Source organism: Nicotiana attenuata, chromosome 4, assembly GCF_001879085.1.
Source record: "Nicotiana attenuata strain UT chromosome 4, NIATTr2, whole genome shotgun sequence".
NCBI classification, from domain to species: Eukaryota; Viridiplantae; Streptophyta; class Magnoliopsida; order Solanales; family Solanaceae; genus Nicotiana; species Nicotiana attenuata.
Window position 1 is genome coordinate 3,860,818 of NC_031992.1, and position 72,089 is coordinate 3,932,906.

Genomic DNA, 72,089 nt, shown 5'->3' on the forward strand with positions numbered 1-72,089 from the left:
GATTGTATTTATTGTATAAATGAAATATTCTTATGAATAATGTGTCATAACCACGCCTCAAGCTAAATACTATTCTCCATATATTATTTCCTTATCTAACAAAACGGTCTTGTCCCGTCCAAACATTTAAACCATACCAATTACTGAATGCTTAATTAATATCACGACTCACATCTGATTGAAACTAGCATACAGACTGCCGTTAAATAAATTCAAATCTCATATTTCATTGATATAATAAGCACTAAAGTTTAAAGATGACCTTTTTTCAGTTAAAGATGACATTTGACATACTAAAAAGATGCAAAAAGTTAAAAAAGGAGGTTATCAGACGCAGGACTAAGATAAATCTCGAGATCTTCTTTGCCCCGAGGCCCTTGATTTCGTTTAAATTATTTTGAATTACTCCCACTTGTCTATGAGTAACAAACTTTGCACTCCATTTAAAAAACAATAAAGAAAGCATATTTATTTTACACAATATCTATAATGATAGTATTCAAAAAGTCTTGGAAAATGATTTGGGGAATGAGTAGTTAATGATAAAGGTAAAACAAGAAGGAAAAAAACATTTTTCTCTTGATATGCTAAAATGTAAGTAAAAGTAATATATATTTATAGTATAGTAAACAAGTAAAAGTGAACGGCTGAAGCAATATTGTTTAAGGTTCACATCTAATGTACAATATTATAAAAAGAGTTATAACAAAGTTTATTTATCGCATAATTCAGATTTTGAAATAACAACCACTTCTTTTTCACATTTCTAGACTCCTAAAAGAACTCTTCGATGTTTGTCAACAAGTGCATCACTGTTCCTAATTGAACTTTCCATATGGTTGATTATGTTCACCCTAAAAACGGATAACAATTGAAGTTATACGCGGTTTTAAGGATGATATAACTTGACACAAACTGAGAGAAATTCGTAAATTGATATTGAGATTGATTGCAAATAGAAATAAAAGCAAACCGAAGGAAATGTATAACTTTGGCTCTCGAGCTAAATCGCCTCGAACCAAACGAATATCCCACTGGAAAATAAGACCAAAGTAACAGAGTATTGAGAGCTTAAGAGAAAGATAGTATACTGCTTTATGTAGCGTGAATATGATGCCTTTTACAAACAATCAGCTCCCATTTATATAGTAGGGGAGTCCTACCCTTGATAAAATTCTAAATACAGTAAGAAATTCCATGATTAGCTAATTAATCGGCCTCTTCTTGATACGTGACAAGATTTCTAGTTTGGGTCCCTCTCTATAGGCAAAGGGGTAAATTAAATTCCTTTTGGCCCACCCAGGCAGCCTACTTTTCCCTTGGACAAAGGTTTTGTTCTTTTGACTGGCCTTTTCTTTTACATCACATTCATTTTTGTAATGACTAGTCTTGCCACAGTGTGTGCAGATTTTGTTTTCAGGGAGAGTAATATACTTGCTTTTGGGGTCCCACTTAGGTGCTTGTGTCCCATAGCCAAGTCCTCTCTTGTTGCTACTGGGTGTTCTTGTAGCCAGGATAGTGCATCAGAAGCCTTATTCCATTTGCAAGTTCTGTCTAGTTCATGCTTTACTTTCCCTAGATCTTCTATTAAGATTCTTATCTGCTCATCTTTTTTGTACAACTCATCCTTCGTCTTTCCTAGATTTTCTTCTAAGGTGAGATGTGTGTGATCAGCTTTTTTCGTACCTGTTCCTAATTTCAGTTTTAAATTTTCAGACCTAAGTTCTAAGACGCTGGTGTCAAGTTCAAGAACCTGGTTCTTCAACTCAGCATTTTTACTGTCACTCTCATTAGCCCTAAATTCTAGGTTTTTGCACTTGGTCTTTAAGATCACACACTCCCTAGACATCTGTTCCTTCTCATTGTTAATTATCTCAGACTCATCGATGAAGTCTAGCAATAGTTCAAATAACCTTTCTTTAGACAGAAGTTTAATCTTGTCTTTGAGATGAGTCACACTTACCTTTTGTTCATCATGTGATTCTCCGATGGCCATAAATGCTTGTTCATCTCCAGCTTCATCTGATGTCTCTCCCCAAGCAGCAACCATAGCCTTTGTTGATCCTTTGTTCCTTTTGGGTTGAACCTGTTCCTTCTTCATGTTCCTTCGTTCAGCCCTTTCCTTCTTCCATTCAATTTTCCACTGGGGACAGTTCTTGATCATGTGATCAATCTTGCCACATTTGTAGCAACCCTCGTGGGTTTGTTTCTCAGGAGCTCTTGGTTTGTTAAAGGTTGTACCTCTTGAAGAACCCTTTCCTCTCATCAGGTACTTTTTGAAATCCCTTGTGATCATGGCCACTTCATCATCCTCTAGATCTTCACCTTCAGCTATTCTGAGAGCCAGACTCCTTTCCTTCTTGGGTGCATCCATTTTCAAGGTTTGCCTTCTCAGTTCATAGGTAGTGAGATTTCCAGTCAGTTCATCCAACTTGAGAGTAGCAATGTTCTTTGATTCCTGAATAGCAGTGATTTTGCTTTCCCAAGTTACTGATAAGACCCTTGTCAAGATTTTCTCAACCTTGTCTTTTTCAAGGATAATTCTCCCAAGAGATTTAAGTTCATTTGTTAGTATTGTGAACCTTGTGTACATCTCCTGGATGGTTTCTCCTTCCTTCATGGTGAAATTCTCATATTGAGAATATAGCAATGTTCCTCTTGATCTCTTTACTTGAGGAGTTCCTTCATGAGCCACTTGTAAAGTGTCTCATATCTCCTTAGCAGTGGTGCAGCTTTGAATCTTGCTGTACTCGTTTGGACCTAGTCCACACACAAGCCATTTCTTGGCCTTGGCATTCTTTTCCCATTTCTTCAAATCTTCAGCAGTGCAGTCAGCTCTTGTCTTTGGCACGTCCACTCCTTCAGCATTCTTCTTTGTAGTAGCCAGGGGACCATCAGTGACTATGTCCCAGAGTTCATAGTCTTCTCCTATAATGTGATCTCTCATCTTGTTCTTCTACCAAGAATAGTACTGACCATTAAAGAGTGGGGGCCTAGCAGTGGATTGCCCTTCCCAGTTTTCAGGTGGTGTACTCATCTTGATCTTTTCCTAAGGTGTTAGCCTCTTCAAGGATAACCCGCTCTGATACCAATTGATGTTTTATACTTCAATACCACACAAGAGGGGGGGGGGGGTGATTTGTGTGGTACCCAATTTTCGCTTAACTAAACTATAGAAGGACCTGGTTCTTCTATGTGTTCCAACTACTACTGCTTGCGGAATAAGAAGTAAAGAAAATAAAGAACACAGAGGTTTTTACGTGGAAAACACCTGGCTCAAAAGGTGAAAAAACCACGACCTACTACTCAGTAGGATTTTCCCAAACTTCCACTAAAATCACTGAGCCAAAACAACATTTACAAAACTCTTTGTAAACCTAAGAATTAACTCTAATCCCGTTGTGGCACACAGCCTAAACTGTTGCGACAACTTCAAGTTAACTCTAACTTGAACACTCAAAGTACCCATTACAATTACTTCTAGATAAAGCTGAAAGGTACAATATGAAAACACCTACTACAATTGAACTAGAAATAAAGAAAGACACATAAAACTCTTTATGGAGCTGGTTCTTCAATCTGGTTCATGTAGCTTCAGGTTTGCACACTTGAATCACACACGAACTGGATGCAAAAAGCCTTGCTATTTTGCTCTCAATTCACGTTTAACTTCTGCGTTTTTGTGCAACACATGAGTGTGAGAACATCCTGCAATTTATAGAGTTAGTAGATGAAGAAATAACTAGAGTTCTGATGCAACTCTTCCTTGGTGGAAGAGTTCTAGTTGATCTCAACTTCTAACTCATTCCCTATCTTGGATAACGTTCTCTTTGAGTAAGGATTCCTTCTTCTTATCAATTATGCAACCTTTTCGATCAGGAGATATTAAATACACCAAGTTAAGCTTATCTCCTTCACGTGCATCCCACATGCTCGAATCTGCCCGTTTTTATGAACCTGAGGGATGGACCTGGTTCATGCCTGAGTTCCTTTGTCAGTCTTCAAAATTAACCTTTACTTGGGCCAACACTAGCTTAAATTAGTAGAGATATACACTACGGGCAAGCTTATGGTACGACCACGGGATGCATATGAATTCTTTGTGAGAGTGAGCGAATTTTGTTCAATTGTGTGATGTCCTTAATCTATATTCAAAAGCATATTTGAATGTGTGGACTAATCTATATTCACTCTTTTATTTGTTGGTGAGGGCACATGATCTCATGAATGATTGGTAATGTTGTAAACGTTCTTGTTCGGTGAGTACGTGAATTGAGGCTGCTTAGTGGTTACAAGTCGACTTTTGAGGTTGGGTAGTGACAATTAGGTTGTTGGAATAGATTGAATTGAAAGGTTATCATAGGCATGCTTAAACGGGAAGAATGTGAAAATTTTGTGTATTCATGCTTGTGTGCCGGTATTGATCATAGTCAAGAGTATAGTGTGTGGTTAAAAGTTAAAGTGCTCCTCCATAATTGAGACTTGTACGTAGTTGGGGGTTTATTTGATAGTCCCATTGCTCGAGGACGAGCAAGAGTCTAAGTGTGGGGTGTTGATGTTAGCTTAAAGCATATATATTTCTATGTATATCGCCTCATATTTTACTATTGTTTCGTGGATATAGGATGTGAAATGTGTTGATTTATATTAATTTGATGTGTTTTTATGTGTAGGAATGATCCGGGAGCAATCGGGGGAGAAATGTGCAAAATTAGATCCAAAACAGACGAAAACAGGGAATGGGCATATTTCAGCGCCACTGGTGGCGCCCAGCCCTACCTGTGGCGCCAGAAACAGAAGCTAAAATATTTGAGCGCCGTGGAGGGCGCCTGGCGCTAGCCAGGGCGCCAGTGACGGGAGTTTTGTCCAACTTTGCCCGGGACAAGGTTATTTCGGCCCTAGACCTACCCAACACGTATAAAAGCAAGACTAAACATACCTTTTTGAAGGGAGAGACGCCACTTTGGAGGAAAAACACACACGGGATGGTGAGGAAGCAGAGAATTCTCAGTTTTCTTCATCCTTTTCTAGTATTTTCAATTGATTCAACAATTATGCAATTGTTTTATTACATCATGAGTGGCTAAACACCCATTGTTCTGGGGTTGTGATTTAGCCATGAATATTGTTATTTGATATTAGCTTGACCTTGATTATAATTCACCAATATATGGTTGTTTCTTCAATTCTGTGTTTAATTGCTTAATTGTCTGGCCAGCAGTTACGTTCTATTTACTATCTATGCTATGCTTGGGAAAGCCGTGTTTAGATTAGAGAAGAATTGAAGAGAGCATGATCTTAACCCTTAGGGGGGCTTATTTGTGGTTAGGATATGAATATACCTAGTCACCGTGCTTAATTAAATATCGTAATCTTAATGCATTCTTAATAGATTGATTCCATAGGAATATAGGCGTTAATCTATTTTGAATAGGCGGGTAGTATTTCGGGAAAAGGCTATGAGAGCAATTATCGATTAATTAGGCATGATTCTTAAATTTTCATGCGCTATAGCCTACGCCTCCTGCATGGGCACAAGCGCCTGGACCCGAATTGGCTAAAATATTGCAGGCCCATCAAAAATTACCTAAGGAAAATTAATCAATGCCTTGCCATGGCCGTTACTTGATATTTAACATTTTAGGACAATAAAAACTGAAATTTCGCCCGATTCCTAGATTTTTGTGTATTATAGCCAACGCCTCTTGCATAGACCCAGGTGCTCGGACCCAAATCGCCTAAAGCAACCATGAGTGAATTGTATGAGAGGAAGAGTTAACTAGAACACGATAGGATTGGTGAATCGATCACAACCCTGGAATACTTGTCTCTACTGAATACACAACAATCAACTCGTTACTTGATAATTTAGTTATTATTTAGAATCGTAGTATAATATAACCATATTATTGGACTTTGATTTAGCTGGATTGAATAACAATTTTAGTGATTTAGTGAGTAGTTTATACAGGTCTCTGTGGGTTCGACACTCAACTTATCATTATATTACTTGTCGACCACGTATACTTGCATGTGCGTTTGGGAGCAACAATTAGCTAATTAATCGGGCTATTCTTGATACGTGCCGAGATTTCCGCCGTGATCCTCGTCCGATTGCGGATATTTCGGCTTTCCGTTATTTGGCTCGGTAAGCTTCCCTCGATCTTACTAGATCTCTATCCTGCCTGGTTTCTATCTTGGCCGACCTCGATCTCGATCGATCTTTGGGTCACGAGCTCGGCAACCTATCTTTACACCATGGTCCGATATAACATGGGGTCGAACCTTGATCTGCCACGTTCCGGGGCAAGCCCGATTTCGAATGTATACAGAATAATTTTTAAAAATATACAGTTATAGTAACTGGGTGCAATAGATTTCCGTACACATTAGTTTAATTTAGCTATACCCGCCTTGCCATTTGTTGAAATACTAGATAAACTAGATTTTTGACAGTGTTTTTCTATTATCTCTTGGAGAACATGCACATGAAATTGAACGGCATAGAAATTGAAATTACCTATACTTATTATTATCATATGACACTGCAGTCTACTTCTATTATTTGAGAAGGCTCCTATTTATGAACATAGGACTTAGGGAAACTGCATTAATGGCAAGAAGAATCCAAACAGCACCATATATAGTTGCCATTCTGCTGATTACCATTCCTGACTCGTGTTATTCCTCTGTTGTTCCACCGTTTCTTCTCAGCTTTATTTTCAAAAATAGAAACTTCCCTCCTCCTTAGATTTCTTTTTGAGTGAATAGACAAAGATGGAGACAAGCTCAGTTTCCAAGTTCCTCATAGTTTATACCATTTCCTTGCTAATAGTAGCTCAGTTGATTTGTTGCAGTGTCACTTATGATAAAAAGGCCATTATCATTAATGGCCAAAGAAGAATTCTTCTTTCTGGCTCCATACATTATCCCAGAAGCACCCCTGAGGTACTCTCCCACTCACCCCCCCCCCCCCCCAAAACCCCCCAATTGTTGGTTTTGTTTTCAGCACTATATTCTTGGACAGACATTGTTAGTAAGGATGAGTTTAAATGTTATGGTGTTTTGCATAAGGAAGAAAAAGATAGATATAGGCGATACTAATTAGTTGTGAATATATGTAGTTTAAGTTATGCTATTGCACTTACTTTAGGTCCTATATTTTCTAGAAGTCTTTTAGTCATTTATATGATAGTAAATATAGTGAACTTCTCGTACTTATATTTTTATTTTTTGTTTTGTATAATATTGGCCCGACATAAGCTTAAATGGAGCGATATGATCAATGAAGATTCATATAGCCAACCCCCAACTTGCTCTGGATTGAGACGTAGTTGTTGTCGTGTGTTTTGCAGATGTGGGAAGATCTCATAAACAAGGCTAAAGATGCAAACTTGGATGTCATTGAAACTTATGTTTTTTGGAACATCCATGAACCTTCCCCAGGCAATGTGAGTGTTTCAATTTTGCCCAAAATGACTTTGCTTTTTACTTATTTTTGCTTGCTAATTGCAAGTAATATGCTATGTTTTTTGTGGACAGTATGATTTTGAGGGGAGATATGATCTTGTAAGGTTTATAAAGACTGTGCAAAAAGCTGGGCTTTATGCACATTTGCGCATTGGACCTTATGTTTGTGCTGAGTGGAATTTTGGGTAATTGCTTTACTTTCCCCCTTGTTTTGTGTTCCTATTATTAGTATTTTCTTTTTAAGTTTTCTTGGTTAATTTCAAGAATGAGCTAATGATTTTATGTACTCTCTCATCTACTGCAGAGGATTTCCTGTATGGTTGAAATATGTTCCTGGTATCAGCTTCAGAACGGATAATGAACCTTTCAAGGTTTGTCCGCTATAACAGTAAAATCACAGAACTATCTTTTGTCACAAGTAACTAAACATTACCCGCTATTATGCAAACATGGCACCAATTTTTGCCGATATTTGAACATGTTTGTTTGTAGCATCATTGTTTCTTTTTGTTTTCTCCTCTGATAAATAAAATGTGGTAATAAGTTGATAGATTCTGATCAAGTGTTGCAGCATTGACGTTTCAATTCTTTTTGTTGTAAAGGCGGCGATGCAAACATTCACCCAAAAAATAGTTGAGATGATGAAGAGTGAAAGACTGTTTGAATCCCAAGGAGGTCCCATTATACTGTCTCAGGTATGAAACTGACACAGTATTGGTGATTTAAAACTTATCGAACTTCTGTTTTCTGAATGCATTATATATTGCACCATTGTTCTGCAATTATTCTAAAGTTGTTTTGGTTAGATTGAAAATGAATATGAACCAGCAAGGAAGGCGCTTGGAACGGCTGGTGAAGCATATGTCCAATGGGCTGCAAAAATGGCTGTTGGATTAGATACTGGAGTTCCCTGGGTTATGTGCAAAGAGGATGATGCCCCTGATCCTATCGTGAGTTTTCTTCGCCTTATTCTCAGTTTTGGTTATTGACTTGTACATTATTATCTCGGATTTAGGAATAATGTTCTTGAAACCATTGACTGAGGATGCTAACCATGTGTCTTGATCAGATAAATACATGCAATGGTTTTTACTGTGATGAATTTTCTCCCAACAAACCCTACAAGCCAACTATGTGGACTGAAGCTTGGAGTGGCTGGTAAACATCTTGTTTCTCAAAGACTTGAGTAATGCAAATATATGCTCATTTTTATGAACTGATTCTCATATTCTTCTTTGTTGAGAGAAGGTTCACTGAATTTGGTGGCACTATACCTATGAGGCCAGTTCAAGATTTGGCATTTGCGGTTGCGCGTTTCATACAAAAAGGTGGCTCCTTTGTGAATTATTACATGGTAAATGAACTTCCTCAGCAAAAGAAAATGCAACATTCAAATCGAACATGTTATGTATGATCTTGATTGACTTAACTATTTCTTCGCTTTCTTGCCTTAACTATTCCTTCTCTTCACAGTTCCATGGGGGAACCAACTTTGGGCGAACAGCGGGAGGGCCTTTTATAACAACAAGCTATGATTATGATGCTCCAATTGATGAATATGGTGAGATTAATCAGTTTAGTCCACATTTTTTGACAGAATTAAAACTTATCATGACTAGAAAGTCCTTTTGTGCATGAATATGGACACAGAATCGAAGTTATATATTAGTTCACGTTATCATTATCACTACGAAGACAATGTTTAGGGCGTGTCCTTTTATTTCATGACATAATCAAACTCTAGATTGAACTTTTGGTTATCAGCTAACTTCTTACCCTCATATTTTATCAGGTTTGATCAGGGAGCCTAAATATAGCCATCTAAAGGAGTTCCACAAGGCAATTAAACTATGTGAGCGAGCTTTAGTATCTTCAGATCCCACTGTTATTTCACTAGGAAGCTCTCAGGAGGTTAGTCCTCAATTAATAAGGGTCAAAAATATGATATATGCTTTACTATTTTGTGTTGCTGAATCAGAAAAAATGTCATGTATTTTAGGCTCATGTATTCTCGTCAGGCAAAAGAAACTGTGCAGCGTTTCTTGCAAACTACGACAGCAGTTCCGCTGCTAGAGTAGTTTTTAAAAACAAGCACTTTAATCTACCTCCTTGGTCCATCAGTATTCTTCCAGATTGCAAGCATGTTGCCTTCAATACAGCAAATGTAAGTACCATTTCAGTATAATGTGCACTTTTCCTTGTTATTCAATCTATTTTTGCTTGAACAGAATTACTACTAGCTACGTGCTTCATTTTCAGCTTAGTGATTTGAAACATCTTTTTCTTGCTAAGGTTGGGACGCGAACTTCACAAGTGAAAATGATACCAACTGGCTCTCAGCTGCACTCTTGGGGGGCTTATAGTGAAGATGTATTTTCTCTAGAGGACGGTTCAACATTTGCAGCTAATGGACTTTTAGAGCAGATAAACATCACCAGAGATAACAGTGATTACTTGTGGTACATAACAAGGTGAGGTTCATATATAAGTAGAAAAATCATCCAACATGAGTACATAGATCCTCTAATCACAGATAAATAAGTACATCTTTGGATGAAAAATGTTTTCACTTTCTTTCTTGTAATGCAGTGTTGATATTAGTCCCTCAGAATCATTTCTGCGAGGTGGACAGAAACCGAGTCTCAGCGTCCACTCAAGTGGGCATGCAGTTCATGTCTTTGTTAATGGTAAACTTTCAGGTAATGATGCCTATATGCACATTGGTAGAACAGCTACCAGGAAACATTTTGGTATTTCCTGTTCTGGTTATAACATTTTCCTGGACGTAATCAATTCCTAATTTTTAGGATCTTCTTATGGTACTCGGAGGGATACAAAGTTCACTTTCACAGGACCAGTTGATCTGCAGGCCGGAACCAATAGAATTGAGCTACTGAGCATTGCTGTAGGCCTGCCGGTTAGTTTCTCATTGTTACCACCTACAATACTTATCTACAAGAAAGGAGAAGGCAACTTCTTCTGACTCTTTCATTGCTGCTAGACTACCACTGTGTAATTAGTGATTCATTTCAGGCAGAAACAAATGTCATTCTACTTGTGTTACTCTATGCTGTTGCACTAATAGTTTTTCGTACTCAATTGATTTTAAAAACTCTTATCGCCTTGAAGAATATTGGAATGCATTACGAGGAATGGAACACAGGAATACTCGGGCCAGTTGTTCTTCAAGGTCTCAACCAGGGCCATAAAGATTTATCATCGCAGAAATGGACATACAAAGTACTGAATCTTACCAAATCCTTTTACGCTTCCTTTTGCCTTCAAAGGATTGACAGTAGAAGAGTTTCTTCACGATATAATTAATCTGTTCCTCCTTAAACAGGTCGGATTGAAAGGAGAAGCAATGAACTTGATCTCTCATCATGGAGTGTCTTCAGTTGATTGGATTGGCGGTGCACTAGCTACCCAAGGACAGCAACCTCTTAAATGGTACAAGGTAAGAAAATATAGTAATAGCTGAGAAGTTTACTTTAGGTTGTATGTTTTCTAGGAGTTATAGTCATGCCAGAGATTTATATGCCAGTAGAAAATATAGTGAACTCGTACTTTCTTATTTTCTTTTATCTTTTGTATAATATTGGTCGGTGATGAGCTTAAATAGAGCGACAAATTCATATAGTCCACACCTACTTGCTTGGGATTGAGGCGTAGTTATTGTTGTTTATAACATAGACTTGTTGCTGGAACTTATGACTCATCTTGGAATGTTTGTTTCAGGCTTATTTCGACGCACCAGAGGGAAATGACCCTGTGGCCTTAGACATGAGAAGCATGGGTAAGGGACAAGTTTGGATCAATGGACAAAGCATAGGTAGATATTGGACAGCAACTGCTAATGGCAATTGTGATGCTTTCCACTATGCTGGAACTTACAGACAAACTAAATGTCAACTTGGTTGTGGACAACCAACTCAGAAATGGTAGTTCTTGAAATTTTTACTGATTCTGTCATCACTAGAACCATGTTACTACTGCTTAAATTTCCTTTATATCATTAAATACACATTAGAATTTCCTAACTAATCTTTTGTCTATTCGGCTAATTCTCAGGTACCATGTCCCAAGGTCTTGGTTGAAACCAACACAAAATTTGGTCGTCATGTTCGAGGAACTAGGTGGTGATGTATCAAAGATATTCTTAGTGAAAAGGACAACTTCATGAGTTCAGTTAGTTTAGGAAATGTCTCCAGTAGGAAGAAATTCTGTAGGTTTTTGATCATTAGGGATAAATCCATGCAATAGAGTCACATTTCTTGGAAAATGCCAAGATTTTGGATGTATTTGTTTGACATCTTCTGTTCCCAGTCACAGTTCGGTGTCTCACATTTTTTCTAACATTGTCTAACCAATTGAACTTCATCAAGAAAATAAGAGCAAGTCCCTATACAAAAAGGTCTCAAGTCATATTTCATATCCTTTTATGAATGAGCAAGAGGGAACAAAAAAGGGGAATTAGACTTGCAAAAAAGGGTGTTAAATGGGCGGTCGGGGTTGGATATGAGCGGGTCGACAACGGGTAATGAAAAACGGATAAATTATTTGACTCGACCCATATTTAATATGGATAGAAAATAGATTAACCGGCGGATAATATGAGTATCCATATTATCCATACTTCTTGAATATGATCACCTTTGGGAGAATTCCTAGTCTCCCAAACTTGAAGAACCCCCCTATTTGAATCCTTAAGAATATAAAAGTTAAACCATTAGTTATCCTTTTTTTAAGTGGTTCTTGTCCATATTTGACCCATTTTTAAAAAGTTTATTATCCAACCTATTTTTGAGTGGATTATATGGATAGATAACTGTTCTTTTAAGAGAAATTTTCATAAAGCACTATCTTTTACTAGTAATTAGCCATCTCTAGATACCATTTGCTATATTATGGATTATAGATACCTTTTCTGTGGTTATAAGATGTATTTGATGTATTTAAGTTCATGAATACAGTAGCAAAAATAGGCGTGAATCAGGGAAGTCCAGCTAATCAGTTGTTGTATTCGAGTGTATTCGACTGTAATGTGAAGTCACCCCTATTTCGCTGTCCAGGGAGCTGTTGACTAATGACCTAAAAAATGCGTGACGTTTGGGAAGCATGAGCAATGTTACCATGCCCAAAAGTCCCATGCCTTTCTTGGTTGGATAAACAAACCCAACCGGCGATTTCCTACAAGTCTCTCTTTTTTTTGGGGGGAGCAGAGCAGTCAAAGAATGAACCAAACAAAATGATTGGTCTTGTGGTACACTCACTCTTAGTTAAAATTTCCAGTTTGATGTTCGTGTTCGCAGATATGATGCAAGGAATAATAGACTTACATCACGATTTCCTCATTCTGATTTTGGTTTTCGTGTAGTAAGGGGGCCTTTCTTGCTCGTTAGCGCTGTTTTTTGATTGCAGCTAGGGCGCCCCTTTTCTTTCTCAAAGTCAACTTTCTCGCTTGTTAGTCAAGCTTTGAAGTCCCTACTTTATTTAGATTTATGGGATATTTGAAGAAGCGCAGGTTTTCCACTGGGAACGCAAGTTTGATCGAGGATTGGAGAGGAGAGGTGGAAGAAAGGGCTCGGGATGGATTTAGGAGTCTTTGTGCGTATTCATGGCGTGAAACATGGGATTACAGCTGGACAGATTATTGTATTCGACTGTATTCACGGCGTGAAACAGGGGATTACACTGTTTTTAAACGGAAAGTGAATCAATTAACATAATAGACTCCTAATATAACTCAACAAACTCAATTATAACACACAAATTTTGTATTTCCAGTTACAAAAAAGATTCTCAACCGAAAAATATCCCAAAAACATAGCAATCTTCGAAGAAATTATATAATACATCTGAATACATAAATTATATTAATTAAAAAAAAATATATGAATACATTCATGGCATATAGCGAGACAGTGAATACAATGAAAATACATAGAATACAGCGACATACATTGAAATACAATGAAAAAAAGACGGTGAATACAATGAAATACAGCGAAATACATTGAATTACACTGAAAAAAACACAATAAATACAATGAAATACATGAAAATACATTGAAATATATTAACATAAAATCAAGTTGCTCAGCCCCAAACTCCGTCGTCTCTGTTCAAGAACAAACCCTAATTTCCGGCGAATCCGCCGTCGAGCAAAAACCCCGAATCACTGGGGCTGCAACTCTAACAATAACGTTCCTTTTCACCTTCTTCTTTTCCCTTTTAGCCTCTTCTTTATTCCCCAGTTCATTGGCGACATAAGAAATAACTCTATGAAGGAAATTTCCTCCACCAACCATGACTGAGATTGCACCAACTATCAACAATTAAGAAAGTGAAGCAATAAATAAACAACTGCAGTTTTTTATTAAGAAAAATCGAAAAGGTGAGCAAACGGAACGGACGAGATTGATGAAACCCGAACTTCCTCATTGCTTAAACCAAGTGGGTCGTAGTCTCCTTTTCCTGCTCTTGATTTTCCTATTGCAAAATTAGCACCAGCAGCCCAATTGATTTTAATCGCTTCAGGGAATGAGGGAAGAGAATGGCGTGTATCAAAGTAGAGAGAGAAAGAAAATAGTATAACTGGATAGCGTATTTAGTGGCTTAGGGGTAGGAGGTAACCAAAATTAGATATTTTGCTATAAACATTAAAAGGTACCTATAGAATATAATTTTTTTAAAATGGTATTTATTTAAGATAAATAAGGTGTTAACCTTTGCTATAGGAGGTAAAAATTCCTTCTAATTCAGTTTGCTACCCCTACTTGTAAATAAGTCTAGTACTATTATCCACGCAAAATGAAAGCTTCACAAAAGTAGAATTCTTAAAATAGTCCTTTTTGTTATAAAATAAAGACTGTAAACTTAAAGACAAGTATAGAGAGAAACTGATATATTATTCGAATTCAAACTGATGTACATAATGAACTGAAAACTCTTCTATTTATAGAAGAAAGGAAGCTGTTGTGTAAGCTGTTACTGCAAGTTGCTGTGTAAGCTGCTACTACAACCTGCTGTGTAAGCTACTATAAGCTGCTGTGTAAGCTGCTACTACAAGCTGCTGTGTAAGCTACTACAAGCTGGTGTGTAAGCTGCTACTACACCAGATATGGATAATCTTATACTAAGAGTAATGTTTATCCATAACGGAGTACTGAAAGGATAAGCTCATTATACCCGGTATGGATAATCTTCTACCGGGGGTAGTGTTTATCCATAACGGAGTATTGAAAGGATAAGCTTATTATACCGGTATGGATAATCTTCTACCGGAAGTAATATTTATCCACAACCGGGTACCGAAGTGATAAGCTTCTTCAGGAGGCTTATTTCCAATAGAGTACTAAATAGATAAACATATTTACGGCGGACCCCCTTGGATGTTCATTAAAAGATAGTGTGCCTCATTAAAACCTTACTAGGAAAAACCCCGTGGGAAAAAATTCTAGTGAAGGAAAAAGAGTGCACATATTTAGTAATACGCATTTCTAGGTGCCTCATTAAAAACCTTATAAGGAAAACCCTGTGAGAAAAAACCTTAGTAAGGAAAAAAGAGTGCATCGCGTATTTTACTCCCCCTGATGAAAACCTTGTTTCAAATATTTGAGTCTCTGCATTCTAATCTTGTATCTGCATAACCAATACGATCTGCACCACCTTTGTTAGCATTAGCAAGATACATAAGTGCATAGCAATTGCACTGAGATAGAGTATTTCAGGACCAAGGAGTTCCTCATCCTCTTCTGGAGGTCGGAACGGATCTTTATTCACTTCAAGTGATCGAACACCCATTGATGTACTTAATGGGTGCGCTTTGTCCATATAAAAGCGTTTAAAGACCCTTTCTGTATAGGCAAATTGATGGATAAAGATCTCTGCTAAATATTTAATTTGCAGACCAAGATAAATTTTATTTTTCCAAGATCTTTCATCTCAAATTCTTTCTTAAGATATTCAATTGCCTTTGGAGCTCTTCTGGAGTTCCAACAAGATTTATGTCATCAACGTAAACAGCAAGTGTAACAAATTCTGATGACATTTTCTTTATAAAAATACATGGACAAATAACATCATTTATGTAACTTTCTTCAGCAAATATTCACTGAGGCGATTATATCACATGCGCCCAGATCGATTTAAACCGTACAAAGATCTTTATAATCTGATCGAGTACATTTCTCGAGACTTTGAACTATATGCTTCAGGCATTTTAAATCCTTTAGGGATATTTATAGAGATTTAATCAAATGAGTCATATAGGTTATGACTCGCATTTAAATGGCATGACATCTTCAGGTGTCTGAACTAAATTACTGGTCTTGTCCTCACAATATTTCACAGTATTGTGCACTATATTGTATCAAATATATCGTCGACGATCATTTTGTATCGGTTCCTAAGCGACATAACTTGTTGAGATCTCATCACTTTCTTTATTTTCAGGTACCTCAACTTCTTCTGGAGTTTCATGAAATGTTATGTCGTGGGCTCTTCTAGAGCTCATTTCCTCCTCATTATGATTATTTTGATCATTAGCTCCTTATCATTTTTCAAGGATTATTACCTTTGGAATCGATTGGTCTACCACGCTTGATGCGTACAGTAAACTCTATCCTTCAGGGACTTTAAATTTTAATAGGAGCATTTGCAGCTGAAATATGATATTTGATTTTGGATCAGCAAATGCTTCTGGCATTTGACTTGAATTATCTTCTAAGTGAGGGTCATATTAATGATAATTCGATTCATATAGCATATTTTTCAGTTGTTTATTCCATCCCCCAAATGTTAGAAAAACTAACATATATCCCCAAACTTCTTTGGGAAACATATCTTTGTGCATTGTGGTAGAGAAATTAATCATATACCATACATCAAAAGATAGTAAAATATTTGGTTTCTGATCCTAAACCAATTGTGAGGGGAGGACTTATCATATATTGTTGGCCTGATGCATACAAGTGCTGCTATATGCAATTTAGAAAATCTTAGACCAACACATGAAGCTTTGTTCTCATAAACAATAGTTTAGCCATTAATAGGAGGTATTCACTGCTAAACTAGCTTATATATAAACCAGCATTATCAAGATGAACTGTTTTGATTTCATAATCTGAAAATTATGCTCTTACGTGAGAAAAGCAATTTCAAATGCCAAACTGCAGGTTGACAATAAACATACATGTAACCATCTTATATATGCATCTATAAGTGGTTCACATGATAGGTGAATTGGCCCATATTCACCTTTTATATATTTCAGAATCAGGGGTCTTAGTCCCAACTTTAGCTGGTATAATCAATTTATTATGAGAACAAGCAACACAGGAGAATTCTTGAAGAATCTTCTAGTTCTTCAGTATATGCTTATCTAAATTCTCAAATAGCTCATTTAAAAATGGCAAATGAAAACTTCAAGTTTATCATGGCATGTGCTATCTCTTAGTAAACTTCTGGTTTACTATGACATAAACTTTTGCATTAGTAAACTTCTGATTTACTGTGGCTACTTTTGTATAAGTAAATTTCTGATTAAACTTCTGGTTTACTGTGATACATGATGTAGTACAAATCGAAGAATAAGGCGGGTAACTTCTCATATACATATTATTTTACCCCCTATGATTGTGGAAAATGAAGATTTTCGATCTTCCAATCATTTATAGTCTCAATATGATAGTCATTTATTGTAGTAAACTTCAGGTTTACTACAACATATGTTTTGACCATAATCATATAATATGAATGACATATTTGTATATAAGGTCTTCGAGAGCCTTCATTTATTATCCAGAATCTAATATTTATCGGACACTACTGGTGTCATGTGTCTTCTAGGCAAACAGTTAGCTCTTCAGGAGTTGTTGATACATTTTGTACTATCAAATATTGCTCAGACACTTCTGGTATCATAAGAGAAAATCACAATCAAATAAATAATATAAAACAATTGTTTAAGCACAAGAAAACTCCTCTTCATAATATTTTCCTACTTCAGGAGGCAATTTCAATTGTGTTACTTCTTCAGGAGCAAATTTAAAATACGAAATATTGAGTATATATTCTCTCAATTATACTACCTCTTCTGGAGGTGAATTGTAATATATTTACATCAAGAGCGCGTTCATATTTACGAGATTTATTAATATTATCACATTCACTTCAGGGAATGGATTAATATTATCAAAAGTTCTCATCCTTCAGGAAATCGAACATAATTATCTAAACGCGCATTAATCACATCAAATTGTGATGCTTCAACCTCTTGTAAAATATTTACTACTTCAGGAGCAAATCGAGGCGTGCATTTAATATAGAGAATATTTATGTAGCTTATCTTCAATTGTAACCATAGAAAGCCTAAATTATCACTTCTGGTGATCATAGTCATATACCACTTCTGGTGGTTAACTTAGTTACAATGAGATATACGAAATATAACCACTTCTGGTGGTTGTATATTTCTTGCAAACTCTGCTGGAGTTTAAGTTGATCTACTAATGTTATCCATATTTTTCAAAATGACATAAATAAAATATATATAGTAAACATCATTATCAAAGCATAACTTTTATGTGTTAACCATACTATCTATTACAAACAATAAAAATTAAAATATATACATTTCTACAGATTCACCACCGATCACATGACTTGTTTCTCCTTCTGGGAGTGCAAAGTAATCAGCTACATCCAAATGCATGAAGTCTAAATTATCTCCAGAAATAAAATTTGCTTCAGCATTTTTCTCTGTCTTCTTCAGGGAGGCTTGATAAAGCTCAACCAGGTGCTTTGGCATACGGCAGGTACGTGACCAGTGCCCTTTTCCTCCACATCTATAGCATGCACTTTCTGCATTTGGTGCTTGCACCGCTTCATGCTTTTGTTCCTTCCTTTTCCACTGCTGGTGGTGAGGAGGGTTCTTTGGTGCATTATTATTACCATGATTGGGATTTCTTCCCCGACCACGGCCATGACCACGACTGGGGCCACGACCTCTTCCACATTTAGCTTGGTGGAAGTTCGTCTCATTCACTTCAGGGAATGGACAAGAACCAGTAGGCCGACTTTCATGGTTTTTCATTAATAGCCCATTATGTTGCTCGACTATAAGAAGATGTGATATAAGTTCAGAATACTTTTTAAATCCCATCTCTCGATATTGCTGCTGCAGGAGCATATTCGAGGCATGGAAAGTGGTGAAAGTTTTCTCCAACATATCATGATCAGTAATATTATCACCACATAATTCCAACTGGGAAATAATTCTGAACATAGCAGAATTATACTCACTGATAGATTTAAAATCTTGTAGCCTTAGATGTGTCCAATCATATCGTGCCTGTGGAAGAACGACCATCTTCAGGTGGTCATATCTATCTTTCAAATTATTCCACAGTATGACTGGATCTTTAATAGTAAGATATTCCATTTTCAGGCCCTCGTCAAGGTGATGGCGTAGGAATATCATTGCTTTGGCACGCTCTTGGTTTGATGCCTGATTTTTATCCTTGATGGTGTCTGCCAGACCCATCGCATCAAGATGAATTTCAGCATCAAGCACCCAAGACATGTAGCTTTTGCCCGATATATCCAGGGCTACAAATTCAAGTTTAGAAAGATTTGACATTATATAGAAAAAGAAAGTTCGTACCTTAGATACTTTCAAAGTATTTGCTCGAGATGGCAGAGTCTCGTGCTGATAACGTGTTATAAAATAAAGACTGTAAACTTAAAGACAAGTATAGAGAGAAACTGATATATTATTCGAATTCAAACTGATGTACATAATGAACTGAAAACTCTTCTATTTATAGAAGAAAGGAAGCTGTTGTGTAAGCTGCTACTGCAAGCTGTTGTGTAAGCTGCTACTGCAAGCTGCTGTGTAAACTGCTATAAGCTGCTGTGTAAGCTGCTACTACAAGCTGGTGTGTAAGCTATTACAAGCTGGTGTGTAAGCTGCTACTATACCAGATATGGATAATCTTATACTAAGAGTAATGTTTATCCATAACGGAGTACTGAAAGGATAAGCTCATTATACCCGGTATGGATAATCTTCTACCGGGGATAGTGTTTATCGATAACCGAGTATCGAAAGGATAAGCTTATTATACCCGGTATGGATAATCTTCTACCGGAAGTAATATTTATCCACAACCGGGTACCGAAGTGATAAGCTTCTTCAGGAGGCTTATTTCCAATAGAGTACTAAATAGATAAACATATTTACGGCGGAGCCCCATATGGATAAACTTCTTCAGGAAGCTTATTTCCAACGGAGTATGAACATCCATAATATAATATATTTATAACATTTTTATAGAAATGGGCATATATATAGCCTCACACCACATGCACGAAGTGATTACAAACACCAAACAAATGTTGAACAACAAAGCAATAAAAATATAGTGGATAATTAAACATACAGCCATGCATATATAGTTCGAAATTAATTCGATCAAGTTACATACATGGTTATTACACCAGACAATAAGGGGTCGTTTGGTAGGAGCAGCAAAATGCTCTACGGCCCTCTCTAGCTCCTTTGGGTTGGCTCCAACAATCCATTCACTGCTTGCCCTTCTCTAATAAAGAGAAAAGTTGGCATTCCATTCACTTCCCATTCGTTGGCAACCTCCAGCAAGAAAGATACCGGTTTACTATTTTTTTTTTTTTTGGTTTCCCAGCCGATACCCACTTTGGAGCCCGACTATATCCGGATTCGTGTCGCGTAGGGCTCCATTCGGGGGGGAAGCGCTGCGTACCAAGAATTTTTCTATACCTTCGAACCAGAGACCTCTGATTAAGGGAAGAACAGCCTCATCCGCTGCACCACATCCTTTGACGGTGATATCGCTTTACTATCAATCACTAACTATTTAAGTTTAATACATTCAAACTTATAATTCTTAATTAATTACTTCTAAACCCACACTCATTCGAAATTATGAGTACAACATTTAAATCTATATATTGACTGTGTGCTACATAAGCCTCTGCTAACCACCCTAGTTAAAGTGACAATTATGATTAATTAAACTAATACTATAAAATTTGAATAAAGATGTACCTGCAGTGTATCAATGTTAACCTTGAGGAATATAGCTTGGGGCGTCTTCTCAGCAAGGTTAGCAAAAACTTGGTCCATATAATGGCAAGGACCGCACCAGCTAGCTGTAAAATCCACCACCACCTGAACGAATAAAAGAGTTGTATTTTACATTTTACATAAATTTAAAAAGAAAAAGAAAAGAAATATTAACGCCAAATTAAACAACTTTAAAAAATCTTAGGCATATCCATCATTCTGTACTAATTCTAGTTGGTCTAGCAGCTAGGGACTCATGATATGCATATACCTAGGGTTCTTACTTGTATATATACATAGAGTCGAGCTTTAATAATTAAAAGAAAAGGGATAATTGCACTTTTGATCCCTCCATTATTGGTAAATCTTGATTTTGGTCCTGGTGACATTTCGGTGAGCATACCTCTAATTAACTCAAAGATGTGATTTTGGTCCATTTGTATAGGAAATATGTTATACGATTAGAACTATATTAATACCATCAAATATACGAGTAATAAATTACGTCAAATGGAAACCCAAATATACCCACCAATACCAAGTACCTAATTAGGTAATTCAAAGTAAAAATTAAAAGCAAAATAACAGCTGTCAAAAATAGTCAAAATGTAATACTCTACTAGTTGGAACCATACCAGTTTTTTAGGACCCATTTGGCCATAGATTTTGCCAAAATAAAGTTGAGTTCTATTTGGCAAACGCATGTTGGGCCATAGATTTTGCCTACATTTTGGCAAAATCCCAAATCCCAAATCCCAAAACCAGCTCAATAGCTGGTTTTGGGCCAAAATATTAATATTATATTTTTTTTAAAATTGTCTCAAACTTTTGTATTTTATAAAAGAGCCCACCATTTATTATTTTATAATAATGTTTCTTCGTCTTCTTGGTCATCTAATAGTGTATCATGCAGTTCATTATAAAAATAATAATTTTGTGCCAAATTTATTTATGTTTAGGACTATGGTTTGTGATAATATAATAAATGTTATTGATAATGGTACTGTTGGGTATTTGTGATAGTTTTTAGAACTTGTGTATATAAGTCAAGTTTCATGTTTCTCCAAAATAAATTTGGGAAATATGTTTTGAAAACTGATGTCCAAACACATTTTCATCTTCAAACCAAACTTCACCCAAATCAGAATTTTTAAAACAAATTTGAAAATCTATGGCCAACGCTAGCTTAGATTCCACACCTTTCTGGAATAGCTAGTTCCACTCCTCCATGGTGTGGACGTCGATCACTACTCCATTCTCAGATGATGAAGTTGCCATTATCACGTTGAGTAAACAAAAGAAAAAGAAAAAAAGAGTAGCCATATTTCTCACCATTTTGCTCGAAGTAGAGTATCCAAAAATAGATATGGTTGTATACGGTTAAAATCAGGTTTGCCCGAGTTTGCCATTAAATCGAGATCAGTGAATAACGTCGAGGGTTAGTCCCGTAATGGATCAGGCCAGAGCACGAAGACAAGGTATCAAGTTCGAGAATCTAAGTGCCCGTCGAGATCGAGGCCATCAGCAATCGAGACCTAATATGATCGACTTCGAGTGAAGCGCAATAACGAAAAGGCGGAATATCCGTAATCGATCGGAGATAACGGTGGAAATCTCGGAACAGATCAAATCAAGGGCGATTGTTTAGGCTAATCATGGGATTTACTTCCGTAATTAGAATTGTACCATAACTAGGACTCCTCTGCTATATAAAGAGGGACCTAATCATTTTGTAACCAACTTACATTCATATAGATCAAGGCAATATAATATTTCTCTCTTTCTCTGGTTTATCAACTTGTTGTTCTTTAATTGTTTTTACTTTACTAAACTCGAGGGCACTGTCCAAGCATTGGTTTGTTTTACATTCATGTCAATTCCCATCACTTATCTTTAAGTTAATCAATTGGTATTAGGTGAAATCACGTATCCTTAAAACCACATTATAAGTTTAATTGTTATCCAATTTTTAGGGTAAACAGTTTGGCGCCCACCGTGGGGCTAAGGATAATAGTGATTGCCTAGTATTAATCCTCATAACACACACTGCTTTTACACTTGTTCTCGTAAGTGTCTTTGATTTCAAGAATCAACATGTCAAACTCTCAAGTGGTGCCCACTCACACAGACACCGACCTTAGTCTTCATGGCGAGAACGAGCACATATGTCGCCCCGGGAAATGGAATACCTCCAATCAATCCCGACGGACCGCAAACCGTAGATCCAATCGATGTCAATTCTCATGTTGCGATTCATGGAAATTTAGGCGCCGACCCTGAAAATAGTGTCCGCAGAGACACCCGTGCAGCCGATCAGAATGCATAGAGTGGTGGAGAAGACGGAATTAGCCTTCGAATGATATTTGAAATGTTACAAACTCAGCAGGCTGTGATAGCGCAACTCCAAAATCAAGATCGGGCACCAAGCAGAATCGAACTCGATACATCACAGGAAGTTGTTCATAGGCTCGAACCTGTACATGAGAAATTGAATAATAATGGATCGGGAACTGACCCCTCCATCACGAAGATGCTCGAGGAGCTCACTAAACGGATTGAATCGGGAGAAAAGAAAATTGAGGCTAATAATAAAAAGGTAGAAACATAAAACTCACGAGTTGACCAAATACCGGGGGCACCCCCGATCCTAAAGGGTTTGGATTCGAAGAAGTTCGTGCAGAAGCCATTTCCTCAAAGTGCGGCTCCGAAGCCCATTGCTAAGAAGTTCCATATGTTGGACACCCCAAGTACAACGGGACCACCGATCCTAATGAACACATCACTTCGTACACATGCAAAATAAAGGGAAATGACTTAGAAGATGATGAGATTGAATCCGTTCTGTTGAAAAAATTTGGAGAAACTTTATGAAGGGGGCAATGATATGGTACCAGAATTTGCCGCCCAATTCCATCGGTTCTTTTGCCATGCTCGCCGATTCATTCGTAAAGGCACACACCAGAGCAATAAAGGTTGCGACCAGGAAGTCAGACCTCTTCAATGTGAGACAAAAGGACAATGAAATGCTGAGGGAATTCGTATCTCGATTTCAGATGGAACACATGGACCTACCCCCGATTACCGATGATTGGGCTGTTCAAGCCTTTACTCAGGGTTTGAACGAGCGAAGTTTGGTAGCATCACGTCAACTAAAGCAGAATTTGATTGAACATCCAGCAGTACCTGGGCCGATGTGCATAATCGATATCAGTCAAAGATCAGAGTCGAGGATGATCAGTTGGGAGCCCCGTCCGATTTCGTTTACCCAAATAGATCCGAAGGCAGGATTCAAAGAGACATCGACAGAGAGCCATGATCGAACAGAGATCGGTACCAACCATATAGCGCAAATCGTAGAAACAACGGCCAGGACGTAATCCCGTTTGAAATGATCGGAGGAATGATCGAGGTCAAAATTCCCGAGGGCTCATGAGTGAGAGTGGCTTCGATAAACATATCGAGCCTAAATAAGCACCACGGTTATCGAAATACAACTTTAGTGTCGATGCTTCAGGTATTGTGTCAACCATTGGACGAATCAAGGATACTAGGTGGCCCATACCCCTACAGACTGACCCAGCTCAAAGGAATCCAAATCAAATGTGCAAGTACCATGTAACCCATGGTCACAGAATCGAAGACTGCAGACAGTTAAGGGAGGAGGTAGCTCGTTTATTCAACGAGGGTCACCTCGAGGATTCTTGAGTGACCGAGCTAAAAATCACTTCAAAGACAGGGACGCAAACAGGAAGAACCGCATCATGTGATTCATATGATCATCGGTGGGGTCGATGTTCCTCAAGGCCCGATTTTCAAACGCACCAAAGTGACAATCACAAGGGAGAAACGTACTCGGGATTACTTACCGGAGGATACCTTATCTTTCAACGATGAGGATGTAGAAGGAATCGAACAGCCTCACAACAACGCACCGGTAATATCTATCCTTATGAATAAAATTCAAGTTAAACGTGTGTTGGTTGATCCAGGTAGCTTGGCAGACATTATTCGGTCGAGGGTCGTAGAGCAGCTCGGCCTTCAGGATCAAATTGTGCTTGCAGCTCGAGTGCTCAACGGTTTCAACATGGCAAGTGAAACCACCAAAGGGGAAATTATGTTGCCAGTAAACGTGGCCAGAAGTATCCAGGAAATGAAGTTTCATGTAATTGAAGGTGATATGAGATACAACGCGCTGCTTGGGAGACCTTGGATCCCTAATATGAGGGCAGTACCTTCAACGCTTCACCAAGTCTTAAAATTCCCAACACCGGAAGGAATCAAAACGGTGTACGGCGAGCAACCCGCAGCCAAAGAAATGTTTGCTATTGATGAAGTAATACCGGTATCGACACTATCATCAACGAAGGGACACGAATCGAAGGGAAAGTAGGAAGTCAAATAGCAACCACAGTCGCCGACCTTGACCAGATCAGAGTAACAGGAAAATTTCGAGGATGATGATTGTATGATACCTCAAACCTTCGTAATCCCTGATGATTCCGATGCCACAAAGTCAACGGTTGAAGAGGTAGAGCAAGTCATACTGATCGAGAACCTGCCCGACCTAAAGGTATACCTGGGCACGGGGTTAACCCCCTAGCTCAGGGAAAAACTCATTAAATTCCTTATTAAAAATATGGATTGTTTTGCTTGGTCCCACATTGACATGACAGGGATCCCACCGGAGATTACCACTCATCGATTGAGCTTGGACCCAAAGTTTAGGCCGATAAAGCAAAAGAGAAGGCCACAGTCTGAGGTTAAGCATGAATTCATCAAATATGAGATAACCAAACTTCTCAAAATAGGGTCCATTTGGGAAGTAAAATATCCCGAATGGCTGGCAAACGTAGTCGTAGTCCCTAAAAAGGGGAATAAACTCAGAATGTGCGTAGACTATAAAGACTTAAACAAAGCATGCCCTAAAGATTCTTTTCCTTTGCCAAATATCGATTGTATGATCGATGCTATGGCCGGCCTCGAGACCCTCAGCTTTCTCGATGCCTACTCCGGGTACAATCAAATACAAATGAACCTGGAGGATCAGGAAAAGACTTCGTTCATTACTAAGTACGATACTTATTTCTATAATGTAATGCCATTTGGGCTAAAAAATGCTGGTGCTACTTATCAACTCCTAGTAAACCGAATGTTCGAAGAACAAATAGGTAAATCGATAGAGGTTTATATTGATGACATGCTAGTTAAGTCCCTGTGCGCAGAGGATCATTAGACACATTTGCAGGAAACGTTCAACATATTGAGAAAATACAACATGAAGCTCAACCCGAGAAATGAGCGTTCAGGGTCGGTTCAGGCAAGTTCCTCGGCTTTATGGTGTCAAATCGGGGAATCGAGATCAACCCCGATAAAATCAAGGAAGTCGAAGACATCACAGTCATGGATAGCGTTAAGGCCGTACAAAGATTAACAGGGCGGATAGCCGCTTTAGGCCAGTTCATCTCGAGGTCTTCGGATCGAAGTCATAGGTTCTTCTCACTGCTTATAAAGAAGAACAATTTCACTTAGACCCTGGAATGCCAACAGGCTTTGGAAGAGTTAAAACGATATCTTTTGAGCCCCCCGTTGCTTCATACTCCGAAGGCGGACGAATAACTCTACTTATATTTGGCAGTCTCGGAAGTTGCAGCAAATGGTGTCCTAGTTCGAGAAGAGCAAGGTACACAATATCCTGTCTATTATGTTAGTAAGTCTTTAGGAAAGGTCGAAACCCGGTACCCGCACTTAGAAAAATTAGCGCTTGCCCTAATAAGTGCCTCTAGGAAATTAAAACCTTATTTTCAATGTCACCCTATTTGTGTTGTAACCACCTACCCCCTTCGCAACATTTTGCACAAGCCCGAACTCTCGGGTTGACTGGCCAAATGGGCCGTTGAGATTAGCGGGTACAATATTGAGTATCAACCCCGAACAACCATCAAGCCTCAAATCTTGGAAGACCTCGTGGCCTACTTCATGCCAGCCCTCGTACCCATGGTCGAAAAGGAACTATTGCTAAATTCGGGTACATCCTCGGGGGTGTGGATCTTTTTCACAGATGGTGCTTCAAATGTGAAGGGGTCCGAGCTAGGCATCATTTTGAATCCACCCACAGGCAGTACAATTAGACAGTCTATCAAAACATCGAAATTAACTAATAATGAGGCCGTGTATGAGGCCATGATTGCAGGTCTCGAGCTAGCTAAGAGCTTGGGAGCAGAGGTCATCAAGGCCAAGTTCGACTCCCAACTTGTGGTAAATCAGGTCAACAGAACTTTCGAGGTTCGAGAAGATCGGATGCAGAGGTACTTAGACAAATTACAAGTGTCTCTACATCGATTTACAGAATAGACGCTACAGCACGTCCCTCGGGAAGAAAATAGCGAGGCCGATGCCCTTGCAAACTTGGGGTCATCGATTGAAGATGATGAACTTAGCTCGGGGACTGTCGTACAACTTTCAAGGTCAGGGATCGAGGAAGGGCACACCGAGATAAACTCCATAAGTTTGACCTGGGATTGGAGGAACAAGTACATCGAATAATTGAAGAACGAGAAGCTTACATTGGATTCTAAGGAATCGAGGACTCTGCGAACAAAGGTTGCACACTTCACATTGGCCGAAGATGGAACGTTATTAAGAAGGATGTTCGATGGACCGTTGGCAAAATGTTTCGGACCAGGAGACACCGATTACGTTCTACGAGAAATCCACGAGGGCACTTGCGGGAACCATTCCGGTGCCGAGTCGTTGGTTTACAAAGTAACCAGAGCAGGATACTATCGGATCGATATGGAGAAAGATACTAAAGAATTTGTTTGAAAATGTGACAAATGCCAAAGGCATGCGCCGATGATCCACCAACACAGAGAGCAACTTCATTCAGTCATATCCCCGTGGCTATTCATGAAATGGGGGATGGACATCGTTGGTTATCTGCCATTGGCCCCAGGTAAAGCTAAATTCATTTTATTTATGATTGACTATTTCTCTAAGTGGGTTGAAGCACAGGCTTTCGAGAAAGTCAGAGAAAAAGAAGTAATAGACTTCATCTGGGATCACATCATATGTCGATTCGGAATACCCGCCGAGACAGCATGTGATAATGGAAGGCAATTTATTGGCAGCAAAATAACGAAGTTCCTCGAAGATCACAAAATAAAAAAGGATATTATCGACGCCGTATCATCCTAGTGGGAATGGACAGGACGAATCAACAAACAAGACCATCATCCAGAACCTAAAGAAAAGGTTGAACGACGTTAAGGGAAAATGGAGAGAAATTTTGCCCGAAGTCCTTTAGGCATATCGAACAACGTCAAAATATAGTATGAGGGCAACACCGTTCTCCTTAGTATATTGTGCCGAAGCTCTGATCCCGGTCGAGGTCGGGGGACCTAGTTTCGAGTTTCGATATACAACGGAAGAGTCGAATCACGAGGCTATGAACACAAGCCTTGAACTGTTAGATGAAAAACGAGAGGCCGCCCCCACTAGAATGTCAGCACAAAAGTAGTGCATCGAAAGATACTACAACCGAAGAGCCAATCTTCGCCACTTTCGAATTGGAGACTTAGTTCTGAGAAAAGTCATCCTCAATACTAGAAACCCAAATGAAGGGAAACTCGACCCAAATTGTGAAGGGCCATATCAGGTCATCAGTGTCATCGGAAAGGGATCTTACAAACTTGGCACAATGGACGGTGAATAATTGCCAAATAATTGGAACATATCACTCCTCAAACTGTATTATTGCTAAGGTATGACTTTCTCCCTTTTCATTTGTATTTGATACTAACTTATTGCAGGTGTTTGATTGAAGACGTCGAGAAGTTCTTCAACATGAAGACCTTAGGTTTTAAAGCACGCGTTGCACTCTTTTCCCTTATATCGTTTTTTATCCTAAATGGATTTTTCCGGCGAGGTTTTTAAAAAGGCAACAATTATTTGTGCTACCTGGGGATAATTCAACAGTATCCGAGGCTTTTTTATAATCAACCTCGAATACTAGGGGCATCACCCTCGGATGTTATGTTCTCAATACTCCGTATCAACGAGTATCGATAGGTAAAATTTTGTAAAGGGCCAAACAGTCAAATAAACCGTGTCCTTGTAGATTAATCGAGCCCCGATGAATAGGTAAAGAAGTATTTTTTCCTTACCAGATGTTCCATGCCTTAGTGAAATTTCTACTTTATAGTTTCTACTTTACTTATGATCTACTGCGGAAACTGGCTCAAGTACCGATCGCAACTAAAACTCGGGCTACCAACCTCGTACTTGGGGACTGCTGTCCAAAAATCGACGTGTTCGAATTATTAAACTTTGAGACCATAAGACCTTGAAAAGGCAACCCTCGATTTCATAGGACACGACCATCCCACTCGGGAACTGGTACTTCGAACAAGTTCGAAGTATTATTGAGAAAACAAGCCCAAAGGGAAAATCTCAAATTAAAGGCTACAGCCAAACTAACACGGTTCGGAGACGTCCAAATTTCGTAATAAAACAGGCCTTCAATTATTTTCATAAAGATCGATTAAAAAAGGCTACCCTCAGCAAAATTACAAAGCGTTTCGACAACATTAACCCTCAAAAACCTTAAGGGGTACCAAATTGTTCGAACTCTCGAAAAAACTTATGCTGAGGCATAACAAAGTTTTTTGATAACTCTAACCCTCGAGAATCCTGATGGGTACAGACTTACCTCATGCTAAGGCATAATATATTCTTATATGGTTAATCTTTTTAAGCCGAAAAGGGAAGAAGCCACTCTTTTGAGGCCATATCGGCCCAATTCAAAGAGCCTAAGGGCCATTATATTTTTGGGTTCGAGGATCAACCCTCGCTCAACCGAAACCTAAGGATTTTTTCTACTCCGAGTTCGAGCAAGTACTCACTCGATTATAGAGAATATACTAGTCTGATTTCGATCAAATCGCTTAAGTTTCGGATTCACAGACAGATGAAAATAAAAAATTTCGCAAGACAACGAAGTGAGTCAAAATCCTCACAAAATGTAAAGTATATAAGGCGAAAAGCAAAACAGAGTCTTCACATAACAGAAATTGGAGACAAGTCGGAAAGAAAAGGGATCTTTCATATACGCAAAAGTATTTACAAAGACCACTCAGGGTATTACATAAAAAAATCCAAAAGAGAAAAAATTCTAAGTGCCTAATCTTCCTCGGGAGCCTCATCTCCATCCCCTCCACTTTAGGATCCACTCGAGCTCCTAGAAGCATCATCATCAGAGAGCAAAGCTTTGGCTTCGGCCTCTAGCACCTTGGCATTCTCGATATCGACAGTAAGGTCAAAGCCGCGAGCATGAATCTCCTCGAGAGTCTCTCTCCAAGACTGGCACTTGGCATGCTCAGCAACGCAGAATGATCGAACCGGAGCAGCATCGGAAATTTCCTTTGCTTGAGCATGAGCGGCTTCAGCATCAGCTCGGTAGACGGCCACGACCGCCTCCGCATCAACCTTTACTCTTTCTGCCTCAGATGTGGCTTTTGCAAGCACAGCGGCCAACCGAACCTCGAGCTCCTCAATTTTCTTGGCTCGGGCCAAGCTCTCCTCCTTCATGCTTTGGAGTTGACGTATGGCCGAAGATAGCTGGGATCGAGCAGTGTCTTACTCCGAGGCAAGGCGGTCCATGTTTTGCTTCCACCCCAAAGTCTATGCCTCCTTCATCTTGGCCTCCTCGCGAAGTTGCTCCATCCTTTCGGCCCTCTGTTGAACCTGCAATATTGAAGTGTTAGTCATCGTCTTCGGATTAATAAAATGAGCTTCCAAAAATTTACATTACCTGCTAAATCAGGTCGGTTTGCCCTTTGTGAGCTATTGCCTATTCAGCTCGGAGATCCTTGATCTCCTCTTCTTTTTGCCTAATAAGAAGTTTTAGGGCATCCCTCTCCTCCGTAAGACTTTTAAGGTCAGCCTCACACCGGTTCAGCTCTGCCCGGGATTTAGAAAATACTTCCCGACGAAGCGTCAAAGCCTATGAAGAAAGAAAAGAAAGTCAGACAAGAGGAAAACAAAGGCAAAAGTAATATAAATATAGGGAGATAAGGCTTACCTGACTCAAGAGTCGATGGGCCTCATCGAAGATGCTCGACACACCACCTAGATCGGAAGCATCTTTGACTCCCGTGAAGCAACCGTGGAAAAGGTCCTCCCCTTCTTGGGTCGTTCCCACATCGGGGGTCCCCATGGCTTGGGTTTCCTGAATTTGCCCCTCAGAAAATGAAGGGGGGGGGGGGCGATGAGTCGTCAACATTTATTGCCCCAAGCGGGTTACATAGGGCGTTCTCTTCGTTTTGAAGGGCCTCAGAACTGGCCCCTTCAGGTACGTCCACCGATCACCCATCACGGCGGGAGACATCTTCAGCCTCCGATGACTCGGGGACTTTGCTCGGGCCACCCTCCGAAACCCCTTTGGCCCGAAGCTGAACTTCTTCAACCATCACCGGCTCAGCGACCTTTGGGACGTCGGCGCTCCTCTTTCGAGCCACCAGCTCGTAGTCAGTATCTTCTTTTTCCTCTTCCTTATCTTAAAGCTTCTGAACTACATCCGTAGGCAGGGCGGCGATATGTTTCTTCGACCTATGAGTTGTGCTCTTCTTAGGCTTTGGGGTATCGAAGGGCGAAACCCTTTTCCTCTTCTTATCCTTGGCCGGTTTCGGGGCCCCCTTCTCTTCCCCAGGCAGAGGAGGCCTCATGATAGCTTTATCCCCGAGACCTATATGAAAGGAAACCAGGTAGAAATAAAAAAGGGATATTTCAGAGAAGAACGTCAAACACATAAAAAGAGACTTACCCTGATTTTTTGCCTCCTATCGGCCCTTTGCCAAATCACGCCACGACCCTCGACGTATGTAGAGGCTGATGCCAGTTTTCGAACCCAGCCCTCAAGGTTCGGAATTGTAACAGGCACCTAAGAGACCGCTGATTCATAAGAAAGAATGTTGATGAGAAAAGGTAAAGGAAGCAAAAAAATCAAAACAAGCTATTGGTAGGTTTGTACTTACGCTTCATGTTCCATTCCTTGGGGAATGGCTTCTTCTCGGCCGGGATTATGTCAGAAGTCCTCACTCGGAAAAATCGGCCCATCCATTCTCGATCTTTGTCCTCGTCTATGCTCGAGAACAGCACCTTTGTGGCTCGGCGCTGAAGCCTTATTGATCCGCCTCGATAGAGACGGGGGCTGTACAGTCTAATGAGATGGTCGAGGGTGAAAGACATCCCTTCGACCTTGATGACGAATAATCGGAGCAAAATAACGATGCGCCAAAAAGAGGGTTGGATTTGGCCTAGGGTTATGTGGTACTGCCGGCAGAAGTTGATTATAACGGGATCTACGGGACCCAGTGTGAAAGGGTAAGTATAAACACTTAATAACCCTTTCACGTAAGTGGTAATATCCTCCTCGAGGGTAGGAATCACCACCTCTTTATTTTCCCAATGTCAATCTTTTTCACCTGCTCAAGATCACCCTCGGTTATCAAGCATATGTATCTCGACATTGGCTTGCATCGGCTAGGGACCGAGGAAGGTTTCTCAACTTTGAAATCGGAAGTAAGATCGCACAGCCTGGGAACACACTCTTCGATGCGTAACTCCAACGGCGTTTTATCACCGTCCGGCCACGATAAAGAGGCTTTTTCCTTTAGAGGAACTGTTTTTGATGTTTTCGCCATTGTTAATGAGTTCAAAGAAAGAAGAAGATGAAACTTGTTGTTTCAGAAAATATTGACAAACGGTATTTGAAGAACCTGCAGAATTGATAAGCTTGAAGGGAGTAGAAGAGTTTTTGAAGATTAGGAGAAATTTTGAAAGTAAAGTTTGAGAAAATTATGAAGATAATCTATTTATAATATTTGCTATGACGGTTTGAAAACACTAGTGGCCGACCATCAACTGACGATCATTAATGATTTTAGGTACTGTGCAGACGCGACGCTTCAGTCGCTTCCGTCGCTTATGTCACGACGGTGACGTCATAATTGGTCGAGGTACAAGATCGAAGGCTCAGTTCGTTTCTTCTCATTACACTCCAAAAAAGGAGGGGACTATCTGTATACGGTTAAAATCAGGCTTGCCCGATTTTGCCATTAAATCGAGACCAGGGAATAACGTTGAAGGTTAGCCCCGTAATGGATCAGGCCAGAGCACGAAGACAAGGTATCGAGTCCGAGAATCGAAGTGCCCGCCGAGATCGAGGCCATCAGCAATCGAGACCTAATATGATCGACTTCGAGTGAAGCGCAATAACGGAAAGGCGGAATATCCGTAACCGGTCGGAGATCACGACAAAAATCCCGGAACAGATCAAATCAAGGGCGATTGTTTAGGATAATCATGGGATTTACTTCCGTAATTAGAATTGTATCATAACTAGGACTCCTCTGCTATATAAAGAGGGCCCTAATCATTTTGTAACCAACTTACATTCATACAGATGAAGGCAATATAATATTTCTCTCTTTCTCTGGTTATCAACTTATTGTTCTTTAATTTTTCTTACTTTACTAAGCTCGAAGGTTCATCATCTCGAGGGCACTGTTTAAGCATTGGTTTGTTTTACATTCTTGTCAATTCCCATCACTTATCTTTAAGTTAATCAATTGCTATTAGGTAAAATCACGTATCCTTAAAACCACATTATAAGTTTAATTGTTATCAAGTTTTTAGGGTAAACAATGGTATAAAACTAACTCACTCATAATTGTTTGACCAAAAAGTATGAAACTCTTTGTTAACTAATTAAGTAAAAGGATAAAGGATTAATCCTAGTCAAAGATAATATCCCTAGATCTAAAATTAGTTTATATGGATAATGTGGGACCACGTTGAAGTATATTTAATGCAATACATAATAAATGTTGTTGTTATTAATGTGATAAGAGCAAGTAATAAATAACAATAAATGGAACTAAATGTAAATAAGGAGGAAGATTCACCCAATAATGAAATAGGTGAATGATTCCGTCTCCTGACAATGATGAATGACAAGAATATGAGGGAATATTATACACTTTCTCGAATCAGGTGGAAATGACAATGGATTCAATATAAGGATCGAATCTCTCTCAGAAAGTTGTTCTTTGTATTTATCTAGAGAGCTTAATTTTCAAAAGTGTTCTTATCAAATGGAATATTACATGCCCTTTGCCTTATCCCTCCTACTATTTATATGGGATATTCCCGAAAAAACCCTAAAAGGTACAACAGAAGGAATACTTAATAGAATACTCCATTTGTAAGTTCCAAAGCTGTACTTGCCGTTACTTCTGTCCCTTGCTGCTCGACCCTAGCCCTGATGAGCCACTCAACGGCTTGTTCCGTTCACCACTGATTGACCTCGGCCGAACTACCCATGATAAGTTACAATTCTCACGATAATCACCTCCTCGTGCTGAATTTCCTCGGTCGGATTTTGGCCCATACAGTTAGTCACTCCGCTTATCGAGGTCGTCTTTTGGTCGACCTCAATGAACGGACTTTGTTAGTCACATTTTGAGAGATTCTGATGGGAAGGTCGAGTAGTGAGAATCGCGGCCGAGATGATGATGTGGAGTTTTGAGAGCCACACTTAATGACGTCGGTTCAGAAGTGACGTCACAACCCCGTGCGTCATCATTACGCATCTTCCCGATGCGTTGCATCATTTCCTGTGTCCCTATCGTTTCGATCCCAGTGCATTTGACGGTTATTTTTCTCGATCCGTGTGCCGATGTTCTGTATATATAAAGGAGGGAAACCCTTTGAATGAAACTTTACACTTCCTAATCTTTTGAACTTGCATATCTTCTCTCTTCTTCTTCTCTCTGTATTCCTATTTTCAGCAACTTTTGCCACTATCACATCCGCACTTTCAATTCCTTCACACATATATAACAAAATATGGCTAGTGCATCTTCCAACCCTGAGGGGACCTCTGACCCAGTTCCGTTGTCAATGGTCATGCCCTCTCATGATGAAGGGGAAGCCATAGTTATAGAGGATGAAAGCTTCCCTACTGTGGAGGCAATCATTCCTCGTAATTCAGGCTCCAGGTCGTACTTCTTGAAGTCACCTGCGGACGAACTCGAGCCTATGAAATCCGACATGGAAGCAACCCATCTTGTCGTGCTTAGGACCAAGTACAACATTCCCACTCACATCGATTTGGTCCCAGCTGGGAACGGCGTGATCCAGATTCATTGTCCTGGGTATTACGCATTTTACGCGTACCCGTTCCAAGTGGGCTATTCTCTCCCTCTTCCCCCGTTAGCAGAGGAATTCTGCCGCTATTACGGCATCTATCCGGCCCAGCTGTCCCTCTATTTACAAACTCTTTCTTATGTTGATAAAGTACGCGGAGCTGGCCGGCCGTGGGATTGATCATTCTTTTTTCTTTTTGTGTAGCCGAGAAGGATCCTCCTACGTTGGTCGCTGATATTCGCGACTGGGTAGCTTAAATTTTGCCATATACAGTGGGAATCTGTGAATGGTCGTCGTTCAACAAGAAGTTTGGACGTAAACCTTCTGCGACTTGAGTCAAGTTTCGATCTTCAGTCACTTCGACCTTAATACCGCCTTCATTTTTACTTATGTAGTTTTTCTTTGTTGTTAGGTCGGGGGGTTCCGAGGAAAGCGAAGGTTCCTACCCCTGCTTTTCGTCAATCGGGTACCTCGACCGGGTCTTTACTCACTGTGACTGTAGGCGAGTCCGACCCTGCGTAGGCCTGGTCGTCGGGCAGCTGCCACATTAGCAGAGACTCCGACTTCTCCTATACTGCATTTTATGGATGAGTCATCGCGGAGCGAGGAGGAAGTAATTTCGCTATAAAGGCGGAAAGTAGAGGTCGGCGACAAGGCAGTGAGGAATGAAGAGCCAACGAGAGGCGATCCTGAGCCTGCCGCGATTGCACCCGAGGGTGGCATGGGCTTGGACGCAGAGACTGCGTCTCCTTCAGATGTGGAGATTGCTCCCTTATCAGAGGTCGCCGTGGAAAGATGAGGGCGATCAGAGTCTGCGGAGGTCGTTCTGAGGAGTGAACCGTTGACGTCGGAGCGGGACGACATTCCTTCCTCTGCCGAGGAGAAGGAAAAAGTTATGGTCGTAGATGACTATGAGTCCGGTTCTGACGTCGACCCCGAAGAGGAAAGGATGCTTGATGAGGGGTTTACCAGGGTGGAGGTGAGTACGGAGGGATCTAGTCGTTCTATAGTCATTCCCTTGGATTGCAATCTGTTGACAAACACAGAGAGCGTGGTCCCTTCTTTGGTCCCTCTTCGCTCTGGCGCTGAGAACATGACTTTATGGTCATTTAAGGATGTCGATCTGTCGTTAGGCATATCCGTAATGGTTTTGATGGTGAGTTTGTATTTTTGTTTTTGTTGTTCTTGTATCTTACGTCCTTTCTTCTTTTTATTTTTACTGACTCTTTTCGGCTCATCCTTCTTCCCTTAGACTCTCATTTTGGAGATCGAGAGTGCTTGTCGAGAGGAGAAGTGGAAGATTGTTTTCAAGATGATGGTTTTGAAGTATCGCAAGTATCGTGACAAGTACCGTGAGATGCGTGCCGGTTCAGTGCGGACGGCAATTTCAAGTCCCTTAGAGATGAGTTGGGGCAGAAGGACGATGAGATCGTGAGGGTTATCGGCAGATGTAGCGAGCTCGAGGGTGCGATTAGAGCCAAGGAGGACGAGCTCGAACTGAGCAAAGGGGTCGTGGATGCGTGTGTCGACCTTCAAGCTCAAGTGTCATCCCTGCGGGTCGAGCTGGAGCAGAGCTCGATAAGAGCTAACAGCCTAAGTGACTAGTTGATCGAAAGGGTGGCAGAGTCGGAAAGGACCGAGGAGGCCAGGGCATCGGCTTTGGCGAAGGTGGCGGCATTAGAGGATACCGTCCGTGTCCTTAAATCTGAGTGGGCGAATGATGCGAAGACGGACGCGCTCAGGGAGGCGAGGTTTGATGAACGGATTGGTGGTCTTGAGAAAGAGATTTCGGAACTGAATGAGCAGATCGCCGTTCTTGAGACCGAAAAGGCGCAACTACTGGTTCAACCGTCTTCATCTCATGCTTCCACTTATCCCGATTTTCCACGGGATTTGTATGAGAAGTGGATTCATGACGAGGCTCAACTAGACATATTCAGGGGCTTGATGACGGCATAGAGGGTTTCTGAGGCTGATCTTGAAGATGTTCGTGCTAAGGCGCGCGCAGCTCGTGTCGCTTGTGGTTACGATCCTACTATGCCGGGGGCCGATGATGGTGAAGATGATTTGGACGGGCTTGAGTCAGGTGCCTGGTATGATGACGAATACTCTGATGGCGAGGATGATGGTGGGGACAATGGTGGGGGTAATGCTGCCGAGTAGTATTTTTTGTAATCTTTGTTTTATTTTTGTGGGCGTCTGTTCGGCCCTTGTGAGATACCTTTTGAAATGCTACTTTTGCTGTTTATTTTTGAGTCTCCTGTTTTTTCCTTGAATATTTTCCTCAATTGAGTGCCTTGATTAAAAGAATTGTGTTGGTAGGCGTTAGCTCGATCCTGATCGAGTGTCTTTGATTACTTCGCGTGAGGTCGAACGTTGCCGTAACTGACTCGACTGAGGTTATTCTGTGAATCAAGTTCGAGTTAGGCTGAATGTGAGTTGAACTCGAGCGAGATTGAACGTCTCTCTTAACTAATTCGAACTATGTCGAATGTGGGTGTCAATTAATTTGAACAAGGTCAAATGTGAGTTGATTCGAGCGAGGTCAAATGTTACTCTTAGTTAATTCAAACGAGGTCGAATGTGAGTCGATTCGAGCAAGGTCGAATGTTTACTCTTAGTTTATTCGAATAAGGTCGATATGAGTCGGTTCGAGTGAGGTCGAATGCTGACTCGTAGTTGATTCGAACGAGGTCGAATGTTGACTCATAGTTAATTTGAACGAGGTTGAATATGAGTTGATTCGAGCGAGGTCGAATGTGATTTGACTCGAGCGATGTCGAATGTGATTCGATTCGAGCGAGGTCGAATGTTGACAATTAATTCGAACTAGGTCGAATGTGAGTCGATTCGAGCGAGGTCGAATATTGACTCGTAGTTTATTCGAACGAGGTCGAATGTGAGTGCATTGATTGGTGCGGAGTTAAAACTTGGTGGAGACATAGGCGAACATCATGTGTTTGTAGGCTTTTCTTACATATATACATTGAAGTTTACACGTTTTTCGGGCTGGTATTCCAGTCCCAGTCTATCTAGTCCCTTTATTGTTCGGCCCAGAGAAGTATTCGAGGGGTCGAGCAATGAACTTGCCAACTTGTAATCTCACCTGCTCGTTCCCTAACTTCGAAATGTCCTCCTTATCGCCTCGTTAAAAACCTCCCCGAGAAAACCCAATTGGGACAAAACTCAGGTGAGGGAAAAAAAGTTCGGCTCGGAGAACATCTTTCCTTAGAAGTTGAAGTACTTGAGGTGGGCGATGTTCCAGTTGTTTGGTAATAGTTTCCCCTCCATTGTTTCTAGTTGGAACGACCCTTTGCTTGCTGCCGCCGTGATTTTGTATTGGCCGTTCCAATTAGTTCCTAGCTTCCTTCTCGTGGGTCATTGCTTGCATGTGTTTTGGCTTTGAGTACGTAGTCTCCGTCTTTGAGCGGTCTGATCTTGGCCTTTTTGTTGTAGTATCGCTCTGCTTGTTGTTTCTGAGCGACCATTCTTATGTAAGCCATATCTCTTCGTTCTTCAGCCTCGTCGAGGTCTTGCTTCCTGATTTCATCGTTTTTTGGCCCGCTCTCATGTGATTGGTTCTCCGACCTCGACCGATATGACGCCATCAGTCCAATAAACCAGTGAGTACGGTGTTTCTCCTATGATTATTTTCGGCGTTGTGCAGTATACCCATAGCACTTCCGGCAACAACTCCGGCCACAGTCCCTTTGCGTTCTCGAGCTTCTTTTTCAGGATATTTAATATTGACTTGTTGGAGGACTCCGCTTGCCTATTGCCCGCGGGATGATATGGCGTGGAGAGTATTCTTTTGATATGCCATTTCTCGAAGAACTCGGCAATCTTTTTTCCAGTGAATTGAGGCCCGTTGTCACAACTCATTTCTTTGAGGAGGCCGAAACGGCACACAATATTCCTCCATATGAAGGTGATCACTTCTTGCTCATGTATTTGGGCGAATACACCTGCTTCTACCCACTTGGAAAAATAGTCAGTTATAACTAAAAGAAATCGTACATTACCTCGTTCCACTGGGAGGGGTCCGACGATGTCCATTCCCCATTTGATGAAAGGCCAGGGCGAGGTGACATTAGTGGAGGTGCTCGCCCGTTTGGTGGATCATGAGGGCGTATTTTTGGCATTGCTCGCATTTTTTCACGAAGTCGGTGGCCTCTTTTTTCATTGTGGGCAAGTAGTAACCTACTCGTATGAAGCATCTGACAAGGGCTCGGTTGCCGTTATGAGCTCCGCAGCGACCTTCGTGAACTTCCTCGAGGACGCGCCGTGTCTGGTTTGGGCCTAAGCATTTTGCTAGGGGGCCGCCATACATTCTTTTGTATAAGTCATTGATGAAGTTGTACCTGGCCGCCTGCATTCAAAGCTTTTTGGCTTCTTTTTTATCGTCTGGAAGCACTCTGTCCTGCAAATATGTGACAATACGATTGCGCTAGTCCCAAGTTAGGTTTATAGTTCGTACCTCGATTTGATCGAACGATGAATAGAGGAGGGTGACCACGTTCCCTTCTCTGGTTATGCTTTTAGTGGCCGCCGCCAGTTTGGCAAGGCCGTCGGCTTCGATATTTTATGCTCGAGGGATTTGGTTGAGCTGGCATTCATCGAACTCGGGTATAGCAGCATCTTGCCTTTGTATGTGCAGTTGTTTCTCATTATTTTGTTCTACAAGGCATCTTAGCATATCCTTGATCTCTTTCAAGTCATCATCCCTGGGTTGTTTATTCTTATTAACTTCACAAGAAGAAAAAGAAATATCAAAGTAAGGGGTTGGGGGAAGATAAGAAATATAAGCACAACGATGAAAGTGACCATCTTGACCACCACACATATCACATCCATTGCACACATAAGATTGAGTTGGTGCACATAACTCGCTCTCGGAAATATTTTGATAATTTTGCCATTGGTGGTTTTCTCTACAATATGCATGAGGAGGATTAAAATTAGAATTACCAACATCAAAATTGTCATAACTCCAAGATGCCACGTTCTTAAAGTCAACAAGTTAAAAAAAATACATAAAATAAAAATAATAGTTCAAACTAGAAATCTAGCAATATGTATACCTATAGCTACACCGTTAGTTCTCCGGCAACGGCGCCAAAATTTGATCACACCCAACTCTAGTCCTAAAAAGGATAAGCAGTCGCTGCAAATATAATCCGGTCTAAGAGTCCGGAGTCGAACCTCACAGAGAACTAAGGTTTCACCATGATCACTCAATATGCTAAGAAGACAAGCTCGAATAAATTTCTAAGTTATAAAGATTAAGATCCTTACATCTAACTAATTAACAAAGAAACTAAAGTAGTAAATTAACAACTAAAGATACTAAGGGTTGGAGACTAAATATAGGAGGTCTAGAGTTATGATTTCCCCAATTGTTGGAATCTTTCCCGCTTGTCTTCTATACTTTCGCCTAAGTATTCTCTACCGATTGTGAGTACTTTGGTTGTCATAATTCTTTCTCGAGTAACTACCACAATTTACTAGATGTATTCTCTCGAACTACACTAGTTGACACTAATTCACCGCTCACCGCGATCGTACCAAGGTTTCGTTATCTCTAATCCCGCCTTTAAACCCTCCGTATTGATCTCCCACATGCGTTAGGAGTGATGTTGTTCAACAACTACCTAAATATGTACTCTCTCTCTCTCTCAAGCAGTACACACTAAATAGGCACAGTCAATTGATGGTCATTCAATCAACAACAATAAACACGTAGTTGGACAAATAGATAAATTCAAAGGCTAAATTATATTAAAACATAACAAGAATTCATCCTCAAGAGGTTCCATCAAAACTCTAGATAATAAATTAGTTACTCATAATAGTATGTAAAACTACAATACTAAAGTCATAAACAACAATGAAAAATAGGAAGATGAAAGGGAAAAGCTCGTGGTTGAATCTTCCTCCTTGCTCCTAGCGTGTTCTTGCCTCCAAGGGTATTGTCTAACTCTAAAGTAGTGTCTCCTCTAGGGCTATATATAGGGCGGATTGGCGATTATTTACTCTTAACAGTTTGGCTTATCGGTTATTGGCTTTTAAATGTATTAATCCGCTAGCTACCCGATAAGTTATCGGGCGGATTGGTATCGGTTTAGCTCTTATCGGGCGGTTATCGGGCGGTTTATCGGCCTAATTCAATCTATATTGCGTGCATTAATTCTTTGTTGACCGCCTAGCATACAAATTCAGAATAGTAAATTACAGATGAGTCAATCTGGTCTTTATAATACATCTTGAAGTGGGTAATTTATTTTTCAAATTAGTATTATTATTGTTATGTTTTTTGGTGCATTAAAAGTTGCCCCTGATTGCTAAATCTTTGTGAACACACAAGCGAATCCACCTTATGACCTGCTTCAGTATTTACAAGGTTATTAGTAGGAAGGAAAATCTCAAAACAAAATTCCCACTTTTACTATTTACTTGCCTATGTGAAACTTACCTTTTAGAATTGTGTTAATTTCAGACGAATTAAGATATTCAACAAAGGTCCTCTCTCATCTGGATGTTCAAATGATGCTTCCTTCAAGTTCTCAGCTGATTGGTAAAACCTATTAGTAGTAAAATATTTATCATAAGTTGTGCGGACCAAAAAGAAAGAAAGAAAAAAAAATCACGTCTCAAGATTCAAGAATGGTTTGCTATCAGAAGAAACGACAAAAAGATAAGATAGCCCTTGCAAAATTGGAAGATAATACTGAGCTGTAGATGGAATGAATCCACTTAGCTGGAAACTATAAGCTTCAACATACTCTATCGACGAGATAGAGTGATGGAACCTGGAAGTCGACGAGATAGAGTACTGCTGGTGGTTAGGCGTTAGGGTTTCTAATTATTTAGGCGTTAGAGATAGAGTACTGGAAAGGGTTTTTGATTATTTAATATATATGAATAAAAATAATTTTTTTATATATATAATATTAACGGGTTAACGGATTATCCGTTAAGAAAATTGAAAAATTCTCCCCCAAATCGATAAGCCTCTAATAAAAAAATTCAATCCGTTCCCCGTCCGTTAAACCGTTAACCCAATACCAGTAAGCCATTAAGCTTCGGTTTCGGTTCGGTTTTCGGTTCGAACACCCCTAGACTCCTCCCTCAAAAGTCCTTTTATTGGTGTATTTATATCACTTAGGGTTGCTAAAGGGTGAAATTCTCCAATCCCACTTCGGCTAGGGAAAGATGGAATCCGCGTCTGCCTTCGTGCTAGACGTGGACTTTGACGCGGATCCGTGTCTGCCTTCGCGTCTAGACGCGGACTTTGACGCGGATCCAGCTTTTGAAATTATTTCATTTCGCGAAGCGATCCGTTCCTTTGCTTCGCTTCATTATTTTGTGCCTTCAATTTTTTTTTCCGCGTTCGTCTTCGTGCCTTGCACGAGAATAGACGAGCTCCCAATCCTTCAATTTATTCTTTTTGTATCGGCTTTGATATCTTTTGCTCCATTATCGTTAAAGCTCATTCCTACAAATAAGAAACACACAATGAGTATATTTCACTTAAAAAATCATGTAATTTCCCGTGTTTCACACACGAATTAATATGCAAATATACTAAAAAATATGCACTTTTCATCATTTATCACCACCCCACACTTCAATTCTTGCTCGTCCTCGAGCAACGTAAAATTAAGCGCATAGGCAAGAAATACCTTTCAAAACATACTCCAGCATCGTACCAATGCCAATGATTTATATCAACGCTTAAAACCCAGTAGTTGCACTCTTCATACATTTTCTCAAGTTCTAAACTCATGCCAAGATTATTTAAAATATTTGCGCGACTCTTCTAACATCCTAGCCTCAAAAATTGACTCCACTACATTCCTCTTTGTGACTCGCTTCTTGTGCAAACTAAAGAGACGAGTTCCTTAACAATCCACTGTAAAGCGTGTGCCCTCACCATCAAAATAAGGAGAGTAATCAGTCCGCACACTCAAATATGAATTCAAGTATAATTTAAGGACTCACAGAATAAAAGAATTCACTCACTCTCGCAACGAAACTCATGTGCCCCCAAAGCTCGTACCATAGGCTTGCCCATAATGTAAGTCTCTACTAATTTAAGCTTGTAAAGTCTAAGATCAATTAGGTCTTAATGGGTTGTAATGTAGGCTATGGGACGGGTAGGATAGATATGGATAGTAGTGACTAACCCTCCTAAGCACTTTTAATACAATACACATTAACTTTTAAGCACATCCTCTTCATGATCACTCAACATATTACTACGAAACCGTAAATAACGTAGCCCATTGACTTTAAGCACATCTACATAAGCACTAGCACATATCAAAGTGAATTGGAGGGATTTTATTTTTTTACAATATTTTCCGCTCCCTCCATAAATTAGTATTCCAGCTAGTGGCTTTCTCAATATACACATGCACCTTTTGGCCGTTCTATGGTTCCACTAAAAAAAACTACCCAATCTCTTTTTCTTCACTTCTAGACACTTAAGTGCTTTCGGAGGTAAAGGTTCAACAAGATTTCATTAAGAACAAAAGGGATTCTTTTTGTTATGTGGGTACCAAAGAAAAGGTTTACAGGTTCAAATGGGCTAACAAAGGATAATATTTTCTCACTGGTAGGTAAATAGACTGACGGATCAATCAAAGAAACGCCTATATCATTCCTAAACTCGCAAGACTTTATTTCTCTTCGACTCACACATGGGGCATGTTCTAGACTAACAAGGGATGGCACAGAGTACAACCAAAATCTCACCTCACACAATGCACATGACTTACTCAGGACCGCTCAGACCCCACTCTCAAGTTAAAGCAACTAGCATGGTGATGAAATAATCCAAATACTAGGAAGTAACGACAGGAGTCAATAGACGAGCCCAAGCGTCAAAAGAAACACATAGACTCTCAAGCATATAGTCACAAGATTAAAGAAGAAATTACTCAGTGCAAATGCTCCACCTCTAAGCCCCAACATAAAACATGTCAAAAAGCATAGATACTCAAGTTCTTCCCATTCCATGGTTAGTTGAAAAAAATAGTCTTTTTTTTGTATTTTTTAAACTTTAAACCCTTAAGAAAACTGTCTAAGAAGTCCATCGTTGGGAAAAGTCTAAAACCTTTTGAAAATTTTACTTGAAAAAAAAACTACTACCCGGTTCAAATGTCTTCCCTTGGAAAAGAACCGTGGCTATAAGAAAAACCAAGAGGGATTATTAATTTTTTATTTTTCTTTCAATTTTTTTTCCAACAAATATAAAATAACACAACTAAACTAGCATAGGAATTCACCCAAACAATCTCTTCACCCCACACTTAAAATTGTGCATTGTCCCCAATCCACACCCATAAATACAAAAAGGGTAAAAGAACTCCCTGGTAGGCCATAGGCCGAAGCATTAGCAGCTCATGGGGTACTCATACTTGATTCTTGGTGCGGGCACCCCGCACTTAGTTCTCACCATCTCACTTGCTTTGCTTTCTTCCAATGGCTTTGCCTCCCATACTCCTAGAAAATCAAAAATCGACACTACAAAAACAATACAATAAAAAAAATTAAACGAGTTGCCTCCCAACAAGCGCCTGATTTAATGTCGCGGCACGATGTGAATCACTTTTTGCTTCCACCTCGAGCTTATGAATTGAATCCCAAGTTTTGCTTCAAGCATATGATTATGCTCTTGGGGCGGTGGAACGAATGTAACTATCCCAAGGAAATACTATAATGTTCTGCATTTCTTGGCCTTCGTATGAGGTATGTAATCTCGACTTTCTGGCAAGAAGAATTCCAGAATTTTTCTTGGTGAGGAATTCCTTCAGGAGTTGATCCAGTGGCATCTTAGTTAGGACGAGTTATATGCACCTTGTTCCTCATTCCTTGACTCTTCAATTGGTTCGGATAACTCTATATCCATATCATCATCCAAACACAATGTGGAAAAATGCTTGGAGTGTGGACCAATGCGCTCAACTACATGAACCTTGGGATTGTCTACCTCCTCAACTCCAATGACACTAGAGTCAACTAAATATGTATCCTCAATGTCCTTGGTTGACTCTAGTATCTCTTCTAAAACATCGACATCCTCAAAATCTAGTTCAATTGATTGTTGGTGTTCTACTCTGACTCCTCCCTTAGCACCTCAACATCTGCATCTAATACATGCTCTTTTTGGCTACTATCCACAATATCAGCTGGTGGAGCATTAAATGCTTCAACCAATTTACGCATGTGAGCCTCCAGGTTGCGAATACCAGCATCTTGCCTTTGTATGTGCAGTTGTTTCTCATTATTTTGTTCTACAAGGCATCTTAGCATATCCTTGGTCTCTTTCAGGTCATCATCCCTGGGTTCTTTGTTCTTATTAACTTCACAAGAAAAAAAAAAGAAACATCAAAGTAAGGGGTTTGGGGAAGATAAGAAATATAAGCACAACCATGAAAGTGACCATCTTGACCACCACACATATCACATACATTCCACATATAAGATTGAGTTGGTGCACATGACTCGCTCTCGGAAATATTTTAATAATTTTACCATGGGTGGTTTCTCTACAATATGCACGAGGAGGATTAAAATTAGAATTACCAACATCTGTCATAATTCCGAGATGCCATGTTCTTAAAGTCAACAAGTAAATCAAAAACTAAAAAAAACAAATACAGAAAATAAAAAAACAGTTCAAACTAGAAATCTAGCAATATGTATACCTACAGCTACACCGTTAGTTCCCCAGCAACGACGCCAAAATTTGATCACGCCCAACTCTAGTCCTAAAAAGGATAAGCGGTCGCTGCAAATATAATCCGGTCTAAGACTCCGGAGTCGAACCCCACAGAGAACTAAGGTTTCGCCATGATTGCTCAATATCGCTAAGAAGACAAGCTCGAATAAATTTCTAAGTTATAAAGATTAAGATCCTTATATCTAACTAATTAACAAAGAAACTAAAGCAGTAAATTAACAACTAAAGATACTAAGGGTTGGAGATTAATTTTAGAAGGTCTAGAGTTATGATTTCCCCAATTGTTGGAAACTTTCCCGCTTGTCTTCTATACTTTCTCCTAAGTATCCTGTACCGATTGTAAGTATTTTGGTTGTCTTAATTTTCTCTCGAGCAACTACCACAATTTACTAGATGTATTCTCTCTAACTACACTACCTGACACTAATTCACCACTCACTACGATCGCACCAAGGTTTCGTTATCTCTAATCGCGCCTGTAAACTCTCCGTATTGATCTCTCACATACGTTAGGAGTGATGTTGTTCAACAACTACCTAAATATGTACTCTCTCTCGAGCAGTACACACTAAATAGGCACAGTCAATTGATGGTCATTCAATCAACAACGACAAACACGTAGTTGGAAAAATAGATAAATTCAAAGGCTAAATTATATTAAAACATAATGAGAATTCATCCTCCAAGAAGTTCCATCGAAACTCTAGATAATAAATTAGTTACTCATAATAGCATGTAAAACTACAATACTAAAAGTCATAACCAACAATGAAAAATAGGGAGATGAAAGGGAAAAACTTGTGGTTGAATCTTCCTCCTTGTTCCTAGCGTGTTCTTGCCTCCAAGGGTGTTGTCTAACCCTAAAGTAGTGTCTCCTCCCTCAAAAGTCCTTTTTTGATGTATTTATACCACTTAGGGTTGCTAAAGGGCGAAATTCTCCAATCCCACTTCGGCTAGGAAAAGCTGGAATTCGCGTCTGCCTTCGCGCTAGACGCGGACTTTGACGCGGATTTGCGTCTGCCTTCGCGTCTAGACGCGGACTTTGACGCGGATCCAGCTTTTGAAATTCTTCCATTTTGCGAAGCGATCCGTGCCTTTGCTTCGCTTCGCTGTTTTGTGCCTTCACTTTTTTTTCGCGTTCGTCTTCGTGCCACGCACGAGAATAGACGAGCTCCCAATCCTTCTATTTCTTCTTTTTGTATCGTTCAAGCTCATTCCTACAAATAATAAACACATAATGAGTATATTTCACTTAAAAAATCATGTAATCTCCCACGACTCACACAAGAATTAATATGCAAATATACTAAAAATATGCACTTTTCATCATTTATCACCACCCCACACTTCAATTCTTGCTCGTCCTCGAGCAACGTAAAATTAAGCGCATAGGCAAGAAATACCTTTCAAAACATACTCCAGCATCGCACCAATGCCAATGGTTTATATCAACGCTTAGAACCCAGCATTGCACTCTTCATACATTTTCTCAAGTTCTAAACTCATGCCAAGATTATTTAAAATATTTGCTGACTCTTATAACATCCTAGCCTCAAAAATTGACTCCACTACATTCCTCTTTGTGACTCGCTTCTTGTGCAAACTAAAGAGACGAGTTCCTTACCAATCCGATGTAAAGCATGTGCCCTCACGATCAAAACAAGGAGAGTAATCAGTCCGCATACTCAAATATTAATTCAAGTATAATTTAAGGACTCACAGAATAAAAGAATTCGCTAACTCTAGCCAAGAAACTCATGTGCCCCTAAAGCTCGTACCATAGGCTTGCCCGTAATGTAAGTCTCTACTAATTTAAGCTTGCAAAGTCTAAGATCAATTAGGTCTTAATGAGTTGTAATGTAGGCTATGAGACGGGTAGGATAGATATGGATAGTAGTGACTAACCCTCCTAAGCACTTTTAATACAATACACATTAACTTTTAAGCACATCCTCTTCATGATCACTCAACATATTACTACGAAACCGTAAATAACGTAGCCCATTGACTTTAAGCACATCTACATAAGCACTAGCACATATCAAAGTGAATTGGAGGGATTCTTTTTTTCACAATCTTTTCCACTCCCTCCATAAATTAGTATTCCAACTAGTGGCTTTCTCAATATACACATGCACCTTTTGGCCGTTCTATGGTTCCACTAAAAAAAACTACCCAATCTCTTTTCCTTCACTTCTAGAGACTTATATGCTTTCCGAGGTAAAGGTTCAACAAGATTTCATTAAGAACAAAAGGGATTCTTCTTGTAATGTTGGTACCAAAGAAAAGGTTACAAGCTCAAATGGGCTAACAAAGGATAATATTTTCTCACTGGTAGGCAAATAGACTGAAGGATCAATAAAAGAAACGCCTATATCATTTCCTAAACTCGTAAGACTTTATTTCGCTTCGACTCACACACGGGGCAAGTTCTAGACTAACAAGGGATGACACAGAGTAACACCAAAATCTCACCTCACACAATACACATGACTTACTCAGGACGGCTCAGACCCCGCTCTAAAGTTAAAGCAACTAGCATGGTCATGAAATAATCCAAATACTAGGAAGTAACGACAGGAGTCAATAGACGAGCCCAAGGGTCAAAACAAACACATTGACTCTCAAGGCATAGTCACAAGAATAAAGAAGAAAGTACTCAGTGCAAATGCTCCAGCTCTAAGCCCCAACATAAAATATGTCAAAAAGCATAGATACTCAAGTTCTTCCCATTCCATTGTTAGTTGAAAAAAATAGTCTTTTTTGTATTTTTCTTTAAACTTTAAACCCTCAAGAAAATTTTCTAGGAAGACCATCGTTGGGAAAAGTCTACTTGAAAGAAAAACTACTACCCGGTTCAAATGTCATCCCTTGGAAAAGAACCGTGGCCATAAGAAAAACCAAAGGGATTATTAATTTTTTATTTTTTTTCAATTTTTTTTTCAACAAATATAAAATAACACAACTAAACTAGCATAGGAATTCACCCAAACAGTCTCTTCACCCTACACTTAAAATTGTGCATTGTCCCCAATCCACACCCATAAATACAAAAAGGGTAAAAGAACTCCCTCGTAGGCCATAGGCCGAAGCATTAGCAGCTCATGGGTACTCATACTTGATTCTTGGTGCGGGCACCCCGCAGTCAGTTCTCACCATCTCACTTGCTTTGCTTTCTTCCAATGGCTTTGCCTCCCATAATCCTAGAAAATCAAAAATCGACACTACAAAAATAATACAATAAAAAAAATTAAACGAAAGCAGTAAAGCTGGATTGCCTCCCAACAAGCACCTGATTTAATGTCGCGGCACGACGTGAATCACTTTCTGCTTCCACCTCGAGCTTATGAATTGAACCCCAAGTTTTGCTTCAAGCTTATGATTATGCTCTTGGGACGGTGGAACGAATGTAACTAGCCCAAGGAAATATTATAATATTCTGCACTTCTTGGCCTTCGTATAAGGTATGTAATCCTGACTTTCTGGCAAGAAGAATTCCAGAATATATGCACTTTGTTCCTCATTCCTTGACTCTTCAATTGGTTCGGATGACTCTTTTTCCATATCATCATCCAAACACAATGTGGAAAAATGCTTGGAGTGTGAACCAATGCGCTCAACTACATGAACCTTGGGATTGTCAACCTTCTTAACTCCAATGACACTAGACTCAACTAAATATGTATCCTCAATGTCCTTGGTTGTCTCTAGTATCTTTTCTACAACATCGACATCCTCAAAATCTAGTTCAATGTTGGTGTTCTACACTGACCTCCTCCCTTAGCACCTCAATATCTGCATCTAATACATGCTCTTTTTGGCTACTATCCACAATATCAGCTAGCGGAGCATTAAATGCTTCAACTAATTGACGCATGTGTGCCTCCAGGTTGCGAATAGCAGCATCTTGCCTTTGTATGTGCAGTTGTTTCTCATTATTTTGGTCTACAAGGAATCTTAGCATATCCTTGATCTCTTTCAAGTCATTATCCCTTGGTTCTTTGTTCCTATTAACTTCACAAGAAAAAAAGAACCCTCAAAGTAAGGGTTTGGGGAAATATAAGAAATATAAGCACAATCATGAAAGTGACCATCTTGACCACCACACATATCACATACATTCCACACATAAGATTGAGTTGGTGCACATAACTCGTTCCCGAGAATATTTTGATAATTTTGCCATGGGTGGTTTTCTCTATAATATGCATGAGGAGGATTAAAATTAGAATTACCAACATCAAAACTGTCATAATTCCAAGATGCCATGTTCTTAAAGTCAACAAGTAAAACAAAAAAAATACAGAAAATAAAAATAATAGTTCAAGAGGGGTCCGGGTACTGGTTCATCAATGATCACACCCAACTCTAGTCCTAAAAAGGTTAAGCGGTCGCTGCAAATATAATTCGGTCTAAGAGTCCGGAGTCGAACCCCACAGAGAACTAAGGTTTCGCCATGATTGCTCAATATCGCTAAGAAGACAAGCTCGAATAAATTAAGTTATAAAGATTAAGATCCTTATATCTAACTAATTAACAAAGAAAATAAAGCAGTAAATTAACAACTAAAGATACTAAGGGTTGGAGACTAAATTTAGGAAGTCTAGAGTTATGATTTCCCCAATTGTTGGAATCTTTCTCGCTTGTCTTCTATACTTTCGCCTAAGTATTCTCTATCGATTGTGAGTATTTTGGTTATCGTAATTCTCTCTCGAGAAACTACCACAATTTACTAGATGTATTCTCTCGAACTACACTAGCTAACACTAATTCACCTCTCACTACAATCGCACCAAGGGTTCGTTATCTCTAATTTCGCCTGTAAAATCTCCGTATTGATCTCTCACATACGTTAGGAGTGATGTTGTTCAACAACTACCTAAATATGTATTCTCTCTCAAGCAGTACACACTAAACAGGCACAGTCAATTGATGGTCATTCAATGAACAGCAACAAACACGTAGTTGGACAAATAGATAAATTCAAAGGTAAAATTATATTAAAACATAACAAGAATTCATCATCCAAGAGGTTCCATCAAAACTCTAGATAATAAATTAGTTACTCATAATAGTATGTAAAACTACAATACTGAAAGTGATAACCAACAATGAAAAATAGGAAGATGAAAGGGAAAAACTCGTGGTTGAATCTTCCTCCTTGCTCCTAGCGTGTTCTTGCCTCCAAGGGTGTTGTCTAGCCCTAAAGTAGTGTCTCCTCCCTCAAAAGTCATTTTTTGATGTATTTATATCACTTAGGGTTGCTAAAGGGCGAAATTCTCCAATCCCACTTCGGCTAGGGAAAGCTGGAATTCGCGTCTGCCTTCGCGCTAGATGCGGACTTTGACGCGGATTCGCGTCTGCCTTCGCGTCTAGACGCGGACTTTGACGCGGATCCAGCTTTTGAAATTCTTCCATTTTGCGAAGCGATCCGTGCCTTTGCTTCGCTTCGCTGTTTTGTGCCTTCACTTCTTTTTTTCGTGTTCGTCTTCGTGCCACGCACGAGAATAGACGAGCTGCCAATCCTTCAATTTCTTCTTTTTGTATCGCATTTGATGTCTTTTGCTCCATTATCTTTCAAGCTCATTCCTACAAATAAGAAACACATAATGAGTATATTTCACTTAAAAAACCATGTAATCTCCCGTGACTCACACAAGAATTAATATGCAAATATACTAAAAAATATGTTTCATCATTTATCAATCAACGGCCACGCACGGACCGGCCTCCTCAACCTCAGTGGCTGGCCGCGAAGAAGAAGGAGCATCCTTTTGAGGAACGGATTTGGAGGTTTTTGCCATTGTCATGAAGAAAAAGCTTGGGAAAGAGGGATAAAGATTAAGATTTGAAGGATCAGACTTATTGGCTTGGGTAGGAGATGAGTAAATTTTTTTGCAGAGTACTGATAAAGCTTGAGTAACGGAGGTAAAAACACTAGAAGAGTAGTCAAATCTTGGAGGTATGAAGGTAGAGGATTTGGTGTAAAGTATAAAATGAATGAAGGAGGGGGTATTTATAAGAGTTCAGAGACGTTTCGCATCCAGGGACAACCGACCAACGACTAACATGCATTTAATGCCATTATGACATGACTGATGAGATGTTTCCGATGTTTTGTCATTTCTGTCACGACGTATCGAAATAGGAATCGGGAGCTCATGTCGTTTCTCGTCATTTACTCTCCGAGAAACGAGGGGACTATCTGTATACAGGTAAAACCGGGCTCATGGTACACCCCGATCCCTGACATGATAAATCGAGCTCGAGACATGATAACAAGGGGCCGAAATCGAGGCAAAGGTCTCATTGAGTCGGAGTCCAAGGGCATGACGCCTACCCTCGAGAATATTGGGGTCATGGTTCGGGATCGGTCCTAGACTTGAACAACTTTGAAGAATATTGTCGGGCAATCAAGCGCGGCCAACAGAAAGTCGCGATATTCATGACCTACCGGATATCACAGCGGAGATCTCGACGCGTATCGATGGGGAACCGACAATCAGTTAATCAGAAGATTTTTTACCTTTTTACAGAGTTGTACCTAGAGTGGGACTCCCCTACTATATAAATGGGGTCTGATAATTCATAACACACATTTTGTAACACGCATTCCAAGGCAATATATTATTATTTTTCTATGTTATTAGCTCTTTTTCTTGTTCATCACTGCTGGCCATTGCAAGTCCAGATCGAGGGTGAATATTTCATTAAGGCTGGAATTATTCTCCTCGTGTGGTTTGAATTCATTTCATCTTTGTTTGTTCAATCTAACTCAATTTACCGCTTTGTATCAAATTAATCCGCGTATTCTTAGAACCACTTACATTTTTAATTGTTATTCGATTTTGAGGGTAAACAGTTGGCGCCCACCGTGGGGCTGAGGATAATAGTGGCTATTTGATACAAACTTCTATAACACACCCTATTTTACATAGGTGGGCGGCTATAACAAACTTCTATACATGTATTATACATCCGGCGGCTAGTTTTAGTTTAAGAGATTAGGTGAACGGCTATTTGGGTTAGTTGCCATCTAAAGGGTTCTCTTAGCTACAATGGACCATGTCAGACCGTTAATTGATGGGCTAGACTAGCCCAATTATACGTCCATTTATGTTGGGGCACTTACATCTATACCCGCTTTTTGGGTCACGTTTTAACTTGTACCCGCTTTGCAAAGAATATTGCAAGCGTACCCACTTTTTCGCGTAACTTCAGCATACGGGCCTGAAGTAGAAAAGGCAATCACACAAATTTCAGCATTCTAGTAGACGGGCCTGAAGTGTGCTGAAGTTTTTGTTTGTAATTGCTGAAGATGCTGAAGTTATTTAGTTCATTTATAAAAAACTTCAGCACTAAATAAGCTGAAATTTTTTTGTCCTGGATTCATTAGTTTTGTCATTAAGCTTTTTCAAAAACTTCAGCAGAAGATGCTGAAGTTATTTAGTCATTTGTAAAAACTTCAGCACTAAATAAGCTGAAGTTTTTTTGTCCTGGATTCATTAGTTTTGTCATTAAGCTTTTTCAAAATCTTCAGCAGAAGAGCTGAAGTTATTTATTTCATTTGTAAAAACATCAGCCCTAAATAAGCTGAAGTTTTTTTGTCCTGGATTCATTAGTTTTGTCATAAAGCTTTTTCAAAAACTTCAGCAGAAGATGCTGAAGTTATTTAGTTCATNGACTGTAAGTTATTAGTTTCAATTTGTAAAACTTCACTCACTAATAACTGTAAGTTTTTTGTCCTGGATTCATTAGTTTTGCCGTAAAGCTTTTTCAAAACTTCAGCAGAAGATGCTGAAGTTATTTAGTTCATTTGTAAAAACTTCAGCACGATATAAGCTGAAGTTTTTGAAAAAGCTTTCTAACATACTAGATAAATAATCATCTTATTCTTTCATAGTGTATTACTACTATAAAAATAATCAGATTGCCAACAGTACCTAAATCATCAATTTTGGAAACAATAAACGTGAAAAGAACAGAATTATTATGAAAAGAATCACTAAGTGTGACCTTAAACTCCTCGTACGTGGAAATATTCACAATTATTGTCTACTAACTTACGTAATTATTTGTAATTTATTTTTAAATAATCTGATAAACATACTTATGGCAATCATCCCATGAACTGAAGTTTCATAGCAGCACCAACAGCCAGTGGCGGAGGCAGGATCTCCATGAAGGGGGTTCAAAAAAAAAATTGTAGCTCGTGGGAATTTAACCTTTAACCTTAGAAAGGTTTTGAACCCCCTTGACCACTAAGCTACACTTTTGAATTGTGTTAAGGGGGTTCAAAACTTAATATATAGAGGTAAAAAACAGATTTTGCCTTATATATAAAGTGTAATTTTTTGGCGAAGGGGGTTCAGGCGAACCCCCTTCCGCCCCCTAAATCCGCCCTTGCCAACAGCATCAGAAGAAAGAAGAAGAAGAAGAAGAAGAAGAAGAATACAAAGGAGGAGAAATGGGGCTGACGTTGTTTAAAAAGTAGGTACAAGTTCAAACTTTTAATAAAAAATGGGTATAAGTTAAATGGGGGCGACTAAATAGGACGACTCGTGCAATTTGGTAATTTATGTTGCTTAGTGTTTGGGCCCAGAAAAGAACAAGAATCAGTGTTCATCAAAATTAGAAAGGGAAGCCGTGGTTACACAGCCTATTGCGTGGCCGTTAAGTATAGCAATTTCTTTTTTTTTTTCTCCAACATTTACACTTGTCCTTATAATCTGTCAAATTCTTAAGATGGTCGGTTTGAGCTTGGCCAGTATAAGATAATGAAAACATGAACTCAACTAACCATATATTATGAATAATCTAGAAATACATCATACAAATGACAACTTTGCAAAGTTTTAATGAAAGACTAAATCGACATATAATTAATAATTTTGGTCTTAGAGATCATCGAAGTCGTAATTGTACGAGACAATTAACATTCGCCGGTATTTTTCTGTGTCACAACTCATAACCTCATCGGTGACGCTACTCAAATAAATCCCAGCCCAATATCTTCTCTGTCACTTTCTCTTATTGCCCACGTGTTTCCTCCCTCGCATATCCTTTATTTTTGTTTATTCTTTTTAATTTTTCATTCGGTGTTCGATACTTCCTTCGGTTCAAAATAAGTGATTTTTTAACTGTTTTCACACAGATTAAAAAATTTATCTTTTAGCATTAATTAGCAATGAAATTGATCATATTAACCTTTACTATCTCTTCACATAAACAGTCCTAATACATACTCCAACATTATTTACTCCAACGGCAATATAGGAAAAAAATAATTAATTTATTCTTGAAATCTGAAAATAACAAGACTCTCTTTTGAAATTTATTTGTATTTTTAGCGTTAAAAATCGAAATCTCTAATTAATGATAGAATATTTTAAACTATCTCACCACAATTCTTTAGTGTGATATTTTTCAAAAAATTTAGACCGACCGAGTAAAGTGTTCATACTGTGACGCGTATGGTTAATTCGTAATAAAGCTTAAAATCCGTTACATTTTGGTAATTTAGCACCTCCCTGTCCCTATATAAAGTCTTTGCTTGGGAATACATCGGCATTCAGCGTTAGTTTTACGAGGAGCTAAAGTTAAGGGCTTGTTTGGTTGTTTGAGTTTTTTTGCTTCTAAGAAATTTGTGAGAAATGGCTGCTACTTCATCTGAGGAGGGACAAGTGTTCGGCTGCCACAAGGTTGAGGAATGGAACGAGCACTTCAAGAAGGGCGTTGAGACTAAGAAACTGGTATGGTTCTATTACTTTGGCTTTATTTTGTAATTTTGACCTATTTGTTATTTTGCGATTTGGGTTTTGCTCAAAATTTGATTTGTAAAATGGGTTCTTGTTTTTGCGATTTATTGTATCTGACTTAGTTGATTTACTTAGTTGCTGCTAGTTTGTGGGTATGTTTGGGTTTCCGTTTGCTTACATTTTTCTGATCTGATTCTATAGTTGCTTAAAATTTATTATTTTATCTAATCATAGTTTGATTTTCAGTTAATTGTAACATGTTTTGTTTTTGATTTACTGTTTCTGCTGTGTAGTGTATATTAGTGGATATTTATAGGAATCAGTGAATCTCCATGCTAATACAATCCCCATCTCACCCATAATTGCAAAAATTTGGAACAAATTCCTAGTTAAAGTTGCTGCAATGCTGATTAGGTTGGAATAAGAAATTTGGGTGGATCGCTATGTGGACCCCTAGTGGACAAATATATGTTGCTATATGAAAAGAATTCCATAATCGAATCTATTCTGAAGATATGACCCAATTATAAAGTTGATGTGATGCTTAACTTGTTGTTTTGTGATTATTAGGGGTCGTTTGGTATGAGGTATAGTATGAGGTATAAGAAGGTATAAGGGTGGTATAAAAATTTAATACCACCTTAATACTCTGTTTGGTTAGCAAACCAGGTATGAGTTATCCCGGTGTTAAAATTATGCAATTGTCATTTTTAATACTACATACCAAACAATGAATGAACAACAATCCCAGCATAACTAATCCCAGCATTACTTATCCCAATGTAACTTATACCGGCATAACTTATACCGGTATAAATCATATTCCAACCAAACGACTTAGTTGCTTAAGGACTCTAGTCTAGTATTATATATCACATGTGCATTTTTTGATTAAAACTTAACTATATGTTTATAAGGGGAGATTTGGTTTTGTTGTCCATTATGCATATTACTTTAGTTATGTGATTTTTCAGATGAGATCAGTAAAAAAGATATTTGTAGAGCCATTCTTTTCTATTCAAATTCTAAGTGTCATATCCTGGAATATAAGTTGTCACCATACATCAGACTGTAGCTGCTAAGGCCAAATAGAATATGATGGTAAACTTAAGTATGCTTCAGATTTCTAGAAGTCGGGCGTAAATCTTTCTTGTAAATCACAATTTCATTGTGACATTAGATTCAAACTTAGTATAAGCATATGTACTTTTACAAACTTTTTAGCTATATGAACAGAAGTTGAAGTTACTATACATCAGCTACACCTAGCTGTTAGACCGAGTAGAATTTGTGCAGAATGATTGTACCTTTTAAATATGCCTCAGATTGTTAGACATTGTTGGGGGTAAATCTTTTCTTTTAACTTATGTAAGAAAACAACTCTTTGGTTCAGGTGGTGGTGGATTTTACTGCTTCCTGGTGTGGTCCTTGCCGCTTTATTGCCCCAGTTCTTGCTGACATTGCTAAGAAGATGCCCCATGTTATATTTCTCAAGGTTGATGTTGATGAACTGAAGGTACTTTTGTAACAATCGTACTTTGAGTAGTATAATTAGCGATGGATTGTGATTCTTGCTACCTTTTCTTGTAGTCTGTTTCCGAGGATTGGGGTGTGGAGGCAATGCCAACTTTTGTCTTCATTAAAGAAGGAAAAGAAGTGGACAGGGTTGTTGGTGCCAAGAAAGAGGAGTTGCAGCAGACCATAGTGAAGCATGCTGCTCCTGCTACTGTGACAGCATGAAAATCTTCTTTATCAAGGGGATGATATCGCGTATTTAGTACTCCTATTGTCTTTTGTAATAACCAAAGTAACTTGTTCCAACTTCACACTGTGGATGGTTGTATGTTTTATTATCCACCATGTTTTTATTGTTGTTGTGAACCTTTGTCTTGTTGCTTGAAAATCTGATTTGTGCATATGGTGTTACTGGTGTAAGGCTATATTGCTCAATTCTACAGAAAAGACTATTTTCAGATTTCTACTTTTGTGAACATTATCCAGCATCTCAGTGTATCTTTGAGTATGCGTCTGGACAATGTAATTCGGGTGAAAAATAGTATTTTGAAGTTTCTAAATCAAAAAGTGATATTTGGAAGTTGAGTGATATTTGGAAGTTGAAGTTGTGCTTGAGTAAAATTTTTATCGAAAAGACAGTTTGATGATTTGTGGTTGGAAATTATTGTTTCACCTAAACTATTCTTCAAACAAGTTCTTCAATAATTTTCTACTATTTCAATGCGTGTGCTTGTGTCTTTTATAATTTTTTTTTTTTTTGGGTGGTGTCTTTTGTTGTTTGTGAATTGTGACAAAGACAAACAAGCAACTTTTTTTCTACTATTTCTTGAGCCAAGATTTGCTGTAGCTGCGATATGACAAGACCGCAGTTTGTTACATTTTGATTGCAAGAGATCTAGATTCAGTTTAAGTTGGACAGAGTGACTAATTTCCCTTTTTATTCTCTCTTGCTCATTTATAAATGATAGTATGAAACATGACTTGAAATCTTATGTCTTAGGGACTTGCGGGAGAAATTCAAAAATAGCCAAATTTATAAGTGGTCGTTCAAAAATAGCCCAGTTTTAAAAGTAATCGAAATTTAGCCACTTTTCATGTAAAGATAAATCTAAGCGAAAATACTGTTCAAAACCTGGAAAATACGCCAGTATATTATGTTGGAGTTCCAGCATAAGTATGTTGGAACTCCAGCATATTATACTGGAGTTCCAGCATAAGTACACTAAAACTCCAGCATAATATGCTGGAGTTCCAGCAAAGTATACCGGTCCAGTATAATATGCTGGAAGTTCATACACAAGTGCTCGAATCTCCAGTATATTATGCTGGAACTTTCCGTGTGTTGGAGTTCCAGCATAATATGCTGGAAGTTCATACACAGGTGCACCGAACTCCAGTATATTATGCTGGACCGGTCTCTGTTGCAGCAAAATAGTGGCTGTTTTTCATTGACTTGGTAAGCGCTGACTATTTTTGAATGATCAGTCCGAAAATTGACTAGACCATGCTATTCTAACGGGACTTGCTCTTATTTTCGTTGTGAAGGTCTTTGGTTACAGAAAGAAAGAAAGTGAGACACCATACTGTGAATGGGAAAAGAGAGCGTCAAACATATACATAAATCACGCAAACTAGAAAAGCGTAAGATGGAAACAGGGAAAGATGGAATAGGATAACACCTTGTGCAAGACGCACCATTTAATGCAAAAATCAATGAGACTATTGGGTCTTTCCAACAGGAGGAGCAAAAGCGGTGATTGATTATGCTTCGGACGATGGAAGCGGTGTTAAATAAGTTTGCTTCGGACGATGAAAAGGGTGTTGATTAAGTTGACGCAAAAGCTTTTACTGCCCTTAATTTGTGAAGGAAAAAACTTCAATCACTCGAAAGGGAAATGTGAGACTGCTCTTTTCTTGATTATCTATGTTGGTTTTACTTTGAATTTGAGACACGTTTTATCTTTGACCTTTGCGTGAGTGCATAAAATTGGCGGTCCCTAGCATAGATACGATGCGATGAAATTCAAATATTTGGTTTTTGGTTTAATTTTTTTCAATGTGATCGTTAAATTTAATCTGCAATATAGATTTGTTTCTAATATATCATTTTTTTTCTTTGAAACAATCTACGCATCGTGCGGGTACGTAAACTAGTTGGTTACGGAAAGAAAGAAAGTAATACAACATACTGTGAGTGGGAACAGAGAGCGTCAAACATAACATAAATCACGCAAAAGAGAAAAGCTTAATGGGCATGGATTTATCCCTAATGATCAAAACCTACAGCATTCATAGTATTGGAGACCTTTCCTAACTGAACTCATGAAACTGTCCTTTTGACTTAACGATATTTTTGAGTGTATAGTTATGTAAAGTTCCCTTAAGTTAAACACTTATCGTAATCCTTAGAATTTTTAGATCTTGGTTCGTTTTGAAGTTGGCCGGTTTGATAATGGAAAAAATAGACCCACTTACCTTAATTTTTTTTTTTTTTTTTTTTTTTTTTTTTTTTTTGCTAAGAAGGCTTTTATTAAAACATAACTAGTGTGTTACAGGGGTTGGAACTGAACGAAAAGCTACAATTCCGATTACATGAGTAGCTAAAAGCGGTAAAGCAAAATAAGGTGGATTTTCAAAAAGGATAACATCAGTAGGTTGGAAATTCTTGATTGTCTTCCCATGTTTGGCTAATACATATGCCACAGCGTTGCCTTCCCTAAATGTGTGTTGGATCTGGGTCACCTGGAGCATCGACCTGCATGCAAAAATGATATGTGAGTGTTTTAGTGGAGCACTTGATAAGAAGTGTAGGAGTACCTGAGAGTCCGTTTCCACTTGTAAAGGTTTGAAATTATGAGCATTTGCTAGTTGTAGCCCGTGGTATAAGGCTAGCAATTCAGCTTGGAGAACATCGGCATGTCTTAGTGGTTTGGTAAAACCATACACCCAAGCACCAGAGGCATTACGAAAAACTCCAACAGCCCCACCCCCCCCCCCCTTCTATGTGGTTATGCTTGTCAAAAACCCCATCAATATTTAACTTATAGAAACCTTGGGGTGGGGGTTGCCATTTGATTGAAATTATAGTAGTTAGCGTGGATTTTTGAGTCACCGTGTTAGCTAGGTAATGATATTAGGGTGCCTGGTTGTATACATTAAGGGGATTAAGTTTGCATGTGTGAGATTGAAGATATTATTATTATGATTGATCCAAATGTGCCAGAAGGTAATTAGAACTAGGATATGGGAGGGAATTGTATTAGGGGAGGAGGTGTTTGGGAGGCAGAGTTGTTTGATCCAATTTAGAATAATTTATGAGGGAAGAGGGATATTAACATAATGCCATATGTTGGAGACAGTGGTGCAATGGAAAAAAATATGAAGAATATCTTCGTATGCTTGACGACATATTGGACAGGTGGGATCATTAGCAAAATTTCGATTAGATAGAAATGTAAGGGTTGGTAATTTGTGTTGTAGCATGAGCCATATAAAATGTTTAATTTTGTTGATAGTATGTATCTTCCATATCCAAGTTAGTGGAGAATGATGTTGTTCCTTATGTGGAGGAGATGTTAGTAAGGCATAAGCAGTTGAGGTGGAGAAAGCCCCGGTTGAGGAGGGATGCCGAAAGAATTGGTCGGTATCTCTTAATGCTGGGCTCAATAAAATATGTTGAATGAGTGAGAATAGAGATTGGGGTATGTCAAAGAAAATTGATTGGAGATTCCACGAGCCGTTTTGGATTATTGAGCTTAGTGGAAGATTTTTCTCATTGTGATTAAGTGGACAATGAATTAGATGGCGTAAATGTTGGTGCATAGGTAGCCAATAATCAAACCAAAGTTGAATTTGATTGCCAGTGCTATATTCCAACCTAGTCCTTGTTTGAAACGAGGGTAAGCTTTTGCCATGCTTTTCCAAATGTAGGAAGCAGAGTTCATTTTTGGATGATGGAATTGAGGGTGAGGTTGATGGATCTAAGATTGGTATTTGAAATGTAGAGTAGTTGCCCAAGGAGTGTTAGTATTATTGTAGTAACGCCAAAGGAGGGCCATTAATAATGAGAGATGTTTTGGATTCCTAACCCCCCCCGTCCCNNTTTTACCTTTTTGTCTTTTAAAGGAGTGTACTGCTTCCTGAACTATGATAGCATTGTCAATGACACGTCTTCCTAGTACAAAACTACTCTGCGCAAGACTAATAATAGTAGATAGATATGGTCTAATACGGTTAATAATAATTTTTGTAATTGTCTTGTAAATTGTATTACAAAGTCCTATGGGGAGATATTGAGCAATAGTTTCAGGACGATGAACCTTAGGAATCAATGTTAGAAATATTTTGTTAAGGTCATCTGGGATAGTAGCTGACGAGAAAGTATCTGTGCAAATATTAGTTACAGCTATTTTTGTATCTTCCCAGAATTTTTGGAAGAAAAAAGGATGTAGGCCATCTGGCCCAGGTGCCTTGAAGGGTTGGAATGAAGAGATTGCTTTGTCGATTTCATTAGGGGTTAGAGGTTATGTTAGTTTTGGGTGTATGTCATTTGATAGTACATTATAATAATAATTAGTATAAGATTTTGGAGTTGAGATGAATTGAGTTGTGTATAAGAGTTGAAAGTGGTCGATAATTGTGTTGTGAATGATATTAGGATCAAATGTCCAATTACCTACCCTATCAAGTAGCCCAAGGATACGGTTGCATCTACGTCTATGAATAGTTGTAAGGTGAAAAAATTTAGTATTTGCGTCACCTTCATTTATCCATTGAACTCTAGATTTTAGTTTCCAAAAATCTTCCTCAGCCTTTAGGATTATATTTAATTCTGTTATTAGTCTATTTTCTAGATTGTAGTGGGAAGAATTTTTATTGCTTGGGTTCCTTCGTTGGATGCCTCCTATTCTGGAGAGGAGAATTTTCTTTTTGTAGAAAATATTGTCAAAAGTAATGAGGTTCTATTCTTTAATTTGAGTAGTAAAGTTTTTGAGTGAATGGAAATACAAAGGACTAGAGTGCCAATGCGATGACACTATATGCTTAAAATCTGGGTGGCTAAGCCACATTTTTTACACTTAAAATTAGAGGTCGGCTTAGAAAAAGGTTTTTGTAAGTTAAGTATTAGTGGGCAATGGTCAGAGTGAGTGCGTGGTAGGTGTAAAAGTGAAGCATTGATGTTCGGCCAAAAATGCATATATTTTTCCATTGTTGCCTCATGTTCTAGCACCTTTTAATCGTCTTTTGAGTATTAGTTATATTGTTTTGTGCTTAATATTATATTTTAACTGTGTAGAAATAAAGCGGTGTGAAGATGAAGAGATTTGGAGCAAAATTGAATGAAACGCGGAAGAATAAGAAAGAAAATTAAATAAATATAATAAGGGGGACACCCTTTGATCATTGTCCCCCAAGCAGAGACAAGAAAGCTTATAAATTGCAATTGATGAAGTAATGAAAAAAGAATTTTGAAGGCAAGAATTGAAAACGCTACTGTCTCCAGCGCCCTGGTGGGCGCCTGGCGCCGAGCTGGGCGCCGGTGACGTAATTTTGTCCAATTTCGCTCGGGACAAGGTTATTTCGGCCCTAGACCTACCCAACATGTATAAAAGCAAGACTAAATTTATTTTTGAAAGAGAGGACGCCACTTTGGAGGTGGCTAACATACTTTGAAGGGGAATTCACGTGACGGAACACACACCACCCTTGGAGGAGGCTTCTAACTAGTTTTTCTTCTCTTCTCTTCTTTTAGTTTCATAGTTTATTAGTTCTAGAGTTTTGGGTGCTAGATGAACGTTGTAGTTTGAAGCTTGAATTATTTTTATTATTTTACCATATTGGTTTATTTATTCAATCTTGCGCTTAATTATTTGATTGCTTGATCACCACTTGAATACTATCTACGAATCTAGGATTGATCTCGGGAGAGGGAATTCTAGATTGCATATAAGATTGAGTAGAGCAAGATCTTAACTCTTAGGGGGAGCGAATTTGCGGTTAGGATAGGAATATACCTAATCGCCTTGCTTGGTTATTATACGGGAATTATATATGCGTTCTTGTTAATCCTAATTCCATAGGAATATAGGCGTTAGGTCTTGAATAGGCGAGTTATACTTCGGGAGAAGGCTACAAGCAATATTAATCCTGTCAACCAATAAACCAGATAAATTAATTAGACGATTTAGGTGAAAAACTCAACGGGATTGTTAGCCAACCCATAGCTCTAGAATATTCACTCACATTGAATTCGTCTTTATAATTTACCAGCTTTTTTCTTTAATCTCTTAGTTTACTACTCTAGATTATCTTTAGTTAAATATTCATACGTTAGGATTCGCTTGAATAGATTAATTGTTTGGTTTAATTTAGTTGATAGTTAATCACAAGTCCCTGTGGGTACGATATCTGGACTTACAATTCTATATTACTTGTCGACCACATATACTTGCGTGTGCGTTTGGGAGCAACAAGTTTTTGGCGCCGTTGCCGGGGACTTAGAAATTAACTATTCTACTAGATTGGATTTTTACTTTTTGCCTATTCAAGTTTTTATTTTTTATTTTTATCTTAGTTTAATATTTTACTATCTTTGTTGATATGGCATCTTGGAATGATAATTGGTCGAATATTGGTTATTCTTATTTTGGTGATCCATGTCCATATTGTGGAGGACCACACTTTGGGAAAAAATGTGCATCTCAATCTGATGTGTGGAATTTTTGTAATGTGTGTGGTTGTCAAGGTGGCCATTGGGATGGTTGTCCTAATTTTTATTATCCTTCTCAGAGTTCTTATTATAATGTTTCTAATAATATTTATGAGTTTGATATGAGCAATGAAGTTGAGGATATAGAAAGCATGACGCGTATTATGGACATGATGAGGCAAATAGTCGAGCAACAAAGTCGTGATGCGTTAACGATCAAAAGACTCCAGGCTAGAATGACGAATTAATGGCCAATTTCCAAGAAGAACCTCAACTCGATGAAGAGAGCAAGCTCCCACCAGAAGATAATTTAGAAGAAGCAGATATAGTGAGCCGATCTTGGCTAGAGGAACAAGCTCAACTGATAAAATCTCATGACTTTTTACGTGATGGTCTTTCAAATATGACAGAATAACTAATAGAAGGAAGAACTGAGCTCAGGCAAGACATAGACCAATTTGGCTTAGATATCCATGACATGCACGATCAATTGAATAAAAAGGTTGAGGCGTCTGATGCCCTACAACCAATTGTTGTGGATACTGGTCAGCTTGTGGAGCAAAAGGAGGAACTTCAACTATTCGACCAAAATATTATTAATGATGCCAAGGTTGACGAAGTGCACAAAATTGAGGATGTCAAAAATAATGCAATTTTGGAGTTGGAGCGTATTGGACCTCATTCTAAACACTTTTCAACATTGTGTTTGGTTGGTGACATGGGAATTGACCCAGTCGAGCATATGGAGGAGTCAAAGGATGAGGAACAAAGTGTTTATATTCTGAAATTTGCCATACCGAGGAGGCAAAACGACATCCCTCACTTAAGGGCCAAGAAGTGCAAGATGCGATATCTATTGCTTGGTTCATTTATTTTTATACCGCCGCCCCAAGAACGTGACACAAAAATTGATGCAAAACTGGGGGCGCAATTCATATCCTCAAAGTGGAAGGAAAAGTGGTGAAAGTGATGGCGTCGTGCCGCGACGTTAAATCAAGCGCTTGTTGGGAAGCAACCCAATTTTAATTTTATTTATTTATTTATTTATTTATTTATTTATTACTTTTTCTTATTGTTTTTTTTGGTAGTGCTGTTTTTATTTTGTAGGATATAAGCATAGGAGGCAAATCCATTGGAAGAGTGCAAAAGCGAGCTGGTGGTTGAATCTAAGTGTGAGGTATCCGCACAAAGGATCATACCTGGGAGAAGTCTGAGTATCCTGTGAGCTGCTAATTCTCCGGCCTTTGGCCTACCATGGAGTCTCTTTTACCCTCTTGTTATTTTCAGTGTGCATTGAGGACATTGCACAATTTTAAGTGTGGGGTGAGGAGATTGTCTGAGTTATTTCCTATGCTATCGTAGCTTAGTTAGTGTTGTAGTTTTTAAAAAAAGAAAAAAAATTAGAAAATTAGGACTTTTCCTGATGATGAATTTTGTGGACAGCTTTCTTGAGGGATTAAAGTCCAATAAATAAATAATTTTTTTTTTGTTTCTAGTTAGTTTTAGTCAGATAATAATCCCTCTTGATTTTTCTTTGTGCATCGGTTCCTTTTCAAGGGATGTAACTTGAACCGGGTAATTTTTATTTTTATTTTTTAGGATTAGATTATTTTTTTTCTTTATTTTAGGAGTAGAAAAATAGGGAGAAGAAAAACTTTTGTGAGTTGTTTGATACTAGCATATTTAGGCCTAAGCTTAAGTAGTACTTTCCTTTGAGTGCTTAAGTAATGAATAAAATAGCAGACTTTTGACACCTAAGCTCAGGGTTGTGACTCTGTATATATCTTATTCTTATTTTGTCGTTCGTTATGACCCTGTCTGTCTTAGAGTACAATTGATCCATGTTGATTGATACTTGTGCCATGTGAGGTGAGGATTTCTTACATATATTCCATGTTTTGCATCATAGTCTAGAACTTGCCTTGCATGTTATTGAAGCGAAATAAAAGTGTTGCTCTGTTTAGAAGATGATAATACGCTTTCTTTGATATGCCTTGTGAATTTTAGCCTTTTCAGATATTGTACCACTAGTTAGCCCTTTGAGCCTGTAGCCTTTTGTTTGGAAGCCGTATTTTTGCCTTGAACATTTTATTGAATCTCTAGTTTTTGCATCCTGCTTCCTTGAGCACTGTTGCTTAGACCGTGATATTAATTGAAAATTTGAAGAATGGGATGGTTAAGTTAAAAATGGTGACCAATGATGGCNAAAATGGTGACCAATGATAGGCTAGATAGGACGATAGAAAAAGACTTTACTTGAAAAAAGAATAGTGAACAATAGAAAAAAAGAAAAGAAAAAAAAAAAAGAAGAAAAACAAAAAAATTGACTTTGAAAAAAAAAAAATGAAAACGTTCTTGATGTGAGGGAAAATACTTGTGAAACAATAGATGAAGAGAAGGCTGAAAATAAAGTTAAGAGATGAAAATAATGGGTGATGAAGTCTAAAAGTGCAAAGTGCTTAGGGAAGTGTAAGTCACTATTATATAATTCTCCTACCCGTCCCTTAGCCAACATTACAACCCGTTAAAGTCCTATTTGATTCTGTTCGAGCATGCTTAATTAGTAGAGATGTACATAATGTGCAAGCCTATGGTTCTTTTTGCATACATGTGAATTCTTTATGAGTGCGAGAGTTGTTCTTTGATGCTAAGTCCTTAAATTATATGCATTCTTTGATTTGAGAGTATGGACTATTTATTCTTGTGAGGGAACTTGTTTCATGATAGATAGGTGATGTTATTAGCTTTATTTGACAGAGTAGGTGAGCGAGCTTAAATTTGGTAAGTCAGAGTCCGTCTCTGAGGTTAGGAGATCAGAATTTTATTGTTTGTTTGTGACTTGTATATCTTGCACGATGATCAGGAAGTATATACCTAATGGTTTGAGTTGCTATAGGGCCTAATTGTTAGTATCTGCCGAAGTGGTGGTGTTTCTAGGCTTGATTTATTGAGAGTGGTTTTAAGGCTTACTCGACGACGAGCAAGATTCTGAGTGTGGGGTGTTGATGTTCGGCCAAAAATGCATATATTTTTCCATTGTTGCCTCATGTTCTAGCACCTTTTAATCGTCTTTTGAGTATTAGTTATATTGTTTTGTGCTTAATATTATATTTTAACTGTGTAGGAATAAAGTGGTGTGAAAATGAAGAGATTTGGAGCAAAATTGAATGAAACGCAAAAGAAAGAAAATTAAATAAATATAAAAAAGGGGACACCCTTTGATCATTGTCCCCCAAGTGGAGACAAGAAAGCTTATAATTTGCAATTGATGAAGTAACGAGAAAAGAATTTTGAAGGCAAGAATTGAAAACGCTACTGTCTCCAGCGCCCTGGTGGGCGCCTGGCGCCAGGCTGGGCACCGGTGACGTAATTTTGTCCAATTTTGCCCGGGACAAGGTTATTTCGGCCCTAGACCTACCCAACATGTATAAAAGCAAGACTAAACCTATTTTTGAAAGAGAGGACGCCACTTTGGAGGGGGCTAACATACTTTGAAGGGGAATTCACGTGGCGGAACACACACCACGCTTGGAGGAGGCTTCTAACTAGTTTTTCTTCTCTTCTCTTCTTTTAGTTTCATAGTTTATTAGTTCTAGAGTTTTGGGTGCTAGATGAACGTTGAAGTTTGAAGCTTGAATTGTTTTTATTATTTTATCATATTGGTTTATTTATTCAATCTTGCGCTTAATTATTTGATTGCTTGATCACCAATTGAATACTATCTACGAATCTAGGATTGAACTCGGGAGAGGGAATTCTAGATTGCATATAAGATTGAGTAGAGCAAGATCTTAACTCTTAGGGGGAGCGGATTTGCTGTTAGGATAGAAATATACCTAATCGCCTTGCTTGGTTATTATACGGGAATTATATATGCGTTCTTGAATAGGCGAGTTGTACTTCGGGAGAAGGCTACAAGCAATATTAACCCTGTCAACCAATAAACCAGATAAATTAATTAGACGATTTAGGTGAAAAACTCAACGGGATTGTTAGCCAACCCATAGCTCTAGAATATTCACTCACATTGAATTCGTCTTTATAATTTACCAGCTTTTTTCTTTAATCTCTTAGTTTACTACTCTAGATTATCTTTAGTTAAATATTCATACGTTAGGATTCGCTTGAATAGATTAATTGTTTGGTTTAATTTAGTTGATAGTTAATCACAAGTCCCTGTGAGTACGATATCTGGACTTACAATCTTATATTACTTGTCGACCACGTATACTTGCGTGTGCGTTTGGGAGCAACAAGCATCTTCATATAATTTGATCCAAGGTTCATTTGCAAAAAGTTTGTCCAGTCGTTCCATTATTAGTTTTTTAGGAGTTGTATTAGATTGGTGGGCATTAGTTGTTAATTTAGGTTTGTTAGTCCATGTAAAACGGGACCCAGTAAAACCTAGATCTAGCATATTAATAGAGTTAATGCAATTATTAAAATTAGCCGTTGTGTTTGGTTTAATAGGGTTACCCCCAAATTTATCAAAGGTTGAACACAATTCATTAAAATCCCCACATAATAGTCAAGCCAAATTATTAGTAAGATTATTAAATTCTATAAGGTTCTGCCATAAGATTTTTCTATTAACATATTGATTACTAGCATAAACAACAGATAAATACCATTTGAGAGAAGAGTGACTAACCTGAACACTGGCATGAATTTCTTGGCTTGTAACAGCCACATGATCCACAGTTAACTCATATGCACGCCAAAGAAGAACTATCCCGCTAGAGTGTCCATGTGCAGCAACTTGTATAAGATCTGTGAAATCAAATTCTTGAAGTAGTAAGGTGTGATCTTGCATCTTTGTCTCTGTGAGGCACAGTATAGAAATCATAGAAATCATAGGTTCCTACGGAATTACAGTCCATTTGCTCCTCTACAGTTCCATAGCGTGATCTTCATAAGATGATTGTTGTGTTGAGTTCCCTCCTGTGATAATGAGAGCTCTAGATGCATGAGAAGATGTGGAGGTTGATATAGAGCCTGTGGAAGTATCGTGTCTCTGAGAGTTGGTATCATCAGGACTACATATTTGTCCTCCAAGGAGTAAGGGTCGAGGCGGACATTCAATGATGTTTTTTCCATATGTGGTGGACTGAAGATTAAGAATTTTCTTTCTATATTTTCGGGCATGGAGATCGTGATAGAGTCGTTCAGTGTCAATGACTCCATGAACGTCAACGGAGCATCTGCCTCTTCTTCTGGTGCTTGTTGTTGAGGATATTCCTCCATTGGTGGCGATGGCAGGCGTGTTGGTGGATACATCACTGGTATCTGCTCCTGGGTTGGAGGCATTGGATGCACTTGTTCCTCCACGTATGGTTGGTGAGGCACAAACCATGGCAAGCAACTGTGAGGTTGGTGTGTATTCCAATGCTGGTATTGTTGGTGGAGGTGTGCATCCCATTGATGAATGTTGAGGAGTTGTGTTTGGAACTCCAAAGTGGTAATCTCCTGTTGTTGTAGTATTTGCATGGCAGCTTCGTAATTCATATGCGTGAAGATGCCCTGCTGAATGATGTTGGTAAGCGCTTCTGTGTTGTCCATGAGGATCACTGCTTGTTATTGCATCAAGGGTATGCCTGGTAGTGGTGGAGGGATTGTTATATGTGGTGGAGGGATAAATCTGGGTTGGGCATGAATGTAGGTGTAGGGTGGTTGAAATGTGTGTGGTGGGTGATGCATGGGCAGTGTTGGTAGTGGATGAAGTGATTGGAGAAGAATTGGAGGTGACAAGGTACACTGAGCTATGTGCATATGGTGGTGGTAGTGTTTCTGCTGCCTGTGAGAACGGTGACGATGATGTGGGTTTTGACGGGGATACATTGTAGGTTGTTGGGATATCAACCTTTGAGATTGTAGTGTGAATTGTAGGGTTAATATTAGTAGGCGATGGAATGGTATTTGAGGAGGAAGGTTGGGTAAAAAAGTTGTGAGGGTACTCAACATTTGTTGGTGGAAGTGGCGGTGATTGCAGTGGTATAATTATTGAAATGACTTGTGTACTGTCGTTGTAATTGTTTAAAATGCCGGCTATGGGGGTCGTAGGGATATCATGGTCTGGGTGAAGTGTAAGGGGTAGGTTTGAGGAGTCATCAATGGAAACGAAAGGTGGCAGGTAGGGAATTGGAGTATTGTTGGTGGAAGTGGCTTGTGGCAGTGGTGAAGAAGTGTGATTATGGCCTTGTCCATAGAAAATGTTTTGTAGGGGAAGAGATGGAGGAGTAGGTTGAGCAGAGGGTAGTATAGGTTCATGATGTGTCTTGAGGTTTTGGGTACTGTGAGTGTGTGTAGCATCGTTTATGTTTAGTGAAGGAAGTAAGGTTGCCTTGGAAATGGTAGTTTGCATGTTGGGATGTGGTGTATCAGTGTTGGAGGTGGCATGTGGCAATATGGTGTGTTGTTGTTGCATGCATTGGCTTTGCATGTGTTGGGGGTTTGTATGTGGTAGTATAGGTTCTGTGGGGTCGTTTGATGATGGTTGAGTAATTGAGGTGATAGGATAAGATATTGGAGGAGCTAATGTGATGTCCGTCTTTATTTTTTTATTTTTTTGGTAGTTTGCTTAATAAGAGCTTTATTTTTTTGTTTTTGACGGCGGATTAGAGGGTGTGTGGGTTGGTCATCGGCTAGTAATGCATGTGAGCTAAAAAGAGGATTATTTAGAGTAATGTTTAATGGTGGTGTAGGGGTATTGGAAATAGTTCGTAATGTGTGCATGTGTATGTGATGATTGGGAGGCTGAATTTCGGCGGGGTGTATGGCAGGGGTGTATCAGGTGGGGAAATAATTACTGTGGGTGGGTGTTATGTTCCATATTTTAATATTAGGATGAGTCGTAGTAATCCATATGAGCTTGAAGAGATTAAGACCATTCATGAGATTATAAAGGATTTTGTGACTATGTTATTTTAAGACCTCGCAAGTTTAATAACATTGATACCGTTATATACGTTTGATGTAGTATTTTGAGTGGATCATTTTTGTAAAAAGTTTGAAAAAATATGATTTTATATAGTTATTAATATTACTACTTCCGAATATGCTTTAAATTATACACATAATATAAGACAGTTTATGAGATTTTCTTTATTGTAAAGATAGAAATTATTCTCTCACAAGAAAAGAATGTTATCTTTTTACCATTTTAAGAATTAAGCGTACAAAATTTGTACTCTTTATATGAGATTGGGAAAATTAGAAGTTGAGAAAATATATGTATTTTTACATGGATGTTTTAATGAAATAAAGGTGTATACATTTATTTTATATGGTACCATAATTTATTAATATTTTAATATTTTAATATTTTAATAGTAGTACTTTAGGATGAGAACAAGATTATTTTGAGGTTATAAGTATTTATGCTATTTCGAATAAGTGATAAGCAAATTCGTGAAGGTGAGAGGGTAAGCGAATCGAAAAAATGAGTTTCGTCGAAGTTTGTCAATTTGGGATAAAATACGGTGCGAGCTATAATACCCGGTATTTATGGACTAGTACCATACAAAGTACAACATGATCACGATAGTAAGGTGTATAAAGTGTGTTAAAAGTAAGTAGTATTTTAAGTAATTTGAGATAATTCTTAATTATGTGGATAATTGGATAATTATTGATTTTTAGTGGGATATTAACTAATTAATTGGTATATTTTGGATAAGTCTAATCCCCTCCCAACGTGGCAGCAAACCCACCCCAAAATTAGTGACTCTTAAGTTTGCTTGATAAGGTGTTACATTTAGAGGCTAAGCTAATGGGGCCCACACCTTTGATAAAGGCAACACCATAAGTCATTAAAGGGGAAAATGCATATGTTTGGTAGGCAACGGATCTTGAATAAGAATTCAAACAAAATTCCTTATCATCTTAGCAACGTGAGTTGCTTCAATATTTCCTTCAACACGTGAGATTTCATAGCATCTTCAACAATTCAAAACGTGAGATTTTGCAATTATAAGAGAGTACGGTGCAATCTTTTTCAAGAATATCATACGGATCTTTCCCTACATCGATCCGCCGTCACGTGTTTTATCACAAAAGACGGGTGTTAGAGGGATTGTTAAGAGAATCGGCTCAGGTATGTTAAGGTTAATCCTTCTTTCTTTTGGCATGATCCAAGTAACGATACGTAAACGTAAAGATATTCCATAAGTTATTCTACTCTTACAGTTAGGATGTCTATGTTATTCATTCCCGTAAAGTGATATTCAAGAATGTATAAGTATGTATCTAGTTCCCTATTGAGGTATTTGATAAAGATGTTAATATTAATAATATTGTGATACATTATATTCATTTACCATCATGCTACGGCCGGTTGGGCAGTCATACATATTCATTTACCACTGAGCTACGGCCGGTTGGGCAATTACATATTTACCATCGAGCTACGGCCGGTCGGGCAGTCATGCATTTACCACCAAGCTATGGCCGGTTGGGAAGTTACATATTTACCACCGAACTACGGCCGGCTGGGCAGTCATGCATTTACTATCGCGCTACGGCCGGTTGGGCAGTTACCACTGATCAGTTGGGCAGTCATGCATCATACGATATGGATAA

At 38.8% G+C, this 72,089-nt stretch overlaps 4 protein-coding genes across 4 annotated transcripts; 3 read left to right on the forward strand and 1 right to left on the reverse strand.

Moving 5' to 3' along the window:
* LOC109224849 (beta-galactosidase 5-like) lies at positions 6,463-11,752 on the forward strand. The gene is made up of 18 exons (XM_019389404.1): positions 6,463-6,948; positions 7,356-7,451; positions 7,543-7,655; positions 7,775-7,841; positions 8,073-8,165; positions 8,277-8,420; positions 8,540-8,628; positions 8,719-8,824; positions 8,944-9,031; positions 9,263-9,381; positions 9,470-9,634; positions 9,763-9,941; positions 10,060-10,169; positions 10,278-10,387; positions 10,600-10,710; positions 10,814-10,927; positions 11,209-11,411; positions 11,542-11,752. The coding sequence occupies exons 1-18, from the start codon at positions 6,778-6,780 to the stop codon at positions 11,651-11,653; spliced, it is 2,190 nt and encodes a 729-aa protein (XP_019244949.1). The 5' UTR covers positions 6,463-6,777; the 3' UTR covers positions 11,654-11,752.
* On the forward strand, positions 22,029-24,968 carry LOC109225039. The gene is made up of 2 exons (XM_019389632.1): positions 22,029-22,056; positions 24,568-24,968. The coding sequence occupies exons 1-2, from the start codon at positions 22,029-22,031 to the stop codon at positions 24,966-24,968; spliced, it is 429 nt and encodes a 142-aa protein (XP_019245177.1).
* LOC109225040 (ATP synthase subunit b 3-like) lies at positions 29,795-30,163 on the reverse strand. Its single transcript, XM_019389633.1, has one exon. It carries the CDS (start codon positions 30,161-30,163, stop codon positions 29,795-29,797), a length of 369 nt encoding a protein of 122 aa, XP_019245178.1.
* On the forward strand, positions 55,052-57,392 carry LOC109224851 (thioredoxin H-type 1). Its single transcript, XM_019389406.1, has 3 exons — positions 55,052-55,282; positions 56,682-56,804; positions 56,879-57,392. Exons 1-3 carry the CDS (start codon positions 55,184-55,186, stop codon positions 57,026-57,028), a joined length of 372 nt encoding a protein of 123 aa, XP_019244951.1. The 5' UTR covers positions 55,052-55,183; the 3' UTR covers positions 57,029-57,392.

Bases quoted from the DNA above. Each gene is read 5' to 3' on its own strand.
- LOC109224849 (XM_019389404.1), top strand. From the start codon at position 6,778: ATGGAGACAAGCTCAGTTTCCAAGTTCCTCATAGTTTATACCATTTCC. The intron at 8,166-8,276 runs GTATGAAACTGA...TGTTTTGGTTAG, and splicing joins GTCCCATTATACTGTCTCAG to ATTGAAAATGAATATGAACC. The intron at 10,928-11,208 runs GTAAGAAAATAT...TGTTTGTTTCAG, and splicing joins AACCTCTTAAATGGTACAAG to GCTTATTTCGACGCACCAGA.
- LOC109225039 (XM_019389632.1), top strand. From the start codon at position 22,029: ATGGATCAGGCCAGAGCACGAAGACAAG. The intron at 22,057-24,567 runs GTATCAAGTTCG...TGGTTGATCCAG, and splicing joins GGCCAGAGCACGAAGACAAG to GTAGCTTGGCAGACATTATT.
- LOC109224851 (XM_019389406.1), top strand. From the start codon at position 55,184: ATGGCTGCTACTTCATCTGAGGAGGGACAAGTGTTCGGCTGCCACAAG. The intron at 55,283-56,681 runs GTATGGTTCTAT...TCTTTGGTTCAG, and splicing joins GCGTTGAGACTAAGAAACTG to GTGGTGGTGGATTTTACTGC. The intron at 56,805-56,878 runs GTACTTTTGTAA...CTTTTCTTGTAG, and splicing joins TTGATGTTGATGAACTGAAG to TCTGTTTCCGAGGATTGGGG.
- LOC109225040 (XM_019389633.1), bottom strand. From the start codon at position 30,163: ATGAAGGAGGAGAGCTTGGCCCGAGCCAAGAAAATTGAGGAGCTCGAG.